The sequence below is a fragment of the Tamandua tetradactyla genome, chromosome 3, assembly GCF_023851605.1.
Source record: "Tamandua tetradactyla isolate mTamTet1 chromosome 3, mTamTet1.pri, whole genome shotgun sequence".
Lineage (NCBI taxonomy): Eukaryota > Metazoa > Chordata > Mammalia > Pilosa > Myrmecophagidae > Tamandua > Tamandua tetradactyla.
Window position 1 is genome coordinate 49,385,050 of NC_135329.1, and position 72,089 is coordinate 49,457,138.

Genomic DNA, 72,089 nt, shown 5'->3' on the forward strand with positions numbered 1-72,089 from the left:
GGTTTCTGTCTTGTCTTGCCTCTTTGGATAGAGAGAAAAGTGCTTTTTAAGGATTTTTTTTTGTTGTTGTTGTTCTGTGTCCATTGGTTTTTCTGAGTTGCTGGTTCCTTCAGCTCCATATCTAGTATATATGAGGCAAAAAGAAAACAAAGGGCAAATCATCACCCTGTAACTTTTTGGGTTCATCATCATGTACTGGGCTGATCTGTCTTCACCTTCCACCTTTCAGCCTTTTCTCATGTTTGTATTATCTGTAATACCAGAGTTTTCAATTGTACATTGGATAAGAAATCGAGAAAAGTACCTCCCCTATCTTCCCAGTAGAGGAGCTTTCTTCTTTATATATCTTTATATATCATGATATATAAAGTACCTCCTTATCAGCAGGTACTTATGCTTATGGTACTTTATGAAATATTTCTTGTTATAGTTAACATTGAAAAAATGCCCTTTATGGATAAGTTTCTCCTCTACTCTTATAAAGATTTAAATTTAATTGTATATTACGTTTGGAGAATTTAAATGTAGAAAAAAATTATCAAAACATTTTAAAACCAATTAAAATGTGCTCTATCTCTTAAAAGGCTGAATCTCCGATTTAAGATGCAATAAAACATTATGCCCAAATGAAAACACTTAAGTTTTAGGTATAAATGTATTGATAGCTCAGCTTCTTTCACAATCATCTAAAGAGGCTAACATTGGAAAAAGTACAATGAGATAATGATAATTTAGAAAGTGCCAGAGAATCAAGAACATAGAAAACACTAATGAGAAGAGAAAGCAATGACAAATGTGAAGTCTAGAATGCCCTTCTCTAGATATGGAAGTTGTGGGTTACTTTTGCACACTAGCTTTTCAATATGAAAAGATGGCAGTATGCATTACTTTATCATCACGAAAATGTACCATAACATTTTTTCACTGAGAGTTTGCTTTTCCTTGAGGTTTTAGTAGAAATATATTATTTCTTCATTACATTAGATTCTATATTCTTTGCTTTACACAGACTTTATGTTTATTTTACCTTTTAGTCTAGATTTATCAGCATATTTTTCTGTCAAAAATTCTTATTTGTATAATTGAAATTATCTTTTTCCTCAATTTAGAGTCGTGACCTCTTCCCTTTTGTTTAAAAAAATCGTATTTTATTTCTCTAGTTTCCCAATGAGCTAACTAATTAATTATAATTTTCCTCCCCAATAGAATATGGTTAAAATAATTAATGGGTTAATAAATGAATACATGAATTTTATTTTTATATTTTATCTTGCTTCCATAAAGAGCAACTTATTTCGAATTTTTCCTTAGTCATTTCCTCCAAATTAAAATGTTATATTCTTCAAGATTCACAGATACCCTCAGAGATTAAAAATCTGTCAATAATTTAATTTAGTAAACATTTATGGTATCTTCAAGATAAGTATAGTAGTAGGCACCACAGATACAGGGAAGTGCAAAATCCAGTATTGCCTGCAAGATGTGACAATCTAATCAAAGAGGTTGAATGCAATAATACTAAATGTTATGTTATAGTATTGATAAAAACAACCAAAATGTGTGAGTGTATGGGTTATTGAGGTAGTATGAATGCAAAACATGTTTAATTGAAAAGGGGGAATAACAGGAGAGATTTATGAAAGAAGTTTTGAAGGATGAATAAATGTTTGTTGGTCTGATAAGAGTAGGAGGGTTAATTTCCAAGAAAAGTGGAAGCTCGTCATTTCTAACTTTCCAAATCTAAGATATTACTCAGGGTATAAGTTAGAATCCCAAGAGGAAGTTTTACTTATTGATTGAAGTTCATTTACAGAGTGGGACGTTTTAATAAATACTGAAGAAAATTTTTTCAAATTACTTTTATAAGTCACTTTGCTTCATGCTTGCCCTAACTTTTTAAAGAAAAAAATAATCTATATTTCCTGAACATACATTTAGAATGGATGGCGGAAACAGTTATGCAGGTGAGGATAATGTGAAGATATACTTAATATTTTCTATGTAAGATTTTACTAGTCACAATATTTCAGTTCAATGAAAATAAAATATATCCAAATATGACTTTCTGATGCTTAAGTTCATTGAGCATTTCTATTGTATTTTAAGAGAGCAGATTTGAAAAAAGAATCATTTTTCTGTGTTTAAGCAATATTTTACATGTGATTGCTCTGAGAATGGCATTTTCAAAAACCACTTACATGATGATCAAATTGAATGATCATTTTCACCCTTTAATATTTATTCAGTATGTAATATTTTATTTCAAAGAACAGATTTTAGGTGGGAAAAATTTAAAATTGAAATTTCAGTTGTCATCCTTCCCTTCAAGTTAGACTATGATGAATACTTTTCCAGCCAATCCAAATTCCAAAGCAAAAAAGAGAAAAGAAGAAGCCATTTTTTTTTTTGCAGTTGGATGTTGGGTCTTTATCTCGATACGAATAACTCTGAAAAATCATTTGTCATTTGTCTTTAGAATTCCTGTATGCTCTTAAGTAACTTTAGGTGGTAGTGATAAGAAATGTTTAGGAAATGGTCTAGCACAAGGATATTTAATTTCTTTGTCAGTGAGCTCACTACAGATCAAATTTAAGGTTCACAAGGGAAAGAAAATAGACTCAACTCAGGCACTTAAAAACTCTTTGCCAAGAAACTCTTTCTGTTCTCAGCTATTTGAATCAATGCTGATTTGCACAAATAAAACTGTAACATCATTGTTTCAAATTTTCAGTAATGTTAACCAGGCTATACACAGACTTGCTTCCATAAAGAAGAGTTTGAAGTTTGCATTTTTATTATATGAAAGCACCATTTCTCAACTTTTGAAGGAGGAAGGAAAGCATATCAAAACTACCTGGAAAGAACATGCTTTTTCTTCAACAGAGTCCAGTTTGAGATTCACAAGTTAATGATGGTGGGGAGAGGCTGCTTATTGCTAATCCTAACATTTATTATATTTTTGGTGGCAATATTACCAAGTTCCATTTTTGCTAGGTATAATCATGTAAGGAAGTTCTGACAAAGATATATAGAAAGAAATGTTTTGGGATATCTATGAGGTTTTCTTTGAAGGGAGGGGGGAGAGAAAGTGCTTTTCTTTTCTCACTTCCATCCACCTGCTCCAAAGAACTGTAATTTCATGGTTCAACTTTCTGAACTCATCTTGGGCCATAAAATGAGCACCACATTTTTAAAATGGCACAACTGTGAGATTTGGAGCCTGCATCCTTCGTGGCCATATAGGGGTTAGCCAAGCATTCAAAACTGCCGAACTCTGAATTTCTACTACATGAGAGAAAAATGAACTATTTCATTTATATCATTGTTTTAGCTTGCTAAAGCTGATAATAGTGTAATATACCAGAAATTGGCAAGCTTTTAACAGTAGAGATTTATTAGTTTACAAGCTTACAGTTCTAAGGCCGTCAAAACGTCCAAATCAAGGCATCAGCAGGCAGCCCGGCTACCCCGGACTCTTCTATCACGTGGCAGGGCACGAGGCGGCATTTGCTGGTCCTTCTCTCCACGGTTTTGTTGCTTTCAGCTTCTGGCTGCTCAGTCTGCGGCTTTCTTTCTAAGCTTCTGTGTCACTCTTTTTTTCTTTGTATGCTGTATGATGGGGGTCACATGTCATTCTTTTTCCATGAGTATCCCCTTATCGCAGCACCATTTGTTGAATTTTTGTTCGTTTGGTTTTTCATTTGTTTGTTTGTTGCTTTGGGGGGAGGGGCTGCAGTGCATGGGACAGGAATCGAACCCAGGTCTCCCACATGGCATGTGAGAATTCTACCACTGAACTCCCCTCACACCCCAGCTTCTGTGTCTTTTTTTATCAGTGTCTGAGTGTTTCTTTATTTGTTATATCTTCTTATAAAAGAAGAGGAATAGACCCACCTGGGGCATTCCTAAATGGAAATAACCTAATCAAAAGTCCCCCACACAATAGGTCTGCACCCACAAGAAAGGATGAGCTTTAAGAACATGGTTTTCTGGGGTTCACTCAGCTTCAAACCATCACAGCCACTGTTTATAATTTTGCTGTTCCAAGCAGCCAATTACTAACTTGTATCTATGAATAGGTATTCAAACTTCAGTTTTTATGGATACCAAAATAATGTTTGGAAAACTGTGATCTGGACTACTTAATAATTTTTTAAAGTAATATTATCTCCACAGGTTTGGCAAACAAACAGATCTCCTCCCAAATTCTTTTTGATCCACTTATTAGCTTTAAGCTATTTAATTTTTTTCTAAGCAATTTAAACCCTGTACATTTCGGTTTCCTAATCTATAAAATGGGGATAATGGTAGTAACTTGCATGGCTTCTTTAAGTTTCAAATAATATGATGTTGGTGTAGAATTTGCCACACGTAATAAGGACACAAGATATTTAAATTATTTTTCTCTACTGATCTGCCTTTGTCCTATAAAAATGGTACCTTGATGTAAACATGCAAATGCCTATAGAACCCTGAAAGAGTTCCTTGTACTCATGACAGGCATAAAGGAAAAGGACTCCAGGTTTTATTGCCATTCTGTGTTGGATTTCTGAGTTTCTATAACATGAGAAACCCTTCTCTCCCATTGTCATTTGTAGTCAGATATTTGAAAGATATTTCTCTTTTAAAAAGTCATCACTAAATCTAGTGATTGGCCCCCCCCAAAAAAACAATCCCAAATTGCACATGTGAATATCACCATGCCATTTTCCCCATCTTGAACATAATGAGAAGAAAGGATTCTAACAGCAGTTCAGAGATAAGAGAGTACACATTATGGGTGTTCCCCCCCAGCCAAAACAGCAGAGTTGTTCAGACACAATAGTTTGTTATCCAGCTGGGGATGAGGAAAGGCTGCGTGGCAGCTCCCTAGGACGGTGGGTGGGTGTAGGAAGCTATGGCTGTGGCCCAGAGCTGAGCTCACTCTGAAGATGGGGCCATCTGTAGAGGCAGCTAGAGGTGGTACAGAGATAGGGTGAGGAGGGGAGCTTGGGCACATTACTCACGTTCTCTGAGCCTGTTTCCACTTTTGCAAAATGTAGAACCTTATCGTAGGATTCTTGATAGAATTGGAGTAATTGTGTACTGCAGAACTTAAATACCTGGCTTATACTAGAACATGGTGGCTTTGTTAATATCAGAAAAAATAATTTGCTTTAGAAAATGGTTCTTTTTTTCCAGAATTTTTCTGACATAAATTTCACTGTTTCTAGAAGTAGCCTTTATTTCTACTAAATAAAGGCTCGAATCCATCCTCTCTCATTGTTTGGGGTGGAAGCTCTGCCATTGGTTTCTGTTTGAAATATCAGGTGGAGCAAAATATGCTGGGAGTAGAGTTACTGCTGGTGAAATGTGCATGAGTATTGGTCAGAAGCTTCTGCAATGCACCTTATGTTATGGTTCTATAACAATAATTTTGGGGGCAACAGGTTTTTCAGGCAGCTATGTCATACTTTCTCTCTGTAAGAACACCTTTCTCCTTTCCCAGTCCTGTCACAATACCTTCGCCCACCCTGTCTCCTCACCTTTTTTTGGCAAACACCATTTCCATCGCTGACACTCTAGCTGAATCTGGGTGCCTCATTTTACTCCTGTATATCCCCGTGATGTCACAGGTATCAGTATCTCCATGACACGTGTTTATAAGTATCTGTTTGCATGCCTACCTTTCCCGCCAGACTGAACAAGAATTGAGGACATTGCATTGCATGACTCTGTCTAAACTGGGCTCGTCACGTGGCTGGAAACATGAACTTCTCCATAAATATGTCTTGAACTGAATTAATCGAATGTCCTTAGTGTGCAGATGGTGGCATCAAACCCCGAAGAAGGTCAGGTCCCCCCCAGCCCTGGCTCTCCTCGTGTTATGCATTTTCCTGAGGTTACCTTTTTAAAAGGCCTTTTCTTGCCTAATTCCTGTTTCATTAGGCTGTGAGCAAGAGAGGAAGGCTTTTTAGGAGTCCACAAATGCGAGGATAAGACACCAAATTCCCAAAACTTAAATTTTCCCCTTGACTATCTGATTGATTCCTTGTTGCTTTCTAATCTGCTCACTTTAAGGTTTTGAATTCAGGGAATAGTTTTTTTTTTCTTTCATGTTTTGTTTTGTCTTTTACTTTTGAAGAAGATTGAGAGACACATGGGGAATAATTTTAGACATTTTACATAAAATATGGTCGGAGTATACCTAAGGGTGATAAGGCTCATAGTGGAATTTCTGATGTATTTAACGATTCAAAATTTATTTGAAAAGTTTTGTTTGCTTACTATTTACAACTTCTTTACTGACAAAGGAGTCTGGAGATTTTCATGAATAGCCTTATTTTTAAAGATGTCAAATAAAAAGTGCAATGATACTGCATTGAAATATTCTAGGGTGTAGTAGAGACTGGGAAACCTAAAATCATGTGACAGTACAGCTTAAAGAATGCTGATATTGCTTCTTCTCTTTGAACTGAAAAATACTGAAGCCTGATGCTACAAATCTAAGGTTTGTAGTAAAATAAACAAGAAAGAAAAAGTCCAGGTCATCTTACTTTCCAATCAAGATTCTTTCTATGATAACATAGTTTATAACTCCTTTGTAAATTATATATAGTTTATATATAACTCCTACTTTTTCTCTGATTTGTTAATTTCCATAATACCCTGTTATTTTTTGATAAATGCAATATCTTCCAGAATCTATGTGCATGTACATCGGACAAATTGATTTTAAAACATGCAAAAGTAAGTTTTAATACATGACCACAACACAGACAGCATGTCATAAAATGGAAGGACTACTACTTCAAGGAGTATTCATAAAGTGACAGCAGAAACACCACAAAATGATAAAAATGCATTTTCAAAATTATTCCTTTTCTATTTGTAAACAGCATGAAGAAGATAGGTTGTTTTGAGCAATATTTTGTAAAACTCTTATCAATTTAATCCATAGCCTGTTTATCTAGCTACCTGTTTCATTTTCCTTTAGCTTGATCCTACATACCTTTAATCCATAAAAGCTCTTCTTTTTCTTCTGCTTCTTTTCTTCTGTGGTTATAACCAAAATGACCTTATAATGCAGAATCCTGACATATCCTCTACTTATAATTTAATAATTTCTCTCCTTCTACTGAATCTGGGATAATTCCATCTGAGTGTCTGTGAAGGTGCTGGTAGAATCTCCTGACTGATGATATCACAGCCCTGTTATATACATTCGAGCTTTGGAATTGGAGACTTAATAAGAGAGCAACATTTTCAACATTCGCATTTAATGTCCTCTCCATCCTTGAGCAGTGATTTAGGATTGGAGAAATGGAATTGAGGAGAACAGAGCATAGAAACAAGCAGCCACTTTGTCACTTCTTGTGGTAACACACACACGCTCACACACACACACACACACACACACACACACACACACACACACAAGCAAGTTCAGATCCATCTCTATTCCATACCTACTCTGAAAACTGAGGAGGTATGTGGTATAACCACTGCAGTCTTGTTTAGTATCTGTTGTACCATTTTGAAAATCAACTCTTTAGGGGAATCCTTACCTAATACTTCCACATAGATGAGTTTAGAGGATTTTTCATTTTTCATTCCTGGATGATGATGATGATGATGATGATTTCTTCTGACACATCATCCATCAGGGGTGCTTTTCTAACTTCAGAACTTTATCTCCAACTCTTTTGGCTATTTGGTTCTGAACTTTTCTATTCAATTCTTCTCTTTTCTGGCAATGAGATCCAACTTCTTTCTTTTCAATTCTAATTTGGTTAACCAACAGCAAAAATGATGTGGCTCCTTTGAGAATCACAAAAGTCAAGTATGTTTTGAAGCTATAACTGTAGATTTCCCCAACATGAACTCAACTTAGTTGCTCATAAATCTCAAAGCAAACTGCAACAGTTCTTTTAGTTCTTTTAGAGAAAACAGAGAATATTGTTTCCCTGATTATGTGTTGGGGTTTGACACACAAACTCCAATGATTCTTCCTTTTACCACATACCTGCTTTAGGATAAATTTTAGTCTAAATTAGACCTAAGAAAGGACCTTACATCATCTGACAAAAATTGCACTCTCCCTCCTTCCCTCCTCCCCCTACCCTGTTATTATAACTCCTGTCCCATTTATGTGATTTTGACTTCTTCAGACTATGATTCAAAATACCTTGTCCTAGACCCTGGGAAAAAAAACTTGTGCAAAATTTCTGAAGTTGTTGGGAACAAAAAGCTTATAGAAACGCTTTGAATGTCTCCTTTATCATAAGTTCCAGTGTTACCGCTCCATTTTCATGGGATAAGTTCTACGCACATAGAACTAAGATGTGTCTTTGAATTGGTCTTATTTGATTTGGCATCAATATCTTCTTGGCCTGCAAATGGATAAGCCTGGTTAAATCCTTATGGATGTTGAGAATGAAGCTAATTTATAATTTGCTATCTCTTAAGGACAACAAACTATTCACACCCCTATTTTTAGTCCCACTTCTCACTCACATCTTCCATGCTAAAGGTCACCTCTGGACTGGAACTTCCCAGTGCAGGAACTGAGCTCCTCCTCTGTCCTCCTTTTTTACCTTTTCTAGGCCATGGCTGGCTTCCATCTGCCTCATTATTCTTCCATGCACTTTCTATCTTATACAATATTGTTGTAAAACCTCATCAGATGACATCTTCCTTTCATTTGCTCTTTTATATCTTGGTTTTCCCTGCAAAGGAGAGAAAGCAGATAAACCCTGTCATTTGCACAAGATTCTTTTGAAACAGATCTCTCACTTAAAGTTCCCTCACAACGCAAAAACATCAAATAAGCAAACGATGTGAGGAAAGATGTTCCAATAGAGGGATGAAAAGGGTATTCAGATTAAATTTTTGTGCTTTTTAAGTAGTTAAATAAATTAAAGAAATCATGTAAAGTCAGGCCCAATGAATCTTGGAGAAAGATATAAAATAAAGAGATGTTATTTAGGGTAGTGGAATAATTGATGCTCTTATAACAAAATACATGAGGTGAACAAACAAATAAAACTAAAAACAGAAAATATTGACCTAAATAAGGTGAAGATGTTAGTAAAAGCCCCTTGTCATGGTCAGGTTCATGTGTCAACTTGGCCAAGTGGTGGTACCTGTTTGTCTGGTTGGGCAAGTGCTGGCCTGTCTGTTGCAATGAGGACATTTCATAGAATTAAATCATGAGCTTGTCAGCTGCATCCACAGCTGATTCCATTTGTAATCAGCCAAGGCGTGTGTCTTCTGCAGTGCGTAATGGCTCAGTCTAATCACTGGAAGCCTTGTAAGGAAGATTCAGAAGAGACAGGGCTCTCTTCCTGCTTCAGCTGGCGAGCCTTTCCTGTGGAGTTCATCCAGACCATCCATCGGAGTCGTCGGCTTCACAGCCTTCCCTGTGGATTTTGAACTCTGGATTCCTGTGTTCACGCGAGACACTTTTATTTTAAATTTTATATTTGTGAGTGTTCTCTGTGGGTTTTGCTTCTCTAGAGAACTCTAACTAATACACCCCTCAACTTGTGTTACTGATTGTAATTAGAGGCATAGCCTGGGTGGCTAATTAGTTCCACCTTGGAGAGTGAGTTGGGAGAAGTTTGCACCGTAGGCAGAAGGGGAAAATTTAACCTACACATAAAACAGGATTCCATGGCAAGCACCTTAGAGCTCATTCATTTCTCTTTCTGGGCATACAGAAGGCTTACATTTTCCTCTTCCCTTGCAGTTAGGAGGGATCGTAAAATTCTGGTGAATGAACTCTGGGTGGAAGTACCATTTATCATTGGCAAATCAAGGCCTCTGTGGGGGGAATGATTCGCTAGTCGCTTCCTTTCCCCGCCTCATTGATGTGTTGAGATGATGATGACAGAGTCAAAGGATCAAAACATCATGAATCCTGAGCCATTGCATGGGGTCAGTAGCCCTGAAGAGAAACCTGGTTCCCCAAAGAACATTAAAAAGGACAACAGCAAAAATCTGTTCTTGTGTTAAACCACCGAGATTTTGGTTCTGCTTTTTACCAAAGCATAAGGCTTTCCTAACCTGATGACATAATTATCTTGATTTTGATGTTTCATAACTCATTTATATAATTTCTTTATCATTTACCAATAGTAATGTACATGCTATATGGTGAGCAAACCTTTTTAATTACATGTGGATATTAGCAAAAGTCTTGAATTAATGTGCAAAGATTGGTGGTATGCCATGGAACATTGCTGCAATAACAATGAGGAGACAGATTAGAAGTTATTGTGAATCAAATTACCATCTTAATGTAACATCAAGAGCAGAGGAAATTCATTTTTAGAAAGCAAGAAAAAAGTAAAGTCACTTAACTTTATGAACGATAGTGAATTCATATTTTAGGAAGTTCAAAGTTTAGGGCACCATAAAGATGCATGCTCTTCCTTTCTAGCTAGCACATTTCAGATGGTCTAGGTTTCTTTACGAGTGGTGTTTGTCTTCATTAAAAGGGTCCCTGTTCTTCAATACAAGCCCAATTTCATGTCTTCCTCACAAATGAGATAGCTTCATTAGAGGATGCATTGTACATGTTTAACTTGATTTTGAATGATAAATTTAGTCACAAAAGAATGGGATTCTATGTATGTATGTTTGATCACAACTCAAGTTCAAGAAATATAAAAAAACATTATCATATGCATATGTTTTATATGCATGTGCAAATATACATTCATATATTCTATGTAATTATTGTACACACTTTTTCTCAGCTTTCAAATTATGTAAAGGCTAACATAACATTCCTCAAATCACCCAAGTAATATATTGGAAGAGATGTCTATTTCATTTAGCACACATGCAAGTATAACTATTCTATGCTAGGCAGCAGGCCAGCATTCTGCTTTCCTCAGGTGAATATCAATTACTTCTCCAAATCTCCTCCTCACAAAAAGTGTCACAAAGCTTGCCTGTATCAGGCCTACCATATATATTAACTTTAAATATTTAATAATAATATAATAGCAAGTATCTTTCTTTTACATCTTAATTTTCCTGGTCAAAATATGGAATTGCGAAGATTTCATTTTCCAATTAAATTTTGCTGAATGTCATATATGTGCTAGATTTCTGACCGATGGGATTTGCACATTTTAATTCTCTAATGAGAATACCTAATCCACTAGTAGATCCTCTCTGGCATTCCATTCAATTATGTTTAAGTTCCTGGGTTTCTTTATGAGTGATATATTTTGGAATAACTGATTTGTTTGACTGACTTGATTCCTTTGAACAGATATCAGTATCCAATTAGTCCCCAGAAAGTAACCACTTTATATATCCCATTGACTCTTTAACCTGTGAAATTCCCTGAAAGCAAAGGTCATATTTTATTTTTCTTTTCATTTTAGCACAGTGCCTAGTAGACAGAAATTCTAGTGAATAAATTCTATGAATAAAGGGGAAATACGGATGATATACTAAAAGTCTAAAAGAAAAGGATAAATGGCAATAATAAAGTGAAACAGAGTTTGCTTAGAAGAAACAGAGAAAACTCTAAAAGTAACTAGTGTCTAAAGGATACTAAAATGGAGTAAAAAGAAATGTTGAAATGTCATCAATATGTGAAACAATAAAAACTAAGTTTCTTCCATTTCTTCTTGAGCTTAATAGGTTCAATATCCAGAAGGCAGTGTCTCAGGTAGAATCAATTCTGTGCTTCCTACTGAGGTTCTGACACTTCTGAACCTGGATGATGGAAGGATGGATGTATTCTCGGCCAAGATGATGGGATAAGGCTCCTTCAACTTCCGCACTCACTACAGAGCTAATGCAATAGCTTTCAGGATGCCCATGTAAGCATAAAACAGTTCCTTTAATCACAGATTTTGTAAGGTGATTGATGGGAATTTTATTCCAAAATGTTTAGATCCCTCAGCAATAAAAAAAAAAAAAGATACACAGGAGGGAGATTCAAAGACAAGATGCTGGTGGTGAATAATGGGAAAGAGATTCCCTTCAAGAAAATGTTTCTTTGCTGTGGATTCTTATTTTGGCCTCCTTTCCATGCCACTCAAGGACACCAAGGTTGCTGAGAAGGACTTTCAGTAGATTATGCAGATAGTTTTGAAATGTTGGGAGATCCAAAATAGAGAGACTTTGCTCATGCCTGAGAGTATTCAGGCAGACAGAGGTCTGCATCCTGCTTGGAAAATTTACTACAGTGTGAGAGGATGAAATCATTGTTTTGCTGATGGATCCAGGACTATGACATCACACAGGGATCTTATGGAATCCCAGCAAGGGAACTGGCAGTGTTTTCATGCTCTTGGTATGGGAGAGAGAGACAAAAGGTGGGTTCATCTCTGCCCGGCTGCATGGAGGGGTAGAGAGTGTACAGCAGAAGGAGGCTTAAAGTACATGGCTGCAAGACCTCAAACTGAGGGAGAATCCTCCAGAAGTTATCCAAACTAAAGCTACCAAAGATTGGGCAAGGACCCTGAAGGAGACTGGGGACCTAGTAGAGACCACTCACAGATATCATAGAAGTGTCCCATTATAGAATGAGACAATCTATAATGTCCCATTAGCCAGCTTTCATCATTTATTAAGTCTTCCAAAGCCAGTGGGCACCAGATAGAAACTACCACTTCCTTATAACTTCCCCCGAGTCCCACCACAAACCTGGCAATGTATGGGAGACAAAATGAGGAGAGAGACATGAAAAGGAGAGTCCAACCTATACTTTTTGGGGGTTTTATTTCCCACTGCTGTCTGAGTCAGTATAAGGTAAAGAAGTAATTTGACATAAACCCAAGTATATACAGTAGATTATTTTCATAAAACCTGGCATTCACATGATTGATGTTAAAGGATAATTTTCAAAAAGTAAAATTCACAACTCTTAGGCAAGTAGCACATGAAATCTTTTCAAAGATCTCATTTAACTCAATTAATGAAGGAAGAAATACAATGTTTGCACTGATCCAAGGAGAACTTGAGAATTTAGATTCGCATGAGATATTTCATAAAGTCATGTGAGTATATGATTGCTTGGATAGATATAAAACTGGTTATTGTCTTATAGGGCAATAAATCTTAAGCTTTGGGGATATTTGTTCCACCTGAGAGAAACTGCTTGTTTCTCCTTTGGATAAAAACCTACACATTATCCTCTATACCACCAGAATTGTACAATAGCCAAATAAATTCAAATCCCGCAATATACTGAAACAACACCCAGTGATCTCTTTAGCCTATTTATAAGTTTCAGAAAAATTTTTTGCACCAAATTGAAATGGTGCTTCGGACAAATGATACAAAACCTATCTGGTATGCAAGAAGAAGTAGAAAATCCAAGGAAGTGCCAAGAATTATAACTCAATATTTGGTGATAAATACTTTTAAATAATTAAATACTGTAAAAGGAGAGTGAAAAACAAAAATAGAGTAATCGCGTTATATTTGCTGGCATTACTAAAATGCTTTTCCACACCTTGCTTTTGTGGATCCCAGGCATTCTTTGCCCACCTATCAGGTGACTTTCACAACAATATTGCAAACCTTTTTAGAAGGTTCTGATTAAATTTTTTCCCTATCAGGTATCTCCAAGGAGGAGATTCTGAGTACTGTTTCCCCCCCACCCTTCACCCCAAGATGTGCCACTGGAACAGACTCACAATGGCTTACAGGAGCCAAATGTGCATATCTCTCCGCAGTTCCACACTCAGTGATGTGATCTTGGAAGCTTGAAATCATCCATGGAGGGAGTATTCACATTATGGAAATCAACAAATGTTATAATCCAGGTGATTTTGATTTTCTTTTCCCAGAGAGCTGGTTGTTAAACACTGACCATCATACCATGTTCCCCACCTTCCCGTACCCAGTACTTTTTCGATGACTCTCATTGGGCAGCCATGCCAACTAAGTCAGTATTTTCCAGTGTGCTCTGCCAACACCCAGGTCAGAATCTGTTGGGTTGCTTGTGAAAATACAGGCAACTGGTTCCCACTTTGGCCAGAAGGAATCTAACCTGTGGGGCTGGAGGGTTGTGTATTGTAACAAACTTCCTAGGTGAATTTTATGCACTCTAAAGTTTGAGAAACATTCCATTAAAGACTTTTCTTGTCCCACAGTTCCTTTTAATGACTATGATCCCTGAATGCATGATGTTCTGAAATGTCTCTGTTTCATAATTTGTCATATTCTTAATAGAATTACAACATAGTCAATTTTTAGATTAGAATGAGGAGCCAGAGTTTTTCCTAGACAACAGAAGAGATGAGATAATCTTGTCAGTCAGAGAATAGAGAGACAAGCTGGATTTAAAGAAGTACATATGGTCTGAATTCTCTTTCTTCTGCTATTCTAATTATCTTAAATTTTATGAATATGATATTGTTTATAAGTGTAAAATTATGAGGGATGAACTCATTGATTTATAGTTTCACCATGAAAACATTTTATTTGATTGGCTAACAAAGTAGTTTGGCTTTAATTCTAGAGTGTATGAATTCAATATCATGAGCATGACCAATCATTTATAACAAGGATTCTAAGAAATATATCTGTGTGTGTGTGTGTATGTGTGTGTGTATGTGTGTGTAAAGTCCATGGGTGATTTAAAGCATACAGTATACTTATAAGAGGATGCCATAGACTCTCTTTTGGTGTCATTTTAAAAAAAATTGTAAATAGTTTGATCTCTTTGTCCCCTAAGCAGAATAGTCAACAAAAATGTAAGATAGGAGATTTGTTGCTAGGGACCAGTGTTACAGATGTAGGGTGTATAGATGAGACGGTAACAAGGAACAAAAGCTAGAGGTAAGCTAGAAAATGTAGAAATGCCTAAGAAAAAATGAATTATCCATTATAAAGAAAGACTTCTACTTTAATAACACTTGCCTTTTACAATTAGTTGTGAAATGCCTCCTTGTTCTGAATATTCTGATGGGTTCACATATAAGTTTGATAATAAAGCCTGAAAGAGATGGATTTCTTCATTTGATAGAAGAGATAGTAATTTGAAATTCCATAAGGGAGATCAAACAGGGAGAATGACAAAGGAAGTAATCAGGGGGCTCTTCATGAGGGAATGGCCAGAGAAAAAACAATCTCTCTTCCCTTGTTAAGGAATTTGAGTAATTGTTTAGGGAGATCCAATATAAACTATTCCCCAAAGTCTATGGAATTTTGGGAAAATTCTACATTGCTTGTGGGGCATGTTTTGATGAGATCTTGAAGTAACAGTGATGGAAATAGGATGTTAGGACCTAGAAGTAAAAGGGAAACCATCAGAAAGGAAGTCATTGGGAAGTATGCAGATTCTTAAGGCAGCTTGTGCAAAACCATGAAGTCGAGAGTTGGTATTATTGGATTCTTCTCTATTTGGAGTATAGGAGCCATGCTTACATTGGAGTGCCAATTATAGTCTTAAAAAAAGCAAAGATAGCATATTTTTATAGTAAAATAATTTAAATCCCTAATGAAAACACTAATAATTCATTCATTTTCAAATATATTCTGAATGATAACTAAGCACCATTACTGCAAACACATGTCTGGTGTTACCTCCATGAATCCTAGAGCTTATAGCAGGAGAACAGCTTCATTTTACCTCTGAGTTAGCTCCTGAAGGATGAGCTGGTGTTGGCTAATTGGATGATCAGGATGGATGAAAGAACTGGGTAGTGGGGGACTTTCCAGTCTGAGAATATCACATGAACACATGTATTCTAGTAGGAAAAAACATTGCCTTTTTTCAGGAACAGTACTTAACTCAGCAAAGCTGGAGAGAATAACAGGAGATGAGACCATAAAAGTAGGTAAGGGCAGGATCATGAGCAGTCTAAAATGTCAACTTAAGGAGTTTGGAAATCCACCTGTAGATGATAAAGAATTTTGCATGATCAGATTGGCATTTGAAAAGTGATCACCCTACTGGAGTGTGGAGAACCCACTACTTAAGCAAAAATAACCATAAGCTATTCATAAAACTTGACCCTCCAGGAAACCCATTAGCTGATGTTTCTGAAGGACAAAGATGTTACTGAATTATGAAAATGGTCCTGGCTCTCTCAGCCTGATGGTCTTTTCACTTTCCTGGTTTTCACGTCTTGATTACTCATTGACTTGAGATTAATGATGGTGAAAATGGAAATATCAACACCATCAACACATCCATTCTTTGGTTGGTGACATTTTATTTCTCACACAGTGTGTGATGAGTTTAGTGGCTGCAGTTGCATACCAATATGAAAGACATGGTATTTTTAAATTCAATTAAGAGAAATGATTAAGAAATGATATCATGCAAAATGTCCCTCTCTCTTTCCTTTCCTTCTTGCTCTTTTCCTATTTACACACACATACACACAGACACACACATATTTCACTCCCAACTGAGTATTTTAAAGTATTAGGCCCTTCAGCCACAATATTTAACAATTTCTGTGGTAAACAGTAGCACCGTTACTCCTTGGTGGAATATAGCTATGTTTTTTGCCCAAGGCAGATTGCTGTACTGTCAGTGTAAGTCAGCACATCATTACTCAAGATCCAGGTGAAAATTGGGAGCTGTGCAGCAAAATGAAATGAATATATGTTCCTGGCACGAAACAGACCTTCAAGAATGAACCAGAGTTAAATAGACATACTAATTGAGTATCCCTAAGAAATAAAATTTCTTTATTTTATTGCAATTCCAATATAGTTCTTAACTGTTAAATGGGAAAGAAAATGGCTACTTCAGAGGGTAGTTATATGTTGACCTATAAAGTGCCAGATCTACGTCTCCGGCACAAAGAAGCTCAATGAATACTCATCAAGATATTGGTGATGGTAATAATTTGATGTCTAATAAGTATTTTTATTTTTAAGTAATCCAAGCATATTAATCAAATGTGTAGTGATATTAAATATTAAATGGAGTGTGACGTATTATGGAATTTCATTTTATAGACTTCTCAGAGCACCTGAAGAAGGTTTTTGGTGATTGTTCCTATATCTGCCTGTCTGGTCCTGGATACCCATTTCTACTACTAAAGATAAACAATTGAACAATTATGTGAGAGACAGGAAAACTTTTGAGAGTCAAATAATATAATTTGAATATAATACTTAATATAATATTTAAAAGTAGCCAGTCATTTTTGAGGGACTTAAAGAAAAGTGTCTGACTTGCAGGATATGGGCAATACTTTCTAGTGGTGATGTAGGAGCAGGGGAAATTTATATTCCATTAACCATTAACTATCAAATGAAATTCTTTTCTAAACAGAAGCTTTGCAACAGATTATGTAACAAAATATCAATGATTCATGTACATATTTTTATTCTCCTTTTGCATATTAGTGTTTTTTTTTTTTTGCTACAGAGATTAATTTAAAAACTCCTTGTTATGGAACATCATGTACAATTCCATGTTCTAACATTTGATGAGAATGTTATTTCTTAATACAGATGATAATATTTTAGTTACTTCTCCTATTTTCAGGGGGAAAATACTGTTTTAGAATTAGGGATATGATGTAAGGAAGCCTCAAAAAACTGAGTTAGAGAATTAAAAACTCTCAGATGGAGTTTAAAGTAGTCAAAATTTTCTGCAGCTATAAAAAATATATCTGCAGTTTATATATATATATATATATATATATATATATATATACATACACACACACACACTTATATTTATATGATCCATCTTTGTGGGAGTATATTCACTTAGCATAATTTTGCTTTAAAAACATTGACTCCTTAATTTAAGTTTCCCCACCTTATTTCCCTTAAACTAAATCAAAATTTCAAAGAAGGGTAAGCAACAGTGGCTCAGTGGCAGAGTTCTCCACTACCATGCCAGAGACCCGGGTTTGATTCTTGGAGCCTGCCCATGTCAAAAAAAAAAAAAAAATTTTTTTTTTGAAGGAGCTACAAAAGTTGAGTGACCTGCAAAAATCCCCTGTAGGATTCATTAGCACCATTGGATGGTTATCTGAAAGTTGTTTAATGGCTACTTGAAAAAAATTTACCTAGATCCTAATAAGAATTTATGAGGGAATTTGCAAAATTGTTTTTGATTTTTAAAAGGCAATGACCCTTGAATCTCAACAGAGATATACTTGGTACTAATGAAGTGATGAGTTCAGTTCACGCAAATACCCTAGCAATTCTTTGAGCTGATAAGCTGAGCTGAATACTTACAAAAATAGAAATGATGTAAGTGATGGGTAGCCTAATTACGAGTAGGCCTTGGAAACTGAAAATCACAATGAAAGCAGAGTGTTCAAATTAAGCAAATCAGAAATTAACTCTGTATGTAATTTAATGAGTCAGTTTTAACATATTCGTACATGTCTTTAAAAACATTTTATCATTTCATTATCTATTCTATTTTTAGAGGTGGCAGAAAACTTCTAAAAGACCATACTGAGCACAAAGCTTATGCAGAATTGTCTTTGATATGAATGATAATGTAATTCACTGATGCTGACAATTCTGGACCTGGGAACGTGTTTCTACAATTTAAATGGAATCAAATGGAAAATGTGCTTTGATATGGAATTTATCACATCACAGACAGTTCTTCCTACTTGTCCATTCAAAACTTGAAAATTTGAAAGAAAATTCTTTTAAGTATGAAATGCTATCACAAAAGTCTAGATAATTCCAACTGGATACACTAGCAGAATATATATTTCGTTGCAGCCTTACTGTTAAAGCTAAATTATACACATGAGCTTTGAAATAGTGAAAGATCCGTAAACTGTGATGATCCCACAAGTTGTTCTCTTACATAGTTCTCATCATTTTCATCATCATTGAGGATGTCTAATGGCATCATGTCTTTAAGTTTGTCATATTCTTTTGAAATTAATAAGATTATCTTATATCAAGCCCTAGTAAATTTGACCTGGCAGGCTTCATTATAAAGAATAAACATTTCTCTTAAGAAATTTGCAAACCCAATACATCAGATTTTCAAAGACATTCTTTAGCCACTTAACGGCTTTCAGAAAAGACATCTGATTCCACTTTTCCCCATCACTGAGGTTCTAATTACTTTGATATAATAGCTATGGGATTTTATTTTTACTCTTCAGTCAGATTCTTCACTAATATGGAGCAGAAAAGAAATATTAAAATTCTGTTCTATATTGACAGGGCTATATAGTTAAAGGCAGTTGGGTCCAATTTATTTTCTCCAGTTCTATCATGTTGAAAACATCTTTGATGTTCCTTTGACCATATTTGTTTATTGAACTTAAACATTTGGTGCACAATGAATGAAGAAAAAAAATAATTCGTTGACATTGTTATATGTTTCTCTAAAAACTTTTTAGACTCTTAGAAGAAACAGGCTTAGACTATCTACCAACTTAATTGATTTGCTTGTATATCAGTTCCATTTTATTGTATGATACTGGACAGCACATAATTTGGTTTATTATCTATATTACAATTGAAATAGTTTACATGGAACTATGACTGTTCTACCAACAATATATTTATATAAATACACAGGATCCCATATCTTGATTTTGATGTATTGTAAGCTTACTAAATCCTTTAATGTATATATGCATATCATATTTTAATCTTCAATATTAATAACCAATGAACTTTAACCAAAACACAAATTCTTTGAATTTAATCTCTAATTTGAAAAGGGAGTAAATTATAAGAGGTTCACAGAACTGCTCTGAGGTTAGAAAGAGAAATCAGTTTCTGAAAGTACATTGTAAATTAGCAAGGGCAATGCACTTATAAATTAACAAGGATTATACAAATATCATTTGGAACTATTATTGGCTGCTGACACATCTTATTTACATAGTAGTGCATTTTTGGTGCATTCCATTAAAGGAGTAAAGTAGTTCAAATATAGGATATTATGAACCTATTATGAGAGAGAGAGAGAGAGAGAGAGAGAGAGAGAGAGAGACATTTGAAATAATGATCAAGTCCACAGAAAGGATGATGGCCAAATTTACATTTCAGCTACTTCAAATTTGCATTTCAGTTATTTTGGATGGTTTTGGGGAATTAATCACTGATTATTATATTAAACTATGGCTTGAATGTACCTAGAAGTACAGATAAACATTATACAAAGTCCTGTCGGGAATGAAAGATACGTATCTATGTCATCTATATCAGCATCTATTCATAGCAATGAAATACATTTTATATTAAAAATTATTGTACTTGCCAATTACTCTTCTCTGATTTTAGTATGAATAAATATTTAGATGATCTCTGCAATATATTCACCATAAAATATACCTACAGTAGTATATGCTTGTAGCCTATGTGACAAAATATATATTAACAAATTATTTTAGTCCACTTAGATTACATAAGCTAGTTATTCATATGTTTATTCTGTGTAAGAAAATAGCCCCAAATCCAAAGGCTTGAAATAATAATTTATTACCTGTCACAATCACACATTTGTGGGTCAAATGGAATTCAGCTGAGCTATGATGGATTTGATTGGAAGATTGTTTTTCAAGCTTTTGATCTGGCTGAACTTGATCTTCACTGCAGAATGGGTGTATGTTTGCTTCATTTGTATTCGTTCTGTTGCTGCACCTAACCAGGGGAAGCTCTTCACGTATGATGGTGGGGAAATGTAAGAGAATAAGACCTAGAATGTCACCATATTTTAGGCTTGTGTTTGAATCCTATCAGATAATATGCCATTTCTAAAGCAAATTGCATGGATAAGTCCAAATGCAGTGGGCTGGAAAATGCACTACACCCACAAGGAGACCAAAGGTATTCATATGACCTTACCTAATATTAGTATTATATGTTCAAGCCTATCGATGTGGGAAGGGTGTGAATATTTGCAATATAAAGATCCAGTTGATTACATGTGAATTTGTTTTTTTAATCAATTTTATTGAGGAAAAATTTGAATATAATTAAAAGCAATGTCATATTCTGTTTGCATTCATATTATCATCTTATGTCAGACCCTATTAAACCTTGAACATAATGGTATTCAATAAAAGGCACCAGCTGTAAGTTTTTAGTTAGATGAGTTCACATATACGTTCATGTAGCCACTTAGCAATCAAGATTAGAACATTATGAACTTTCCTAAAGGAAGGATGCATAACATTAATACTTCTTAAAGGATTATAATGTTCTGTATCTTGCCCATTTTCAGCCCATCCAACTCCTCCAACACTAACTAACTGTACAAATATTGCCCTACATCTACTGTCCTATTTCTTCCTTTTTACACCATAAATCTTGAAAGAATTATGTACACCTTTTATTACTGCATACCCTTCTCAAAATCATTTTTCAAATTGCTAGGGTTGTTATCACCCAACAGGAATTGCTCAGGTCTTGTTTATTAAATTTTTTTATCCAAGTGTCCTGTGCTATTCATATTTTATTCCCTATGTCCAGAACAACTCCACTGATCAACTGCTTAGCCCTCAGGTTGCAGCTCAAATGTTAGTCTTCTCTAGAAGGACTTGAAAGTTGTATTGTGGATTAGACGATCCTGGAATATTCTTCCTAGCCCAAATGTAGAAATCATTGATTTAAATTACCACTCTGTCTTTTCCCAGATGCATAATATAAATTTGTTGAGCCCTGTGGTATACACAATGCTTATAACAATCCCTGGTATGTTATATATGCTTATGTTCCTAAAGCCACTCATTATTTATCCCAGTAGAACTGATCATTCCTCTCTAGTCACCACTGTACTTATAATTTGTTGCTGCATTTATTTTTGTATATGTCCAGCTCTTCCATTAGGTTTAATGGTCTTAAGTATTTTTGCTTTGATGTTGATTATCCCAGTCTCTGGCACACTGAAAATAATCATTCAAATTATTTTGAATGATTGAATAGATAGATGAACCTATCCTCTATCCAAGCATTTCCCCAATGGCTTTTCTTATTTTCTTCTCAACCTTCACAAATCCCTTGAGCTGAGAACAATATTACATGTCATTAATCTATAGTGGAAATATTATATTTCTTTTCTAAATATGTATTTTGGACCAAAGTCAAAACAATCATATTTTCTGACATTTGTCATTTAAATAATTTTAGGCATTCTCAGTGTTTTGCTTTTTCCATTGTGAAGCGAAGAAAAGTTTTTTTCCAAGTTTTATTTTCTTTATGTTATATGTACCTTGGCAGACCCTTCAAATAAGTTGTCTTTTTAAAAATATATACACTGAGTTCCACATCAATAATGTGCTCTCAAGAGGATTTAAATGAGACCTTCCCATCTCAAAAATGAAATCCTAGGATCCTGTATTATTTTAGGGTTTCCTGATGACTGTCATTCCCAAGCTAAAGATATCTTGTTTCTGTGGTATTTTCAAGAGGGAGGACAATGGTCACCCATATACTAAAGTTGCCCATTATATTCTCACCAGCATTTTGTGTGTATATTCTGGTCCAGCGGTAAATTCGATACAGTTTTAACAGATTTTCTTACAATGTATGCTCATCCAGTTGAGCAGACTTGCTAAGACTAGTTTCGGAGACTGACTGATCAAAATGCTATTCCTGATGAGAGGAAAAGTTCACTATTTTAAGTAAGATGGTGGGATAGTTTCACAAGATGTCTCCAAAAGCTCATATGTTCCTTTAGAGCAGAAATGATCAAATGGTGTTTTCAGTGTTCTTGAAATATAGGCTCAGTCCTTTCAGTATTAATGAGTCATGCTTTCAACTCAGACTACTCTAATCAGTGATCTCCACTGAATAAAAGATCATGTATGTTAGCAGGAAGGTTCACGGAGAAATGTAAGTAGGTCGGAATGGATAGTCGACCTTCTTCTGTGAATCGGCTACAAGATGAATAGGTTTGTTTGTACAGCTGGTGAACATATTAACAAAATAGTATAATACTTCAAAGAAGATAGTGATCAATGGTATTAACTATTTAGCCTACATCACACCATTAGGTATTTCTTGATATATTTTTCTCTCCTTGATCTGAACATACGATATTGTTTTCCCAAACATGAAAGCCTCCAGAGGATGTGAAGATAGATTATGTTTTCGGCTTTTTCCTGTTGTCACTGAGTATAATGTAGACCAGAGAAAGGGCCTTTACCTTCTTACAAACTTTACCAATAGCTATGTTTTCCATGGATACTTGAAAAGGTTGACATTTTCTAGTTAGCAATAACAGAATCATGATGTGTTAAGCACAGTGATAACTCCCAGAGATGTCTCCACCATCATCCCCAGAACCTGTAAGTATGTTAGGTTACAGGGGGAAGAAAATTAAAGCTGCAGATGGAATTAAAGTTGCTAATCAAGTGACGTTAAAAATGGAGAGAATATCCTAGATTATCCAGGTGGTTGCAAAGTAATCACAAATGCCTTTAGAAGTGGAAGAGGGAATTAAAAGAGAATGGACCAGAGAGATGGTAACACAAGAAAGTCTCGGCCCTACATTGATAACTTTGAAGGTATAAGAAGGGGTCATCACCCAAGGGAAGTGAGGAGCCTCCAGAAGCTGAAAAGGTAAGGAAATGAATTTTTCCTAGAGTCTCCAGAAGGGAATACACCCTGCTGATACATTCATTTTAGTTCAATGAAACCCATGTCAGGTTTATAACCTACCAAATCATAAAATAACAAATTTGTGTTGTTTTATGCCAATCGGTTTGTGGTAATTTGTTATGGCAGCAATATGAAACCAATACAGAGAAGAGAAACAGAATTTTGGTTCTGCTCAGCTTTGAGACCTAGGACAATTCATCTCTCTAAAGTCAATTGCTTTCTGGCAAAATGGTACCTGGAATAATAAACTTGTTATGACTGTAAATATTAACCGAAGTTATTTATTTAATAAATATTTATTGATGCTCAAGCATATCCTAGGCACAATGCTAAGTGCTACAGTGTGAATATTATCAAATTCATGGTCCTATCTACCATGGTGACTGATGCATAGCTGGTATTGAATAAAATAATAAAAAGAAGATATTTTATAAAAAAGTTTATTCTCTCCTCTTTGGCAGAAAAATATTCCTTATGAATATAACTGCACTTTATACATGGCTTTTTAAATGAACTCCTTTTTCAGAACAAATAACCGATGGCTTATCATTTTGAAGCATTTATTAGTACCATGTTCTCAAATTGGGAAGAAAACAGGGTTATTGACAATAGGATGGGTTTGTATGGAAAGACATTGCTTTCCTAAAAGATGATACAGCAGTTAATGTGCATATGTGGGTCTATTGTTCTACTGAAATTATATTAGAAAGGTTGCTTATCATGAGAATGAAGAGGTTATTGAATAGAAAAGACAAGGGTAGAGATTGTCCAATAATCTTCTTCTATATCTTTGTTTTCCTGTGATACAATTTTTGTTTTGTTTATCATTTCCATTTGCTCATTGTTTCAACAATTGGGCTACTTAACTAAATGCTGTGCTGCCATCCCCTTATATCTTCCCTGTACATTGTCATTTTTCTTAAGAAACAATATCCACTTATATGCAGATCAAATAGTGTGAATTCATATTAAAAGCAGGGAAAGAAACACCCACCACCACATATAGTCTCAGAGGGGCAATTTTGATTATTTTAAGCCCATTATGGTGATTCATCCTTGCCAATGCTTAATTGAGGCAAAATCTTATGATAATTTTGATAAGTGAGCAGACAATTCCTAGGGTCATGTCTGGAAAGTGTTTTCTTTGCTCCCTAAAAAGAATCCTGTAAAGAGGCTTTTCTTTTGATAAGACCATAGTGGTTATATGATGAGAATATGCTTGGAATTATGGTAGTCAACAGGAACAAACCTGAACAAGAGCCAACATGCTGAAGAGAGGACAATAGAATGACAGAGAAATTCTGGTTTTTTGATTGTGTTGAAGAGACACTGACTTAATCAACAATCCCTTTTCTTTGGCTTGTTGTTATGAGAGATTTTTAGAAAATCAATATTGCTTAGTCAATTCACTTATTTTTTTTTACCAACAGCAGAACATATACTAAATTATACCATCTTCACAGGAATATGTACGGTTTTATAAGCATGGGGGGAAATTTAATTTTAATCTTATATAAATGGTTATCAATGCAAAAAAGATTTAAAAATAACACAGAGGCAGAAATATTTGGAAGGTAATTTTGTTTGCTGAAAGTTCTATAAAATATGAGGAAATATTTCATTTATTTACTAAAGCATTAATTCATTTGGAGAATATTTAGTAGACACATTATATATCTGAATAATGTAAATTAAAGAACAAAAAACATTTCCATTAGGTACAACAAAACATAGCCATCTCCCTATTTCTACATATTATTTTGCAAATTTTTAATAATTTTCAATGTTACAGAAAATTTGCAAGCGCAAAGACATTTTCCTGAATTATTCCATGAAACAACCATCAAAAACAGGAAGTTTGCATCAATATATCATTGCTATCCAACCTAAAGCTAATCAAGTTTCTGCAATTGTCACTAATGTTTATAAAAAAAGGTCTATTTCAGATTTGTACATTGCCTTTAGCTGTCATGTATCTTTCATTTTCTACAATCTGAAACAATTCCTCAGTTCTTACTTGAATTCATAAATGTGGCACTTTTAAAGACTGCAGGTTAGTCATTTCATAGAATGTACCTCAATTTGGAGTTGTCTGATGCTTGCTTATGATTACATATAGGTCAAACAACTTTGGCAGAAAAATCACAGAAGTAAAACTGTGTTCTCATTGCATCCCAAATGGCAGCACATAATTTTGATTAAGATAGTGTCTATTGGTTTCTCCATTTTCAATTCACTCTTTAACATTTTTGTAATGAACAAGAATTTTGTGGAGTAGCGCTATAAAATAATAAATATTCCAGTCTTCAAAAATCTTCAAAAATATATACTCATTTATTTAGTTATGTCAATAAGAGCTCATGTTTCCCTGTTTTATTTAAAGGATTACAATCCATTAATATTATGTTAGTTTGCAAGCTGCCAGAATGTGATATATCAGAACTGGAATGGCTTTTGAAAAGGGTAATTTAATAAGTTCCATGTTTATCATGCTAAGCCTATAAAATCGTCCAAATTAAGGCATCCAGAGAAAGGTACCTTAATTCAAGGAAGGCCAATGGATCAGGAACCCCTCTGTCAGAAGTCATGTGGTTAGAATCAATTGGTCCCTTGCTCCTGGGCTCCATTGCTTTCAGTCCCTGTTCTTATGGAGGTTTCTTACTTTGCTTCTCCAGGGCTGCCTTTCGTCTCTTGGCTTCCCATGGATCTGTACAGGTTCTGACTTGCTTAATAGCTCACATCAGCTGGGCTCCAAACATCTCCAAACATTTATGTCTCTGTTCTCCAAGTATCAGCATCTTTCTCCAAGTGTCAGCCTCTGTGTCAGCAATTCTCTGAAGTTTCTGTAGGCTCTGTCATTTCTGACTCTCCAAAATGTTTCCTCTTTTAAAGAATTCCAGTAACTTAATCAAGACCCACCTGGAACAGGTGGAGTCACATCTTCATCTAATCAAGAGGTCACACCTACAATTGGGTATGCCACATCTCCATGGAGATAATCTAATCAAATGTTTCATGCTCCAGTATTTAATCAGGATTAAAAGAAATGGATGCTCCCACAAGATTAGGTCAGGATTAAAATATGGCTTTTCTATGGTACATAATAGATTCAAACCAGTACAAATATCTATTTTGATGCACAAATTATCTTTGATATTGCCAGTGCGTGGTCCTTCAGGCTGACTTCTGTGCCTTTTTGATGTTTTCCTAGCATTCCTTGAACACTTTCTTACTTTCTGGCACAAGATGTTCCAGGCTTATTATGTGCTTTTCCTGACACTACCCTGAAATCAGTTATTTCTCTGAGGAGCCTTAGATTCTTTCAGTGATGGATGATATTTATATGCAAGAACTGTACACTACATGTGCATTCAGTGTTACTGTTCCCAGGCCCTGTCTGTCTCCGGTCACACCTAGGTAATATATGCATGTATACCTATTTATACAGCTAATAAATATGTGTGTTACTGTACCTACTTACATATATTGAAAACCACGAGTCCATGCAGATAACCCCAGACTCCAGTTGAGTCTTGTTTTTTCCCTTTCCACGTTTGTAACTCCTTTTTCTGACAGTAAGAAATCTGATTCTCATTATGCTTAAAATATATACTTATTTTACATTCTTATGTATCCAATCCTCCTTTATGTAATGAATCCCCATCACTTCTGCCATCCCCTTTCATGCACAGATTCCCACCTCACTTGGACACTGAGTACCTGGCCACCCACTCTCCTCCCCTTTGGAGCCCCACGTGGGTGCCTCCTCTCCCAGGTTCTGACACCAGATTAGGAACTACACTGCCTCCCCACTTCCTGACCCTAACTTGATATCTACTAAACCTTACTTTTTTTTTAGTCTAATTGCTGTAAGACTGAATTATTCTGGAAGGAAGAATAAACAGAAAATAAGTCTCATAACCGTAAGATGGCATTTCTCAAACTGGTGATTTAGAATTCCTTAAAATGACTGGGAATTATGAATGTTTTGATTTGGAAGGTTGTAAGAGGTAGAAAAGGCCATCAGTACATGAATTGAGTGGATTAACATTTTTCTTTTTGCATGGTAAACTTTCTCTTTCCTATAGTTATATTTATTACATTATTGGAATGTATGAGAGCAAAGGAACTTATCTCCTAAGAGTACTACTGTCAGACATGCAAACATCTATTCATAATGCAAAGTCAACTGAATTATAAGCTAAGTGCAGAGTGGGGGAAACCCTGATATGGGAGCATAGAGAAAGTAGTACTAATTTATGTTGAATAGGCAATCAGGGATGATTTCATGAGGATGTAGCATCTGATTTGAATCTTTAAAGTTGAACAGGCTTTCAGAAGGCAGCGAAGGGTCAAAGTTGGTCAAAGTTGAAACTGTAGGATGCACTTACATGGGCTTTAAAGACACAAGGGAAATAACTTTTAATTATTTCCTAGAGAGGTATATTAAGAAGAGAACGAGCATTTAAGGGAGACTCTTGATAAACATTATGCACATGTGCTTGTATATGGCTGTGCGACTGTGATAATGTAATTGCATATGTGTGTGTATATATGCGTATATGTGTGAGATATTGTTAGAGTGAAAACTGGGAGAGTATCTCATGAAATGGGATGGTCCAAATTTAATGGTACATATTTTATCTCTATTATTTGTGTTTCATATCTTCTATATGACAGATATTTACTAAAATACTAAGCAGGGAATGTTTAAGATAATCCAGATGTGGAAAAAGCCATGTCCTGAATTAAGTTGGTTGGAATACTTAAATGCTGTGGATAGTTGGGTGTGTCATATGAGGACTTTCATTCTGTCTTGGGCAGCTGAGAAGGCAGGCAGTGCCTCTGACTTCAGTGACTTCAGAGTCAGCTGGTTTTTGTTTGACTCAAGGAACTCTTTCTGCATCTAAACTTGATTTTAAGCACATATCATAGCAAGTAAATATGCGACAGGGACATCAGAGTAAAGGAAGTTATGTAAAACATGTAAGGAACTGCCATATAGCAATACCACTTATATGTTTAAATATATAGGTTGTTCAATTAATTGTTCAGATGGTAGGCATTATCAGTATGTCCTTTTATTACATAAGACTGCTAATATTTAGAGTATTATTTTGAGAAGAAATCTTGAGTAGCACAGACTAATTAAAACTAGATTAAATATCTGTTTTCAGTAACTTTCTGTCTTCTAATAGACTGAATAACCCTTCTTCACATAATAAAGATAGAAAATCTTTCAGGCGTATACCTACTGGGTATCCAAATAAAGATGTTGATAATACTGCTGAAGAGATATATCACAACACAAAGGAAGACAGTTAAATACTTATTGAGAGAAATGTACCACATTTCTAAAGAATGATTTCATTGAAATTAATCAACCAATTAATGAAATATATATTATGTGAATATCCTTGCTGACTGCTGTATTAAAAATAAATAAATAAATAAAATATTTGATGTTAAGTGAAGGTCTAGTTAGATATCCTCACACTGAAAAGAACTAAGGATACTAATTAGAAATATAAATTCTGCAGGATACACTATAAGACAGAAGTCAGAATCAAAAGAAAACAAAAAAGAGGAATTGTCTGTGAAGTCAGAAAGGTGTGTGGTTAAATGTGATTAGATTATCAACCCAGAAAGACCTGAGGATAAACATGGTTTAAATATTTCTATTACTTGCTAACTTGAAAGTTCTAGTCTGTGGTTTATTTTTAAAATGAGATAAAAATAGCATCCTTGATGTCTTGTATGAGAATTAAAAAAACTGAGTCAGACACATCCATGTACAAGAAGGTATTCTATTTCTACCACTCAAAAAATACTAATTCCGATCTCGAGAAATTATGAACAAAGCTGTTAACATGCATCTTCATTCATTTATTTAATAACTGTTTAATAAGCACCCAGAACATTTGAAAGGCAGTGGGGCACTCATATCAGAGTCCCATATATTGCATCATTTGCAAGGGGAAGAGGGCACTGTGGTATATAATGGGTTAAAATTTAATTCTGTGGGTACTGTAATTCCAGATTTTGCATCCCAGGAGAGTTTTTAAAAATACTGAGGACAGGTTGTCAAAGCAAATATCTAATATCTACTACCTTGCTATTTGCAAAAACGAAGTTCACTTTTGCATTACCCCTCCGTTCATATTCTTCCAATAGTCCCCGCAACATTCAGTGTAAAATCAGAAGTCGTGCGATAGCTAGAATGCTCTTCATGATATTCCCTTACTCGTTGTTCTGACCTGTAGTGAACCTAGTCTCATCTTTATATATCCAACAAGACGAAAAGGTTGGTTGTTCCATTCAACCAGGAAGTGGTTCCATCAGATCCACTATTTTAATCCTTCACCTCCTTCAAGTTTTTATTCAAAGCTGAAAACAGAAACTCAAACAGATATTTGCATACCAGCGTTCACAGCAGCATTATTCACAATTGCCAAAAGATAGAAACAACCCAAATGTCCATCCACCAGTAAATGGATAACAAAAACAAAATGGGGTATAAACATACAGTGCAATGTTATTTAGCAATCAAAAAGAATGAAATGCTGACACACATGACAACAAGAATGAACCTTAGGTACATGACGCTGAGTGAAATAAGGCAGACACCAGAGGACAAGTTTTGTATGATCTCATTGATTTGAAATAGTTAGAATTTTCAAACTCATAGATTAGAATCTAGAATATAGACATGCCAGTTTGAATGTGTCATGTACCCAAGAAAAGCCATGTTTTAATCCTAATCCAATCTTGTGGGGGCAGCTGCTTCTTTTAATACTGATTCAGCATTGTAGGGCGGAAACCTTTGATGAGATTATCTCCACAGTGATGTGACCTGCTCAATTGTGGGTGTGGTCTTTTTATTAGATGGAGGTGTGACCTCACCCATTCAGGGTGGGGTTGATTAGTTTACTAGAATCTTTTTAATGGGGAGCATTTTGGTGAACCTCATAGCTGACCGACCCCATATAGACAGAGACTTTGGGGATGCAGGAGGAGAACATCCCTGGAGAAGCCTTATGAAACAAAATGCTGGGAGAGAAAGCTAGTACACATGCTTCCATGTGCCTTCCCAGCTGACAGAGGTGTCCAGAAGCCAAAGACCCCAGCAGATGCCAGCCATGTGCCTTTCAAGCCGACAAAGGCATCAGTCTTTCTTGAGTAAAGGTAAAGTCTTATTGGTGCCTTAATTTGGGCATTCTCATGGCCTTAGAACTGTAACCTTGCAACTTATTAAATTCCATTTTAAGTAGGTGTTTCATTTCTGGTATATTGCATTCTGGCAGCTTAACAACAAACCAATACAATAGGTTACCAGTGGATGGGTGGAGTTAAGGCTTAAAATGTACAGGGTTCCCATTTGGAATGATGGAATATTTTGTTAATGGAAGGTAGTGATGGGAGCACAATATTGTGAACATAATTAAGAGCACCAAAATATAAATCTGAATGTGATTAACAAGGGAAATGTTAGATTGTTTATAAAGTAATAGAATAAATGAAAAAATAATCCACGGAACTACACTGTGCCAAGCAGTGAATCCTAAGTTAAAACATGGACTATAGTTAATAGTACAATTATAAAATAAGCTTTCATCAATTATAACCTGCGTTCTATACCAATGCAGGCATTAATAATATCGTGGTATATGGAAATCCTGTATTTTATGCATGATTGTTCTCTAAACCCATAACTTCTCTAGTAACGAAAATTAAAATCTCAAAGAAACATTCCTTGAGTATCCTGCTTAACATTGCAAACACTCCTGCCTTTCCATTCTCCCTCACCTGCCCTATTTTTCTCCCTAGCACTTATCTTTTCATATAACTCTTCCAATGTGTAACTTGAAATTTGGCAAAACAGGGACTTAACGACTGTTGGAAATTCTGAGTATATTCTATGTGCCTTGGCAATAGATTTATGAACTGAGCTAACTATGCCAGCTTAAGGGGAGAGGAGCAGGAATTAACAGTTATTTGGCACCTCCTTTGTGCCAATTACTATATATATTTATTATCTCAGTTAATTTTCCCAACCACATTCTCCTGTAGCTGTATTTTCATTTTACAAGTAAGGAAAATGGGGTTTATGAAGGCTAAAATAATTTTGGACATGTTATACAGCTTGTAACATCTACAGTATATCATAATGTTTTCCAAAGGACCTCCAGAAGAATCCTATCTGAGCTAACATTCAGTTTCTACTCCAACATTTACTTTGTGAATTTATAATTATGATTTACTATCTTGATATGATTGATTGGATTTGCCATTAACAGTAAACAATATTCAAAGCCAAAGGGAAGTGTTTATTTTGTCAGTTTAGGCCCTAAATAATTGACTGCAGACACTGGATAGTTTGTGATATGGTTCTACTCAGTTTCAGTTACCCTTTGTATACCATTTACAATCCCAGTCCTGCTCTTAGGGCTGATTCTAAATCTCTTGCCTCAGTTTCCCTGCAAGGACATTGGCTTGGACTTCTAGCAAATTGCTTGATTTCACTCATCCCTTTTAAGAAACATCCCATCAGAAAAAACCTCTACCTATAACCCTGTTTGGGACAGGGAAAATTCTACCGGTCCACTTGATCCCATAATTCATAAATGGCCAGTTTGCCAATGTATCAAGTCTATATCCAGAATAAGATTAGTATGGGAAATGTTATGTGTTTTCATTTTTCTGACATGATTTGAGAGCCAATGACTTATTCTTCTAATAAGTTTTCAAAATATAATCTGGGTGCCTGAAACGCTACATGGTAATAATAAGCAAACAACTGAAGGTGGCAGCATCTTAAGAAATTAAAATAACAGTGAGGATGATGATGATGACGATGAACTGTGTCTGTTCATTGTCATCACCATCATGATGCGTGGTGCTTACTATTTTAATAATGTCAAGAACACAGTTTAAAATGTCCATATCATTATATGCATTCTGAAATGGAAAGTTAGTTTCATTTAAGTTGTTTCGTTTCTTGTATGTATTTTGGTATCATTTCTGTTTCAGTAAGTAAAATTCAATAGAAATTAGGATTTATATAAATGCTTAGGTCTAGAATAAATCCCTAATATAGTTGATTATATTAATTATTATAGATGGAAGAAAACTGAATGGCAACAAGTAAAGTGAAATAGCAAAGTAAAAAAAAGGTTATATTTGCTATTTCAATTTGTCCACATTTCAGTTCTGCTTATTAATGTGGTGCTCACCTATTAGTCCAACATAATTTGTCAGGGAGAATATTTGCATCCATAATAAATTTTCAAATAGCTCAATATTTAACATCACTTTAAAATATTTAACATTTTATGAAAATATTTCCAAATTTTATTATACATATCACTAAACTTTTAAACAATTTTATAATGTGTCAGTGTAACTATTTTAGACATTTTTGTCCCACCTTCATGGGTTACTGAAATAGGAATGGCCATTTACATTTGTAACAAACGTTCTCAGACTGTTCAGCTTTTTTTCCCTCTATTGTACCTTTGATATTCAATGTCCCTTTTGTCATCGATTAGTGTGCCCTCATTTAATTTCCTTCCTCCATTTCTAGTCTATAGTATTGACTTTATGACAGTTGAGTTGCCTATAGAAATGTCTTCATTTTCAGTGTTTAGATATGTTCCACATGCATGGGTTTGTGGAAGTCTCACCCACTAATGAGTTGTGCATAACCAGAATTTGTAATGGTTTCAGTCACTCAATTTTACTTAGTAGCATATAACAAAATGACTGTTAGCCAAATCTCTTAGCGATATATCGAAAACTTGAAGCTTTTTTGACCAGTACTTCGCCTTCACATTCCTGCCAATTTCTTTAAAAAGTGAAATCCCTTCATATCCACTTTTTCTACCTGCCAGTATAATGATTCAAGATTCAGCTAACTCTGTTTCCTAATGGACAACAGACACATCACCTACCAATTTGCACTCATCTATTCTCTATTTTGAGAAAAGCTTAAAAACTCTCAATTTCCGGTGCACGCTATGTGTTGGCATAAATGAATCAGCAAATGGTGTTACCTTTGTCTGCGTCATGAAAACAAATCAATAGAAACATGTTGAACTCTCATCACATTATTTTCTGTTTCAAAATCTGATCCTTTTCTTCGTGAGTTCACTGTCTTGGTTAAGATCTCCATCCAACAACCTCCAAACTTGAAACTCTAATCATTCCATTTTTAAAACTTTTTTCATGTCTTCCTACATTCGCACTGACCTGTCATTGCTATCTTAGAAATTCCCAAATGCCAACTCATTTATCCAATACCTGAGTACTCCTGTCCCTTACATTATTTTAAAACTTCTTCACTAGCCTCAAAAGCATATCTAATAAAGCCTTTTCATATTAAAGCTTTTTTTTCTCTTTTTTGGGCATAGGATAAAGAATAAATATGTTAAAAGATTATTATAAGCCCTTCACAACTGTACCCAGTCTCCAATTCTCCTCTGGCCCCACTTCAAAGCAAAAATCACCCAATTGAGACATTTTACTTTTTATGGTACCCAGAATATTCCAAGACTTTCCATAGTACCAGGGATTCTACATACAGGTCTCTATGTCATCACTCTTCTCTTCTGCAAGTGGAAAACTCTACTCATCTTCCAAAACCCAGCTCAAATGTCACCTACATATGAAGCTCATCATGACACTCTCTGACAGAATTAATTATTTACACCTGAATGTGCTAATAATATTCTGAGCACATTAATATTAGAGTACTTAGCATCCCATATTATTAATATGCGAATTACTTCCTCCTATCTTACTAGAAAGTGAATCTTTTAGAACAGAGATTATACACTTCTGTATCTATAGCACCCATAGAGAACCTGAGACATAAGAGGCACTTCCTCATTTCAAGGTTATAGTAGAAAAATATTCATTACTGCTTGACCCATCACTTCCTTAAGAGAAAAAAAGTTTTCTCCCCAAAATGTTGTGGGTCCCAATTTAAACTATGCATTTTCTTGGGAGGTATAAGAAGCCATGTGACTGAGTGGGAGCAGAAACCACCACCTTCCTAACATATTCTGCCTCATAGTCTACTTATTCCCATCAGAAGGACTGAGACAGTGCTTCCTGCTTTAGCCCCCTCCATGGATACTTAATTAAGATGGGAAGCCTTCCTCCAGTTCCATTCATGGATTAAATAAAAGGCTAAAAGTTTTAATAAAAAAATCAAGAGCAATTGTATTTGTTAGTTTTAGGGCCAGATGGTCTTCCCGAATCTTTTGTGTCAGAATTGAAAGTCAAACATTTCTTTTTTGAAGCATTAGACAGTGACAGTCCCCGGGAAAGATTTTTTTCGGTCTCTCCTATCCAACAGCCTTTTACACATTTGTTGATGGAAATCTGAATGTGATTGCTGTAGGAGCAACTCTAGAGTGTCAGAAGGCAGGTGGGTTTCTCTGTGTGCATTCCAAACCTTGATCTGATGTCCTCTAGGATAAATATAGGAGGAAAACCTAAGTGATCTTAGTATGCTCAGCAGGCAAGCATCGGTTCCTGTTCACAAAAATGTGATGTAAAAGGAGATCATTTTTTAATAACACAAATAACTCATGTTTCAGCCAGAGGCTAAAGATGCATGGCTGATAACTCTGGGACCAGTAACTTGTAGAGCATAGAGAGGAGATTCCAGAACCCCAGCTCAGGTCCCTTTACAATTCATTTTATTAGACATTTTATTAGGATTAGAGCAGTTTCCAGTTTTAGGAACTAATTCTATCAGAGTGACAAAGCATGCATTTTATATCCATTCCTGTCTCTTGTGGCCCTTTCTTGCAAGACAACTGGTTCTCAGCCCGTCTCCCTCCCCAAAACTTTGCCCATTTCCGATTAGCTCCCAGTGAATTTGCTGTTCAATGGGTCCCTCATGTCACATCACATAACTAGTTACAAAGCAGCCTTACCTCCAATAATGATAAAAATAACACCAGCTGGCATTGATATAGTGCCTGCATTTTTATTTAGAATTTTCACATACAACATCTCATTTGCACCCTCAAAGTAGACTTGCCAGGTTCTTATTTTTCTTTTCCCCATATTAAAAGTAAAGCAGCTGAGACTTGAGGAACTTAGTTTTCAAGATGGTACCACCAATGTGTGGCAGAAATAGTTCCTGAAACTAGCTATTCTTACTGTCGATCTGCAGTCCACAAATGGGTTTAGTAATAAATTGACACATTAAAGTGGTTTACAGTCAAGTACACCACAGCAGAATAATTATTTAAAGGATGAAAACATGTTTGGAAGGGTCAGTCTCAAAATGGGACCTGTAACTGGTAAAGCATAGATAGGAGATTCCAGGACCTAAGACCCCTTTACCCCGTGGTGAATTCCAGGCTCATAGTTAAGGTTTATATTTACCAATAAGCCCCTACATTTTTCTGTAACACGCTCATTTTGTGATTTCATGGAGGCCCAGATGATAAAGCAAAAAGAACACCATGTTCTTTCTCAAATAGTCAACTTCTGACATGGCCATGACTAAAAGTGAAGTTACACAGACAGACTCTCTGACATATGTAGAGTAGAAAACACACCCTAGTTGGACTATATCTGCCTAATTATTTGAATCACAGGGTCAGCCATTTGAAATGTGGTTGGGAGAGAGAAACTCACACATTAATTATGGTGATGTTCCAAAGTGAGAGAAATAAAGGGAGCTAGAACTACACTTTTAGCCAGTTTCCCTTGACAAAAAGTCTAAGCTCCATGGGATCAATTGGCAGGTATCTCGTCTTCCCAGAGGAACTCTCTCTTGTCTTCCCTGGACATACTGTCCAGGGTAGTGTAAGTAGTGAAAGGGACACTGGTTCACTATAATTTTGGATTAATTTTCAGACTTTAATACTTACAAACTCTATGACATTGAACAATGAAACTGACCATACCAAAACTCACTTTTTTTTTTGTATGCTGTATGATGGGGTTACATTTCATTATTTTTCCATGTGAATATCCTGCAAAACACACTTTTGTAATCTGTAAGACAGAGGTATTAATATATGTCATGTAGGATTGCTATGAAAAAGAGATGAGATGGCCTGTGTGTGCTTTACTGGCTCAGAGCAGTCATTCAACACCACTGCCCCCTCTCCCTCAGGTGACGTTTTTACATAAATCAGGTGACTTTCAGAAGCACAATGTTCTCTCTAACCCCAGAGCAAACATTAATGGTAGAAATTTTAAGTCAGAACAGAGGTGATTTGGAGTCCCCTGCATAGTGTCATTGATTGGTTACCTAGTGAATACAGTTACCTGCCCCACTTCCACTGCTCCCTGACTACTGCCACCAGACTGACATGAATCTCCATCATCACCACTCTGATCATGAGCTTGGGATGATGGAATAAAAAGAAAAGAGAAAGAGCTGCCTTAGTTACAATATGCTGATTAACTTACATATATCATGGAGAGACAGTATAGAGGGTTGTACAAACTGCATAGCTGGTCATGAAGAGATAGATGTCCCTAAGCCTCGGTGATCCACAGTAAGACAATGAACAACACTGGGTCTTAATCCTCTCCTGTGCTAACTGAAATGCCCCTCAAAAATTCTTATTGCTTGTTAAGGTGCCATCATCATTTTAATGCCTATGAAACGTATGATGGTTAAGGGAATTTTTCAAAGTAGTGACATGTTAGTCTGAAATTAGAAGATAAAAATGACTATTGACAAAATCAACAGACATTATGAGATCATTTTTTCCTGCCATGCCATTTTTCTAAATTAGGAAGTAGTGGGGAAGATTAATTGAAACAATTGACTTTGTGATCAGATGGTCCGGAAGTAGAACCCCAGACCCAGCATTTAGTACATGCATGATAAGAAGCTACTTGCCTATGTAAATTAGGAAGGACCATAATTTCCATATCTGTAAAATATGTAAGGAATAATACTCCTTAAAGGGCTACTGTGTGGCTTGTGTGATATATTCCACCAAAAGTTTTAAGACTACATCTGCCATTTGGTAATGGGTTAATGTATATTTGATGTTAGCATTATTTTTATTTGTATTATACTTAGAAGTATAAGGTTTTTCAATGTCTATATCATTCCCAAACACTGCTAATCACTAAGGCATTGAGGGTCTTCATTTTATACAGGACACAACAAAGAGACTTTGAAGATCATCATGACATGAGTTACATATTCTATTTCATATGGAATTTTGCAGGCGATAGTTTATGGCTAATTGTGCTCATCTTTTCTGGAGTTTTTGTATGATTTTATTGGTTTATATTTGTATATTCTTCAATATACCTTGTTCTGGATTAAAATTAGATGTGAAAAAAACTTTCAAATATTAAAATCTACTTAACAGAGAAAGACAGTTAAAGCTACTCATCATTTAACCACTTGATTCAAGATTTAGTGTTTCTTTGATTAATAAAACATCTGTGATTGCTATTTCTGTTGGCATGTTCCTCTTTGGTGGAGGTACTTTTCAATCCACAGGATGATTAATAGAATTTACTTCCTGTTATGGAATTTAGGGTAGTAAATATTCCAAAAACCCCAAATAAAGAAGAATTGTACACTAACAATTTATCAGGCAAATGTCACAATTTGTGCCAGTTCACTTTTATAGGTTGTGGTCAGGAAGGAGATGAGTACATGGTTTTAAAAAAATTAATTTCACTATATAATTTATTTCTGATATGAAAAAGATAAAAATACAGCTCATGGTATCCATGTAACACAAAAATCCCCTAATAATTTCTAGCTGCAGCTCTATCTGAAGTCATGGATTTCCAAATACCCCAGCCAACTGATTGCTCCTAGGGAGGAAGAACATCTGATTCCACTTTCACCCATCACTGGAGTTCTAATTACTTTGATTTAATGGCTGTGGGATTTTATTTTTTACTGTTTGGATGGATTCCTCCCTAATACTTAACAGGCAAGTAACATTAAAATCGTGTTTGGTTTGACAGCAGCAGAGTCTAATGTCAGCTGGACTGAATTTATTTTCTCAATTTCTATTTTCTCAAAAATATCTTTGATGTTTGCTTTAACCAGATTGTTTAGGAAACTAACTATTTGATATATAGGGAAAACTAACTATTTGATATATAGGGACCCAAATACACTTCTATTTCAATCATAGCATTTGGTCACCACCCAGTTCAGGGTAAACATTTCACTGTAGACTTTTATCATAAATAGAGAGTACAATTCAAGGAAGAACCTCACAACATTAGTCAGTGTCATTTTCTGTTTAGTTTGAATTATAGCAAGAGAGAGCCAACAGTAAAAGTTTGGGACATGTATTTTTAGCCAACACATCTTTCCAGAAACTTTTTTTTCTGATTCTTCTTAGATCCATGTCTGTTCCCTCTTAACTCTCTATACTTACTTCCAACTTAGCACCTACCTCAGCAAATTGGAATTAGTTTGGGCAGGTCCTGGACTGAGAACTCCTAGAGGTCAGTGTAATCATTACATAGCAAAGTATCTGGTCCATGGTAGGCAACTGTAACCATTTCTTGAATTTTGTTTACCTGTGTATGGATATTTATATACGAGGGTGAAAACTCAACTTCTGCAATATAGAACATTCAACATAATGGTTGAAAATGGAAGTCTAGTTGTGTTAGTTAGATTCAGTTGTCAACTTGGCCAGGTGAGCATACCTAATCTTGTTGCTACGGACATAAGCCAACGGGAGGTGAACCTCATCTGTTGCCAATTACATCTGCAGTCAGCTAGGAGGCGCGTCTGCTGCAATGAGTGATGTTTGACTTAATTGGCTGGTGCTTAAATGAGAGATCGCAATGTAGCACAGCCTAGCAGCTCCGCATTCCTCATCTCAGCACTCGCAGCTCAGCCCAGGCCTTTGGAGATGCAGAGAGAAGTCACCCCAGGGAAAGTTGTTGGAACCCAGGGGCCTGGAGAGAAGACCAGCAGAGACCATCCTGTGCCTTCCATGTAAGAAAGAACCTCAGTGGAAAGTTAGCTGCCTTTCCTCTGAAGAACCAACAAAATAAATCCCCTTTTATTAAAAGCCAATCCGTCTCTGGTGTGTTGCATTCCGGCAGCTAGCAAACTAGAACACTAGTGTTATTACTTAATGACTATGAGTGGTTTGTAGCTAGTATGTCCATCATTTTGATTCACAAGGACACATACTAATGTATAAATAGGATCCGGTTTATATTATTCTTTATACTTTCAGTTGCAAATGACAGACACCCAATTCTACTTTTTGCAAAAGAGGGAATACATTTACTCATCTAGCTGAAAAATAAATACTGAACGTGATGAACATTGTTCACTTACTCACAAAGCTGTTCTTCCTTTCTTTCATGGATCATTGAAAAGTTTTCAAATATGAGTTGAGGGGCCTTGATATCAAGGTAAGTGCTCACAGTGGTCATGGGATACAATTCTAATTAATGACATATAAAAGAAAAGCTATTGGATTATTTTTTTTTTTTGAGGAAAGAATGTCTTCTTGATAGCACTGGGCAGGTGAAGAGAAAGCCTTTGTCCTGTTTAATGCCTTTAGTCAGGATTGTTTGAAGATATAATATCTGGAACTGTGGCAGCCATCACAAGAAGGATATACCAGAAGTACTAAAATCACTGAAATATTGGATTATCCCTGAAATTGCCATTTTCAAGCATTCCTGGTAAGTGGGAAAGTGAAATCCTTTATTGTTTGGATTGTTAGTGATGTCTTCTTATCATTTCATCCATATGTATCCTTTCTTTCTTCTTCCTTGATCCATATTATCACTGGTTTATTACTTGCATTAATCTCTTCAAAGACCTAATTTTTGGCTTTATTGAGTTAATCTACTTTGCTTATTTGCTATTCCCTTGATTTCTTATTTTTATTGTCATTTTCTTCCTTTTACCTTATCTTTGACTTGCTTACTTTTTCTGTTTCTTTCAGATAGATTGACTTCCAGGCTTTCTTCTCTTCTACACTGTGCATTCAGGGTTTTAAATTTCCATCTAGGTGCTGCAGTATCGGCATTCCACAAATTTTGTTATGCTGTGCCATTACTAGCATTTAGGATTAAAATATTTTAATATCTTTTACTTTTGAGATATTAGAATTGCGTTGTTTATTCTTCAGATGACTACAAGCTCTTGGTTATTTTATATTATTAATTTCTGCCTCTATCATCACAAAACATACCCTGAGACGTTTCTGATACTTCTTGAGGGTTTATTTATGACTCAGTGTATGATAAATTTTGGTTAAAGATTCATTAGCATCCTCCTGCCGTGCCGGAGGACCCCGGTTCGATTCCTGGCCCCAGCCCATGTAAAAAACAAACAAACAAACAAAATATAATAAAACAAGAAAATGTTTAAAAATGTTTCCCTTTCTTCCTCACTTCCTTCCTTCCATCCTTCCTTCTTTCTCTGTCTTTCCTTCCCTTCCTCCCTTTAAAAAAAAAAAAAAAACTTTTAGCATTTTCTAAAAATTCAGTACAGAAAGCAATTAATTCTCTAAGTCATGTACAATTCAAAACATCTGTACTTCAACTTTATTTATTTATTTATTTTTTGGTTCCCAAATGAAGTCTGTTGCTCCCATTCTTTCATAGCTGCCTCCCTCATCATTTGCCTTTCTTCCCCCCAAAAGAGAATATTTAGGATAGACACAAGTTTAGATCAGGAACTGAATTGATTTCGCCTAGTCCGATAGGTATTTCTCTCAGAGGGGATGGAGACTCAACAGGTCTATGTTCTTTCATGTTTTTTTCCATCTGGAACCCCAGAAATTGAAAATTTCATATAGCTGCCTTTCTCACCATTCCCAACTTTATTTTTTAAGGATATTTTTAGTGGGTGTTTCCCACACTTTAAAGATATTATGCAATTGCCTTCTGACTTCCATCCTTTCTCTTGGGAAGTCACTTGCCAGTCTTATTGCTGCTCCCTTGAAGTTGGTGTCCTTTTCTTTTGGCTAGTTTTACAGTAATTTATTGTTGGTTTTCAGTAGTTTAACTATAAATTTCCTCAGAGTATGTGTGTGTGTGTGTGTGTGTGTGTGTGTATGTGCGTACATGTGTATTGATTTATCTATTCTTATACTGCTTGGAGTGACTGAACTTTTTAAATATGTGAGCTCATACATTTCATCAATTTTGGAAAATTTATGGCCATTCAATCAATAATTTTATCACTTTGCACTCGTGGGTCTCTGCAGATAAATTAGAAATTTTGAACATGTCCCACACATTTCTCATGTTGTTTAGCATTATTTTTTTCAGAGTTTCAGTTTTGATATTTTACAATTACCTGTCTTCCTGTTTCTTAGGTATTTCTTTTTCTACATCAAATTTGCCCTTAAATCTGTGGAAAAATATATATAACTTCATTGAGGAACTATGTATTATCTATAATTCATTCTTCCTTGCTAAATTATTCTGGTCTTGTTAATTGTCTTTGAGCTATTTTTCACATCTTTATAAATCAAAGGTATCTGGTGGTAATGAAGACTCTATCTTGTCCAATATGATATTGATGTGCTCCTACCCTGAGTGAAAAACCAGTTTTGCCTCATTTGCAAATTGATTTCTTTACCCTCTGTAAATTTGTGCTTTTTAAATTTTCCTTTGTACCAGTTATAATATAATCCCCTCATTGATTAATGAGCAAAATAGAATCTTTAACACATGCTCATTTCTTTATCTGTATGAATCTCATGATTTTACCTTTTAATGAAAAGTATCCTTTATAAACCCATCCATAAAATATTAGTTTCACTATCATATATATTTTTTTAACTTTTTTAATTGTATAAGATAACATACATACAAAGTAAAGAAAAATAGTTTCAAAGCATTCTTCAAAAAGTAATTACAGGACAGATCCCAGAGTTTGTCATGGGCTCCCATACCATCATCTCAGATTTTTCCTTCTAGCTGCCCCAGAATATAGGAGGCTAGAAGGAATAAATATATTTTTTAACTTTAAAACTTCCTTTTAGAATTTGAGCTCTTTGTTGAAATTCCACCCACAACCCCCCCCACACGCACATGACGCATTTCTTTAAAAATATTTTTGTTGTCATCTCTTATATTTTTATATAAAATTGACAAGTTTATTGTGCAAATTTCAGAAAACAGAAAATTTAAGAAAATATCATCCATAAACTTTTTATATAAAGACAGCCATTTGTTTTAGCTTGCTAAAGTTGCCAGAATTCAATATAAAAATAATTGGTTGGCTTTTACAATGGGGATTTCTTAGTTTACAAATTTGCAGTTCTAAGGTCATGAAGATGTCCAAATTAAATCATCAACGGGATGACACCACCTCTAAAGAAAGGTTGCTGACACCTGGGACACCTCTATAACATAGGAAGGCACATATAAGTCCTTCTTTCCCTGGTTTCACTGCTTTCAGCTTCTGGCACCAGTGGCTCAGTGTCTGTGCTGAGTCCTTATCTCTCAGCTCCTCTGAGCTTTCTGGGTTTATCCTCTTATAAAGGACTCCAGTAAGGGGATTAAACCCACCTTGAATGGAGTGGGTCACATTACAGTTGAAATAAGCTAATCAAAAGGTCCCACCTACAATAATAGATCTGCACCCACATGAATGGATTAAAAGAATATGAGCTTTTCCGGGGTACATAACAGCTTCAAAATACCACACCATTTTTAAATGTTGATGCCTCCCCTACATGTCTATTTTCCTATGTATGGATTTTCAAAAACAAGTATTTTATTTTAAAATTATAGAAAAATTGTGAAGCTAGTACATAGGGTTCCCACATTCCAATTAGTTTTCTCTATTAGTAATAATAATATTTGACGCAATTAATGGAAAAGTATCAATACATTATTATTAACTGAAGTCCATACTTAATATTCTTTGGATTCACCTAATAACTATTTTCTGTCCCTTCTCTGCCCCATCCAAACTACCAGAATGCATTTAGCCATCATGTCTCTTTAGGTTCCTCTTGGCTGTGACAGTTTCTCAGACTTTCCTGATTTGATGACCTTGGCAATTTTAAGGTCAGGTATTTGTAGAATGTCCCTCAGTTGGGATGTTTGGATGCTTGTCTCATGATGAGATGGAGGTGATGGATTTTTGCAGGAATACCATGGAGGTAAAATAGAATTCTAATCATGTCATATCAGGGGTCCATACTAGCAATATGGATATTGACCTTGATCATGTGACTGAGGCTGTTTATCTCCACAATAGAATTACTCTTCTATTCTTATTTCCATATTATATTATTTAGAAGGAAGCCATTACATGCAACCAATCTTCATGGAGTGGGGAGTTATGCTTAACTCCTAGAGGGTCGAGTATCTACAGAATTTTTTTAAAAAATTCTTATGTATGGAGCATTTGTCTTTCTCTATTTATTTAATTTATTCAATAATTTATTTAAGTTGATATATAATCATGGATATTTATTTTATACTTTGTGTTGTGGTCCAATACTATTTCTTTAATTTTTTTATAAAAATTGTTCCAGCTTTGGCCACTGAGAGCTCTTCCCATTGGTTCCATATGTCCCTTTGGCATACCCCATATTTCTCTGTGTATGTGTGTGTGTGTGTGTGTGTGCATGTGTTTTAGCACTTTCTTGTTCGTGGTACTACAGATGCTTCAGGGCCGTCTGTTATAATTCCTACCCCATTCCTAGAATCAGGCATTTCTCTAAGAAGCCCAGTTCCTTTCATTGGAGAATAGCATTATAACTAAAGATGTGGGTGCTAAGTAATCTTGTTGCTACTGGAGCTTCATTTAATTTTTGTGCCCTCTCAGCTGACAGAGTAAGGATGGATATATGTGTGTCTGTGTGTGCATTAACCATGCATATATATTTTTCTACAAATATTTCTATATAGCCATCTGTATATTAATCTAAACAGAAGTTAATTCTTATGCCTTCAAATCTAATTTGTTACCACATAGACATTTTAACCTTCTTCTTTTGCTTGTTTATAACCTCCCACTCCAACAGTGAGAAATCTGGCTCCTGCCATCTCTCATTAATTTACTTACTTTTCCAATTCTAGTGTACCTGTTTGGTGACTACAGAATTGTTAACCCACATCCCACATGGAGACTTAGTGTGCTTATATGCATTTATGTACAATTTTTCATGCTTTAGGTTTTTCAGACTCTACTTAGTTACTTAGGTCATCATCTAATTCCCCAGCCCCAACCGCTTCAGTGAGGTTTTTCAAACTTTTATAGGATAGTTGGATTGCTTTGAGACTTTCTGCATCCCATTCTGGGATCTGTCAACATCCCTTAAGGCTTTTTAAAAATTTTTTAATTTCCATGCTTTAAGGTTTATTTTTTGCGCTATAAATTTGTATGGATTCTGACAAATGCATGTCAAGTATCTACCTTTGCAATATCATACTGAATAGTTTAACTGTCTTAAAAAATTCTCCATTGATTCCCCGAGCGGCGGCAGCTGGCAGCCGGAGCACCTCCCTCCCTCCTTCCCGGGTCGGGTGGGAGTCTCAGAGAGGCAAGTTTCCCAGGCCGCGGCAGCCAGCGCCCCTCTTTTGTGGGCAGCTTCCTGGACTGGCTACGAGTCTCGGATCAGAGGGCTACCTGGGCCACGGTGGCAGGTAACCGGCGCCCCTCCCCCACGGGCGGCTTCCTGGTCCGGTGGCGAGTTCCCTGGGCCGCTGCGGCCGGCGACCAACACCCCTTCAGAGAGAGGAGGGAATTTCCGACAGTGGCAGGGACTGGGTCCAACCAAACACCAATAGGGGAATTAATAAAGGAGCCACAGGGTCCCCTCAAGCCACGGTGGCTGACGCCCCCACCACGCACGGCACCCTGGACCAACACAGAGAATTGGATTGGAAATCCCCAGGCTGCGGAGAACGGTGACTGGAGGGATCCCTTCCAAACACGTGAGACAAACGTGTGCCACGAGCGCCACCTACTGGGCAGGATAAGAAAAACAGAACCCAGAGATTTCACAGAAAAATCTTACAAACTTGTTGGGTCCGACACCCAGGGAAATCTGACTAACTGCCCAGATGCCAGCAGAAGATAACGGTCCACGTTCAGAAGATTGAGAATATGGCCCAGTCAAAGGAACAAACCAATAGTTCAAATGAGATACAGGAGCTGAGACAACTAATGCTGAATATACAAACAGAAATGGAAAACCTCTTCAAAAATGAAATCGATAAATTGAGGGAGGACATAAAGAAGACATGGGCTGAACAAAAAGAAGAAATAGAAAAACTAAAAAACAAATCACAGAACTTATGGAAGTGAAGGATAAAGTAGAAAAGATGGAAAAAACAATGGATACCTACAATGATAGATTTAAAGAGATAGAAGATAGAATTAGTGATTTGGAGGATGGAACATCTGAATTCCAAAAAGAAACAGAAACTATCGGGAAAAGAATGGAAAAACTTGAACAGGGTATCAGGGAACTCAAGGACGATATGAACTGCACAAATATATGTGTTGTGGGTGTCCCAGAAGGAGAAGAGAAGGGAAAAGGAGGAGAAAAACTAATGGAAGAAACTATCACTGAAAATTTCCCAACTCTTATGAAAGACCTAAAATTACAGATCCAAGAAGTGCAGCACACCCCAAAGAGAATAGACCCAAATAGGCATTCTCCAAGACACTTACTAGTTAGAATGTCAGAGGTCAAAGAGAAAGAGAGGATCTTGAAAGCAGCAAGAGAGAAACAATCCATCACATACAAGGGAAACCCAATAAGATTATGTGTAGATTTCTCAGCAGAAACCATGGAAGCTAGAAGACAGTGGGATGATATATTTAAATTACTAAAAGAGAAAAACTGCCAACCAAGACTCCTATATCCAGCAAAATTCTCCTTCAAAAATGAGGGAGAAATTAAAACATTCTCAGACAAAAAGTCACTGAGAGAATTTGTGACCAAGAGACCAGCGCTGCAAGAAATACTAAAGGGAGCACTAGAGTCAGATAGAAAAAGACAGAAGAGAGAGGTGTGGAGAAGAGTGTAGAAAGAAGGAAAATCAGTTATGATATATATAATACAAAAGGCAAAATGTAGAGGAAAATATTATCCAAACAGTAATAACACTAAATGTTAATGGACTGAATTCCCCAATCAAAAGACATAGATTGGCAGAATGGATTAAAAAACAGGATCCTTCTATATGCTGTCTACAGGAAACACATCTTAGACCCAAAGATAAACATAGGTTGAGAGTGAAAGGTTGGGAAAAGATATTTCATGCAAACAACAACCAGAAAAGAGCAGGAGTGGCTATACTAATATCCAACAAACTAGACTTCAAATGTGAAACAGTTAAAAGAGACAAAGAAGGACACTATATACTAATAAAAGGAACAATTAAACAAGAAGACATAACAATCATAAATATTTACGCACCGAACCAGCATGCCCCAAAATACGTGAGGAATACACTGCAAACACTGTAAAGGGAAATAGACTCATATACCATAATAGTTGGAGACTTCAATTCACCACTCTCATCAATGGACAGAACATATAGACAGAGGATCAATAAAGAAATAGAGAATCTGAATATTACTATAAATGAGCTAGACTTAACAGACATTTATAGGACATTATATCCCACAACAGCAGGATACACCTTTTTCTCAAGTGCTCATGGATCATTCTCAAAGATAGACCATATGCTGGGTCACAAAGCAAGTCTTAACAAATTTAAAAAGATTGAAATCATACACAACACTTTCTCAGATCATAAAGGAATGAAGTTGGAAATCAATAATAGGCGGACTGCCAGAAAATTCACAAATACGTGGAGGCTCAACAACACACTCTTAAACAACGAGTGGGTCAAAGAATAAATTGCAAGAGAAATTAGAAAATACCTCAAGGTGAATGAAAATGAAAACACAACATATCAAAACTTATGGGATGCAGCAAAGGCAGTGCTAAGAGGGAAATTTATTGCCCTAAATGCCTATATCAGAAAAGAAGAAAAGGCAAAAATGCAGGAATTAACTGTCCACTTGGAAGAACTGGAGAAAGAACAGCAAACTAATCCAAAGCAAGCAAAAGGAAAGAAATAACAAAGATTAGAGCAGAAATAAATGAAATTGAAAACATGAAAACAATAGAGAAAATCAATAAGAACAGAAGTTGGTTCTATGAGAAAATCAATAAGATTGATGGGCCCTTAGCAAGATTGACAAAAAGAAGAAGAGAAAGGATGCAAATAAATAAGATCAGAAATGGAAGAGGAAACATAACTACTGACCTCACAGAAATGAAGGAGGTAATAACAGGATACTATGAACAACTTTACGCTAATAAATACAACAATTTAGCTGAAATGGACAGGTTCCTGGAAAGACATGAACAACCAACTTTGACACAAGAAGACATAGATGACCTCAACAAACCAATCACAAGTAAAGAAATTGAATTAGTCATTCAAAAGCTTCCTAAAAAGAAAAGTCCAGGACCAGACGGCTTCACATGTGAATTCTATCAAACATTCCAGAAAGAATTAGTACCAACTCTCCTCAAACTCTTCAAAAAAATCGAAGTGGAGGGAAAACTACCTAATTCATTCTATGAAGCCAACATCACCCTCATACCAAAACCAGGCAAAGATATTACAAAAAAAGAAAACTACAGGCCAATCTCTATAATGAATATAGATGCAAAAATCCTCAATAAAATTCTAGCAAATCATATCCAACAACACATTAAAAGAATTATACATCATGACCAAGTAGGACTCATCCCAGGTATGCAAGGATGGTTCAACATAAGAAAATCAATTAATGTAATACACCATATCAACAAATCAAAGCAGAAAAATCACATGATCATCTCAATTGATGCAGAGAAGGCATTTGACAAGATTCAACATCCTTTCCTGTTGAAAACACTTCAAAGGATAGGAATACAAGGGAACTTCCTTAAAATGATAGAGGGAATATATGAAAAACCCACAGCTAATATCATCCTCAATGGGGAAAAATTGAAAACTTTCCCCTAAGATCAGGAACAAGACAAGGATGTCCACTATCACCACTATTATTCAACATCGTGTTGGAGGTTCTAGCCAGAGCAATTAGACAAGAAAAAGAAATACAAGGCATCAAAATAGGAAAGGAAGAAGTAAAACTATCACTGTTTGCAGACGATATGATACTATACATCGAAAACCCGGAAAAATCCACAACAAAACTACTAGAGCTAATAAATGAGTACAGCAAAGTAGCAGGTTACAAGATCAACATTCAAAAATCTGTAGCATTTCTATACACTAGTAATGAACAAGCTGAGGGGGAAATCAAGAAATGAATCCCATTTACAATTGCAACTAAAAGAATGAAATACCTAGGAATAAATTTCACTAAAGAGACAAAAAACCTATATAAAGAAAACTACAAAAAACTGCTAAAAGAAATCACAGAAGACCTAAATAGATGGAAGGGCATACCATGTTCATGGATTGGAAGACTAAATATAGTTAAGATGTCAATCCTACCTAAATTGATTTACAGATTCAATGCAATACCAATCAAAATCCCAACAACTTATTTTTCAGAAATAGAAAAACCAGTAAGCAAATTTATCTGGAAGGGCAGGGTACCCCGAATTGCTAAAAACATCTTGAGGAAAAAAAACGAAGCTGGAGGTCTTGCACTGCCTGACTTTAAGGCATATTATGAAGCCACAGTGGTCAAAACAGCATGGTATTGGCATAAAGATAGATATATTGACCAATGGAATTGAATAGAGTGCTCAGATATAGACCCTCTCATCTATGGACATCTGATCTTTGATAAGGCAGTCAAGCCAAGTCACCTGGGACAGAACAGTCTCTTCAATAAATGGTGCCTAGAGAACTGGATACCCATATGCAAAAGAATGAAAGAAGACCCATATCTCACACCCTATACAAAAGTTAACTCAAAATGGATCAAAGATCTAAACATTAGGTCTAAGACCATAAAACAGTTAGAGGAAAATGTAGGGAGATACCTTATGAATCTTACAATTGGAGGCGGTTTTATGGACCTTAAACCTAAAGCAAGAGCACTGAAGAAGGAAATAAATAAATGGGAACTCCTCAAAATTAAACACTTTTGTGCATCAAAGAACTTCATCAAGAAAGTAGAAAGACAGCCTACACAATGGGAGACAATATTTGGAAATGACATATCAGATAAAGTTCTAGTATCCAGAATTTATAAAGAGATTGTTCAACTCAACAACAAAAAGACAGTCAATTCAATTACAAAATGGGAAAAAGACTTGAACAGACACCTCTGAAAAGAGGAAATACAAATGGCCAAAAGGCACATGAAGAGATGCTCAATGTCCCTGGCCATTAGAGAAATGCAAATCAAAACCACAATGGGATATCATCTCACACCCACCAGAATGACCATTATCAACAAAACAGAAAATGACAAGTGTTGGAGAGGATGCGGTGAAAGAGGCACACTTATCCACTGTTGGTGGGAATGTCAAATGGTGCAACCACTGTGGAAGGCAGTTTGGCGGTTCCTCAAAAAGCTGAATATAGAATTGCCATACAACCCAGCAATACCATTGCTGGGAATCTACTCAAAGGAATTAAGGGCAAAAACTCAAACGGACATTTGCACACCAATGTTTATAGCAGCATTATTTACAATTGCAAAGAGATGGAAACAGCCAAAATGTCCATCAACAGACGAGTGGCTAAACAAACTGTGGTATATACATACGATGGAATATTATGCAGCTTTAAGGCAGGATAAACTTATGAAGCATGTAATAACATGGATGGACCTAGAGAACATTATGCTGAGTGAGTCTAGCCAAAAACTAAAAGACAAATACTGTATGGTTCCAATGATATGAATCGACATTCGAGAATAAACTTGGAATATGTCATTGGTGACAGAGTCCTGCAGGAGTTAGAAACAGGGTAAGATAATGGGTAATTGGAGCTGAACGGATACAGACTGTGCAACAGGACTAGATACAAAAACTCATAAATGGACAGCACAATAATACCTAATTGTAAAGTAATCATGTTAAAACACTGAATGAAGCTGCATCCGAGCTATAGGTTTTTGTTTTGTTTTGTTTTTACTATTATTACTTTTATTTTTTTCTCTATATTAACATTCTATATCTTTTTTGGTTGTGTTGCTAGTTCTTCTAAACCGATGCAAATGTACTAAGAAACGATGATCATGCATCTATGTGATGATGTTAAGAATTACTGATTGCATATGTAGAATGGTATGATTTCTAAATGTTGGGTTAATTTCTTTTTTTCTGTTAATTAATAAAAAAAAAAGAAACTGAAAAAAAAAATTCCCCATCCTTCAGTTGCCCCACCCACTAGCCTCTAGCAACCATTGATCAGTTTGCCATCCCTACAATGTTGCCTTTCCTAGAATACCATAGAAATGGAATTATATAGAATGTAGCCTTTTTAGGCTGACTTCTTTCACATAACAACATGAACTTACGGTTCTTTCATAACTTTCTGCGTCTGGATAGCTTATTCTTTTTTACTTGCTAAATAGTATTTTATTATAAGCTTGTGACAGTTTGTTTATTCATTTACCTATTGCAGTACATCTTGGTTGCTTCCAATTTTGATGATTATAAAGGTGCTCTAAATCTTCATGTGCTGGATCTTGCATGGAAGTAAGTTTTCAAAACAATTGAGCAAATATCTAGGAGTGTAATTGCTGGATTGTATGGTAAGATTGTGCTTAGGTTTGTAAGAAATGGCCAAAAAGGAAGAATTGCTGCTGATCCATCAGCAGTATCCATCAGCAGACTTCACATTGTTTGTATTCTTGAAAACAACTGATATTGTCATTTAAAAGAAACTTAGCCATCCTTGTAGATTTGTAGTAGTATTCCATTATTTTTTAATTTGCATCTCCTTATTGACAAATGTTGAGATATTTTCATATGCTTGTTTGCATATCTACATCCTTTTTGCCGGGTGTCTGTCCACATCTTTTGCCCATTTTTAACTTGGGCTGTTTTCTTATGGTTAACATTTAAAAACTCTTTGTATTATTTGGATACAAGTTCTTTATCAGATATGTGTTTTACAAATATTTTCTTCCGGTCTGTGGCTTGCTTATAATTTTCCTAACAGTGTCTTTTGCTGAGAAGCATGTTTTAATTTTAATGAAATATCCAACTTTGTCAATTTTTCTCTCATGGACCTTATTATTTTTTTTTGTCTAACAACTCATCACCAACCCCAGAGTCACATGTATTTTCTACTATGGTTTCTTTTGGAAGTTTTACATTTTACATTATTTCTGTGATCCATTTTGTGTTATGTATAAATAATAAGGTCTGTCTCTGAGTTTGATTTTTTTATTCATTTTGACAAATCCATGTGTTCCTGTACTATTTGTTGAAAAGTCATTCCTTTTCAACTGAAATGTCTTTTTACTTTTGTCAAAAATCACTTTAATGTACTTGTGCATATTTATTTTGGGGCTCCCCACTCAGTTTCATTTTTCCATGTTTCTATTTCCTTACCAATGCAACACTCTCTTGGTTTCTGTAGCATTATAGTGCATATTAACATTGGGATGTGAGTCTTAAAGTTTGTTCTTTTTTTACTTTTGTACTGGTTATGCTAAGTCTTTTGCCTTTCCATATAAACTTTAGAATGTACTTTGTTCTATAAGATGGCTTCCTGGAATTTTGGTTGGAATCACATGGATCATATATTTTAAGTTAGATGGAATTGATGTATTAATATTGAATCTTCCAATCCATAAACATAGGATACATCTTCATTAATTTAGATCTTCTTTGACTTCTTTCACCAGTGAATTGTAGATTTATGAATGCTAATTCTAAGTATATCTTGTTAGATTTATATATTTTTTGTTTTTGATGCTATTTTAAATGATATAAAGTTTTAAAATTTGAATTCCAGTTCTTATTGATGGTGTGTAGGAAATTGATTGAATATTAACCTTGTGTTCTGCAACCTTGTTATACTAGCATAATAGTTCCAGTAGTTTTTTAAATTAATTCTTTGGGATTTTATATATGAGATAATTGTCTTATTCACCAATGAAGGACATTTACAGCTGTCTTATTCACCAGTGAAGGACATTTATTTCTTCCTTTCCAGACTGTGTGCATTTTATTTCCTTTTATGTCCTATTTCTGTAGTTAGGACTCTCAGTATAAGATTGAAGAGGAATGATGAGACATGACAATCTTGCCTAATTCACAATTTTAGGGAAAAATCTAGCTTCTTACCATTAACTAAGATGTTAAATAAAAGGTTTTACCTGGATGTGTTTTACAAAATTGAGAAAGAATTCCTTTATTTGTTGTTTGCTGGGAGTTTTTATAATAAATGGTGCTGGATTTTCTCAAATGCATTTTCCTGGTCAATTGATAACAACTGCTTGTTGATATGATGTATTACAATGACTGCTTTTTGAAGGTTGAACCAGGTTTGCCTATGTGGAATAAATCTCACTTGATTGTGAGGCATAATTAATTTTACACATTATTGGCTTTTATTTGTTATTATTTTTTTTGGATTCTTGTACCTAGGTTCACAAATATTACTGGTTTATAGTATTTTCTTTCTTTTAATAAATTTGTCTGGTTTGGATATTAGGATAATGCTGTTATTTCATATGCTGGCTTCATAGATTGAGTTGGGAAGTGTTCCTTCTGCCTCTGTTCTCCTGAAGATATTGTATAGGGATAGTATAATTTCTTCTTAAACGTTTGGTAGTATTCAACAGTGAAAACAACTGGGTCTGGCACTTTCTTTTTTAGAAGGTTATTTATTAATTATTGAGTTTATTTAATAGTTATAGGCCTATTCAGATTATCTCCCTCTCCTTGAGTGAATTTTTGTATTTTTCAAGGAGTTGGACAGCTCATCTAACTAATCAAACTTGCGAGCATTCCTATAGGATAGATATTCTTTTACTTATCCTTTCAATGTCCATGGCATCAAGAGTGATCAGTTATGACCCTCTCTCATTTTTAATACTAATAATCTGTCTTGTTCCTTTTTTTGCCTTACTGGAGGATGTTGTGTTATTGATCATTTCAAAGAACTTCTGTTTTCATTTTATTGCTTTATTGAATTATTGTTTTGAAGTTCGTTGATTTTTGCTGTGATTTTATTATTTTCTTCCATTTCTTTGTGCTTAAATAGCTCCCTTTAGCTTATTAGAGTGAAAGTTTAGATTATTGATTTTAGGTACTTCTTTCCTAAAAATACATCCATTGCTTTCCTGCATCCCACAAATTTTGATAAGTTGTCTTTTTCTTTCATTTATTTCGAAGTATTTTTAATGTCTTTTTTTCTCTTTTTTCACAGGCAGGGTCCAGGTATCGAACCCGGGTCTTCTGGTATGGCAGGCGAGAATTCTGCCACTGAGTCACCGTTGCACTGCCCTTTTTTTTTTTTTTTTTTTTTTAAAGAAAGACAGAGAGAAGGAAGGAAAGATAGAAGGAAGGAAGGGAGGAAGAAAGGGAAACATCTTTAAACATTTTCTTATTTTATTATATTTTGTTTGTTTGTTTGTTTTTTTTTTACATGGGCTGGGGCCGGGAATCGAACCGGGGTCCTTCCGGCATAGCAGGCAAGCACTCTTGCCCGCTGAGCCACCGCGGCCCGCCCTGCACTGCCCTTTTAATGTCTTTTGGCACTCCTTTGACTTATGTGTTATTTACAAGTGTGTTATTTAATTTCCTAATATTTGAGATTCTATGGCTCTCTCTTTGCTATTAATTCTAGTTTAATTCCATTATGCACTGAGAACAACCTTGTATGGTTTTTATCATTTAAAATTTGTACAGTGGGATTGACTCTTTTATCATGACTCTTTTATCTCTGATAATTTCCTTTGTTCTGAGCTCTGCCTTGGTTGAAATTAATACAGTTAATCCAAATTTATTTTGATTAAAGCTAGAATAATATATCTTTCTCTATTCCTTTATTTTAAAATATCTGTGTCCTTGTATTTAAAGTGAGTTTTTATGTAGACAACCTATAGGATGGTCTTGCTTTCCAACTACTCTAACAGTCTCTGTCTTTTATTTTGTAACGTTCTTATTCATGAGAGTTGCTATTTTGTCATTTTGTCAAATCTTCTCTTTAAATCCTTAATTTTTAATTGAATCTTTTTTTTTTTTTTTTTTTTTTAAAGAGAGAGGGAGGAAGGGAAGGAAGGAAGGATGGAAGGAAGGAAGAAAGGGAAACATTTTTAAACATTTTCTTGTTTTATTATATTTTGTTTGTTTGTTTGTTTTTTACATGGGCTGGGGCCGGGAATCGAACCGGGGTCCTCCGGCACGGCAGGCAAGCACTCTTGCCCGCTGAGCCACCGCAGCCCGCCCTAATTGAATCTTTAATGTCTAATCTTTAAATCTTTCTGCCTTCTCTAATTTTAAGTTTATATATTATTCCATTTTCTCTCTTCTCTTAGTTTATCAGTTCTTTTAAATAAACATTTAATGGTTGCCCTAGAGTTTATACCAAACGTTTAAATTAATCTAACTTCATTTCTAAATATCACTGTTGTATTTATAAGGATAATTTGGGCCATGCAGAATTCTAATGGTGGGTGTTGCTTCCAATACTTAAAATATTTTACCCCACTCTCTTCTTACTTGCATTTATTTTCTTACTTGCATATTTTTTTATGAGAATGATATAACTCTTATACTTGCTGCCCTATAGGTAAATGGTGTTTTCTTTCCCGCTCTGGTTTTCAAGATTTTCTCTTTGTCATTGGTTTGCTGCAGTTTAAATATGTGATGCCTGTGTCTGTCTACTTCTACCCTTTCTCCCTCCCTCCCTCCCTCCCTCCTTCTCTCTCTCTCTTTCTCTCTTTGTCCCTTTGTCCCTTTCTCTCTCTCTCTCTCTCTCTCTCTCTCTCTCTCTCTCTCTCTCTCTCTCTCTCTCTCTCTCTCTCTCTCGTTTGGCATTCTCTGACATTCCTGGATTTGTGGTTTGGCATGTGCCTTTAATTTGGGACATTTTCAGCCATTCTTCAACATTTCTTGTCCTTTATCTCTTTCTTCTCCTTTCATTATTCCAATCACACACATTACACCATCTGAAATCATCCTACAATTCTTATATTTTCTGTTCCATTTTTTTCACTCTTTCTCTACGCATTGTGGTTTCAGAGGCTTCTATTGACCCATATTGAAACTCATTGATTCTTTCCCTAGACTTCTATAGTGTACATTTTTTTCACTTCGTTTTTCAATATTTTGGTTTCTGACAAATCCCTTTGATATTTTCTTAGAATTTCTTCATCTCTGATTATATTTCCATCTCTCTCTCTCTCCCTCTCTCTCTCTCTCTTTTTATTTTGTTATACACTTCAGCCCTGGTTTTCACTGTCAGATTCAACATTCATGAAGATGGTAGATGGTTCTCAGTGAGTATAGTACCAAGGTAGGAAACAGGGTGTTATTTCTCATGCCCTCTCAAATCTCTGCACTTGAGACTGGAGACAATTATTTATAATTATTATTTTTTATAAACAAATACTTTTTCCTGACATACCATTTTCCTCTGGGTAACCTCTAATCTGCTTTCTATCTCTGTGAATCCTCTATTTCTAGTCATCTCATAAATGAAATGCAATTTTTCCTTAATATTTTCAAGGTTCTACCATGTTGCAGCCTGTTTGATAGCTTCATTTCTTTTCTTTTGATCAAATAACATTCTTTTGTGTAAATTTGCCAAATTTTATTCATCCATTCCTTTACTAATGAACACTTGAGTTTTTCCTAGAATTTGGCTGTTGTAAATTTTCTGCTATAAGCACTGGTGCACAAGCATCTGCTTGTGACTCTGATTTCATTCTCTTTTGGTATATGCCTAGAAATGGGATTGCTAGGTCAAGTGGTGTTTGAGTTAGTAAGGTGCCTGAATGCAATATACCAGAAATGGAATGGCTTTTTATTTTTTCTTGTAGAACCGTTCTTGCAAGGCCTTCTAGTATGGATAGCAGTGGTAAAAGTGTACATATTGTTTTTTTTCTTGATCTTAGGGACCAAGATGAAAGTTTTTCTCCATTGAGTATGATGTTAGCTATGGGTTTCTCATAAAGAAACTTTATCATGTTGAAAAAGTTCCCTTCTATTCCTACTTTCCAGTATATTTTAACAAGGAACAGTGTTGAATTTTGTAGAATGTCTTTTTCTGCTTCTGTCAACTAATCATATGTGCTTTTTCCCTTGATTCTATTTATGTATTATACTGGTTGATTTTCATATGTTGAACCACCCTTGCATTCCTGGGTCAAATCCCACTTTGTCTTTCCTCTTAAATTCTTTGGAAGAATTTAAGAAAGATTGGTAAGAATACTTCTTCAAATGTTTTTTAGAATTCGCCATTGCTACTCTCTGGTATTGAACTTTTCTTTGGTAGAACGCTTTTCATCATTGATTCAATCTCTGTACTTGTAGGTTTGTTGATGCTTTCTATATCCACTTGAGTCAATTTGGGTAAATTATGTACTTACAGGAATTTTTCCATTTCCTCCAGATAAAGCAGTTTGTTGTCATACAACTATTCTCAATATTATTGCATAATCTTTTTATTTCTCTAAGTTCAGTGGTGATACAACCATTTTCATTTCTAATTTTAGCTATTTGCATCTTTTCTCTTTGTTCTTTGTCAGCCTAGCTAAAGGTTTGTGGATGTATACCTTGTTTTCAGGAAACTGTCAGACCAGCAAATGTTGACTGAAAGAAGAAAAAAATATACAAAACAGCCACAGATGGTGCACCAGCTTCTTAAGTTTAGATAGGTGCTGGTGGGAGATTGGGAACCACTGTTTTCCTCAGGGATTCCCCAGTCTGAACATAATGCCCAACTGTAACTTTTAGAGGAAGAGGTTTCCCCTGCTCCCAGAATCTGGGCCAAGTCATAGACATTTCTGTAGCTGCTGCCATAAAGCTGAACACTGGGGGGTGGTCACTGGTTTGGGTTTTCACCTACAAAACTGAACTCTCAGTTGCTTCACACTTACTCTGGTACTCCTGTGGTTATTCTAAATATCCATTCTGGTTCCAGGGTCACCAACTACTTCATTTCAGTCTCTTTCTCTAGACTTTTCATTCTTCCAATGAAGGGAATGAATTATAAATCTTCCTTCTCTGCCATTTTGGACCTGCACTGTGTATGCACCTATTCTTATATTTTATCTACTTTTCTACAGAGCCCTTAATATATTAATCAGCTATTTTTAAATTCCCCATCTGATAATTCCAGTATCTGTGTCATATTTGAGTCTGTTTCTGATGACTACATGGTCTCTTCAGACTTTTTTTCTAACGTGCTGACATGCCTTGAAATCTTTTTGTTGCTGTTGAAAACTGGGCATATTCTAATGGATCATAGGACTGGGGAAAAGAGGTCTTTAGTATGAAAATGTATGTTTATTTACCTATGAGTTGGGCTGCATTTAATGTTTGGGTGATGTTTAATGTTTGGGCTATCTTTAGAGGTGCCACAGGATTCAACTTCCTCTATTATCCTTGTTTTTATCCCTCTTGACCTTTTGCTTCCCTGATATTCTTTCTTAGAGAAAGTGTGTGTCTTGCCTCTTTGCAGTTGTTGTTATTGTTGTTTGCTATTATCCATTATTATACTGCAGCTGTGAAGGTATGATGGTAAGGTGTGTGGGAGTGGGGGTATTTATAATCATTGGCTTAAATCTCAGCCTCCTTATAGTTCTGTTTGTCAGGGTTGCTACATTCACAAATGTTTTATTCAGCGACAAGCTTTATTTTCATCCTGCCCCCTTCTGTCCTCCTTTATTGAATGTTCTCAATCCATTTTTCTGAAATTCTGACTCCTATTGATTAAGATTTATTTCTCTTAGTGAGATAATAATGTTCAAGGGGCTATAGAAGGAAGAATGCCCTCCTCATAGCTGGTATGAAGCTCTGGCAAAGACTTTTCTCTGCAGAGCTGACCTTTGTTATGGTGATAGATATGGGTTTATTTCACAATCATTATTCTTTCCTCTCTCTGCCATGTTTTCCGCAAGGAATCTTCTTTACATAACCCTGTGAGAATTTGATAGCATTCCTAAGGAGAAAGTTAAAGAGAATGTGGTCACCCTATAAGACTGTGGCCCAAAGAAAATTTCATTTTCATAAAATTTACAAACTCAGCCTGAAGAAACTCATCAAAATTACTCTTTATGCATTCCTACCAGCTTATGGTTCCAGAGAATTCTGCTCCAATTAAGACCTCAGTTGTCACTCTCTGGGTGAGCCTGTCTCTTCAGATTTCAGAGTGTTGGTTTTTCTGAGCAACCTCAGTTCTTTGACTTTCTTGTTGAAATAATAGGAGCAGTAACTTCCAAGTTCTTTATATGTTAGAACTAAATCCAAGATTATATTACTTAGTCATACTTCAGCATTTGTTGTATTTACCAGCCTGATCTGCTTTCTAACATCTAAAGACTTCCAGAAAGTACCTAGGCTCTTGGATATTATGTAACTACCTCTTGTCTCTGTCTCAACTGGCACTGGAACTGTAGTCACATCTCCAGTGAACAAAAGAGAGTGGGTCTTCTGTCTTATGTTGGGTTCTTCCTCTCTATGTCGGTGCATAATGGTGAGGGATCCAGAGTAAGACAGAAATGACCACAAATAATTACTCAATTTGTGACCTAAATTTATCCTTAATCTTCAAAATGTGAATTAAAGTAAATCCCTTTAGTGTTTGTTATTTGGCACCTATTTCTAACATCATCATCATCATCATCATCATCATCATCATCATCATCATCATCATCGATATTCTCACAAATGCTCTGACTAATGTTTCCAGCATTGACTCCTTCTGGTCTACTTAAACCATATTTTAATGACTCTCCCTAATTTGACTGAGATCCTTGCAATTATCTCTCATCCTTCTGGACCTAAAACATCAATCTGATTTTTCAGTGTCACCTGTCTCACTGTAATCTGTCTTTCTTACCTATCAGAAAAATCTTTTCTGGCACAAATTATGTTCATACATCTTCCCTGATCATCAGAGAAAACCCTCCGTGGTAATCTATATCTACAACTACTCTAGGCATAATGTAACAAATCAGAAATGTAATTCAAAATATTGAAATATGTCAAAATTGTGTTTGTATTATAGCCTCTCTCCAAGCCCACAAATAAAAAGACAGTGATTGAGGCATCTATAGGATCCCCGAAAACTTGAGCTCCACATTCTGTGAAGACTGCTATAATCTTCAGACTCTAAGAAAGCTTGGAATGAAGCATAAATGAGAGCTTAACTTATTCATTTGCATCCTTGATTTTGCATTTTTTATTTTCATTGTTTGACCACCAGTAGTAAACAACAGTGAAAAATGCATGAGACATCATTGTCAGCAGTCTTTGAAATTAGAGTGTCCCTCTGTGACATGGCAGAGGACCTTATCCTATAGGACACTTCACAGATCTTAGTGTCAGGGACCAGCTGTTAAAGTCCAAAGTCCTGGAAAGCCCAGAGAAAATACATTTGATTGTTTTGAGAACAACCTGACCATGCTCACCAGTCAAGGAGGGAGGAAACTATAGCTCATGGAAACCTCTGCTGGCAAATAGACTCTGATGAGTTATTAGGAAAAAGAGTCATAAAATTGGGGGCTAATGCAGTAGCTGTGCCACAATCATCAAATATCCAGACATTGTGACTCATAGGATCAACAATGAGTGATGGTGGAGCTAGTATATAGCACATGATGGTAAGATGGAATAACCTCCACATATTTAAAAGTTTATTTTTATGCATTTCATTTCTCCCATCTACTAGCGTTCTGTAAAACATCTAAACTCACAAAACAATATGGAAATATTTCTCTGATGCTACTTTGACTCATTCTGAGGGAAATCCAGCCTCCCACTTCAATTTTCTCCTAATTCATCTGAAGTTTGAATATCAATCGTTTTAGACATCTGAAGATGGAGTTGCGTTCTCTCAAGCTCAGGCGGTTGTATCACTGTCTATTGTCACTAAAAAGGCCTTCCCACCTTTTGTTTTTCCCCTTACTTTCCTCTTTTCCAGGTAAGTAGCACTCCTGCCTTAGAATCCATTGTATGCTCCAGATATAAGCCTAAAAACCTTCTATTTTCACTTTCTGTGCTTAATAGCACTTTCATTTCCCTAGAGCTAGTATATGAATACATGTGGATTACCCCAAAATACAGTCTGGGAAACAGACATTGTGTTATGCTCAATGTGTTTCAGTTTTTCTCCTGCTGACCTTAATAGTTACTCTCTCTCTCTCTGTTCAGTGGGAATCAGTCATTCCTCAGGATGCCCCTCATTTCCTCACACAAATACTCTTCTTGCTTATGTGTGTGATCTATCTTCCTCATGAAAACCCTGTGGGATAGGATTTATTACTGCATTTTACTGAGTTGCAAAGCATTAGGTTTCTCTGACTACAAAGTTCACAGTCGTTCCACTACACAAAATAGACACTTGTCTATTTTTCCCTGAAGATTTTGGGCATTAAAGCTCAATATGTTTTCTAGCTTGGCTATTATAGAAAGAGGTCATCATTATTTGGGAGACAAAGGAGTTCCATGAATACAAAAGGAAAGTAATATTTTTCAGAAGAGATGTTATAGTGATAGTCACTTATCCTCCCCAATTACAGAAGACCCTTTTAGATCAGACTGATTGATGTTTATTGAAATCTTCCACTGAAAGCAAACACACTTCCTGCTAGTATCAGCTCACTCCATTTTTTGAAAACTCTATTCCTTAAGAAGGTCTACATTATGCTTTGCAAACATCTTTAACATTTTCAGTTTTATCCTTCTTGTTTGGTTCTATAACAAAATAACTTGATAAGTATTATTTCAGTACCTGCCATGTACTCTATAGACTTTATGAAATTTACAAACATTCTTTCAAAGGTGTTTTGCCTTCAAGAGGTCTACATTCTAGCATGAACTTCTCAGTAACAAATATAATGCTTAAAATATGTTTAGACCCCCCTTAAGCTAGTAAAATAAAATCATAGAATTAGTTAGTTTTTCAACCACAAATTCACATTACTCAGAACTAATTCATATACAAATTACATATACTGGTTCATATACATTTTTTAAAATTTACTTTCATGATTTAATTTTGATCTCTTTTCTCTGAATCCAAAAGACACTAACAGGAGCGAAAAATGTCACAGTTATCCATTGGTAGGAAATGCCTGTTAGTATCTGATTCCTAAATATTTCGTATACATGAACACCATGTATAGAGTGGCTTCACAACATGTTGATAGAAATTGTTGCTTAAGGATTGCAGAGAAAATTGCCCCAGAATTTAAAAATTGGAATGTGGACATGATAGACTAGTGGTACTGCACCTTAGCTCCATAGAACTACCTCGGGAACTTTGAAAGAAGAAACTAATGCTCAGACTTCCCCCAGATAAAAAAAATAGGAATTCCTAGGGGTGAATGCTGGGAGTCAATATTATATTTAAAAGCACCCAAGTCATTCTGATTTGAATATAAGACTGAGTTCTTGATTTTAAATTTTGACCTCATTCTTTGATTCTTAACCATAAACAGGATGCACTCTGTGATTTAAAAGTCCCTAATGAGAAATTTAAGAGATGCCAGGGGTGACTAGATATTCAATGATATTGCTTCCACTAATGAGATTGTCTTTGGTATTTTTTTCCACCTGAATATACCCCTTTATTTAATACAACAAACCATGTTCTCCAAGAGGGGGTTTCATTCTCATATAAGAGAGTTCCTTGTAGTTTCATGTGCTTTAATCTCTTATATCTAGAAGAAATTGGGAAGAAAGAAACAGAGACAAAAATAACTTCCCTTTTTACATGCAAAACTTGGTGCAGGCTTCTGTGTTCTTTCCCTCCTGAGCTGGAGAAGTGGGGGAGGCAGGATAAAGGGTGAGTCATCAATGCACCACTGGAGCTGAATTCCATCCCTGTGGCATGGGAAGTTTCTCCTCCTCACAGAAAGTCCTCTCCCCACCAACCTGGAGAGCTGATCATTCTTAAGGAGAAGCATCATGGACTTTTGGCATGTCTTGAAGTACACTGTCGGGAATCATTAAATCTGTTCACACTGTGCTGGGATCTCAGCCTTCTATTTCTTGCTGTACCTCTTCCCTGACATTTCTCCCACATATTCACAAGACATATTCTCTGGAGAGTGACAGGAGGTGTCCCAAATCCCCGAGAGTCCAGACAATCTAAACTGGGAAGAGCCTTTTGCCCGCCTTCAGCTCTCATCCAAGCAGCACCTGCCAACCAGATGATTTAGCAAATGTTCAGAAATGTGGTGATTGATTTTGAAATTGTACTTAGAAAAATTAATTGCTGGCTAAAATATTTGCCATTATTTTTTTTCATTTTTATTATAATTGTTATTTTTCTTTTTATTTTCTTGACAGTCATAAAAGTCAAAGCCTTGTAATCCTAAATTCAAAAGAACAAGTACAAGAACCCTGTTTTAAACCTATCTATTCCATCAGACAGAAAGCTGTAGTTTCTTGTCAAAAGGAGCCCTTCATCATCCAGAGGAAATGCAGCCACCCCTTGCAGCCAAAGTCAATCTGGGTGAACCTTATGGGAAAAAATATGTAGTATAGAGATTTATGTCACCAATAATTACATTGGTCACTCAATGGATTTAGAAGTTTTTAGCACAATGTTACATAATAATCATAACTGTCTTCTACAAATACCATTCTTTATTTTTCTTTTCTGTTCCATTCCTTGACCCCATTATACTTCCATATTTTTCCTTTTCTTTTTTCATTTTACTCAAATGTGAATTAAAACAAAGACTATTGATTTTCCAGTCCGTGTTCATGTCCTAAAGCAGTGTACAATAAGTCCTCCCCCAAGTTTACTTGCTCTCCATAAAATCATTCACTATGTAATGCCAGTATTCAGCTATGAGTAGCAAGTGTTATCTGTCCCTGTTTCATTGGAGAAAAACAACTTCACATCCATATGGACTTTTACCTGTTCATCTGTCTACCTATGACCATCAGGCTGTTTGAGCATATTATTGATCCTAAACACTAGACTCTGAACCTTATACTGCATTAACTAAAAATCCTAGGAGCAGATAATCCCAATGACATTGTTAATTATTGAAACTAGGCATCATTTTTCCTAGTATTTCCTTAAACACAGATATTATTATAATTGGTCTGTGCCACCAGAATTGTTCAATTAAAAAGAATTATAGGGCGGTACAATGGCGGCTCAGTGGCAGAATTCTTGTCTGCCATGCCAGAGACCTGGATTCGATTCCCAGATCCTGCCCATGCAAAAAAAAAAAAAAAAAAGAAAAGAAAAGGAAAAGAATTATAAGGGGCTTAAGTCAAGGGGGTTGTAAAGAGAGAAGAATGCCCCCCTCCAATGTGGCCTTTTCTGGGGTACATAACACCTTCAAACCAGCACAGAAGGTCATGTGGATCTTTCCCAGGTGACAGTGACGTTCTACCTCTTGGACTATGGGTTTCACAAGTATGTGCTTCTGCTAAACTTCAGTGAATGGCACACTTAAGATGTATTCATTTCCTTTTAATGCAAATTTTACCTTAAATAACTGAACATAAAAATATGTATTTGTTGTTAATAATTCAGATCCTGAAGTGTTTAGGGGTGATATGTACAGAAATACGCAACATACTTCTAAATGCATCAAAAATAAGATGAACTAATGAAAGTATAGAGGGATGGACAGTTGGAAAAATAAACAAGTATTAAAAAAGTCATAAAACAAGTACAGCAAACATTCATTGTAGAAGCCAAGTGGAGTGTGTATGGGATTTCACTGTACCATTCTTTTGACTTTTCTGTATGATGGAAAATTTTCATGGTGTTCTAGTTTGCTAACTGCCAGAATGCAATATACCAGAAACTGAATGACTTTTAAAAAGGGGAATTTAATAAGTTGCTAGTTTACAGTTCTAAGGCTGAGAAAATATCCCAATTAAAACAAGTCTATAGAAATGTCCAATCTAAGGCATTCAGGGAAAGATACCTTGGTTCAAGAAGGCCGATGAAATTCACAATTTCTTTCTGAAGTGGAAGGGCACACGGTGAACAAAGTCAGAGTCTCTCTTATATCTGGAAAGGCACGTGGTGAACACGGTCAGTTTTTCTATCTCATCTGGAAGGACACATGGCAAACACAACGTCATCTGCTAGCTTCTTCTCCTGGTTTCCTGTTTCATGAAGCTCCCCGGGAGGCATTTTCCTTCTTCATCTCCAAAGTTCATTGGCTGGTGGACTCTGCTGTTTGTGGCTATGTCATTCTGCTCTACTCTCTCTGAATCTCTCATTCTCCAAAATGTTTCTCTTTTATAGGACTCCAGAAACTTATCAAGAACCACCCAAATGGGTGGAGACATATCATCACCTAATCTCGCTTAACAACCATTCTTGATTAAATCACATCTCCAGGGAGGTGATCTGATTACAGTTTCAAGTATACAGTATTGAATAGGGATTATTCTGCTTTTATGAAATGGGATTTAGATTAAAACATGGCTTTTCTAGGGGACATATATCTTTTCAAACCAGCACACATGGTAAAATAATGGAAAAAACAACCATGTCATCCCAATCTGGCCAAACAGATGTAAAAAGTTGACTCCATATGGTAGGCCTTTTCCACTCATGGTAACCTCTTGATAAGAACTGTTGTAATTGGCTGGTTCCTTTAGTCCATTGTTGCTTTCCCTTCCTTCATCTTTTTTTCTTCTTCTTTCTAACTAGAAGAAAAATATACCAGAATGTTCGAGTCCTATAGAGAGAAGTCCCACTTTATCCATGACAGAACTGGAAAAATGAAGATTCTAGTCATTTGTGACATGATGGAGATGCCTTTTTAGACCTGAACTGTCCATTTCCACACATCTTGTTGTATGTTACAAATAAAGTCCTTACTATTTTAATCTATGGATTGGAAGGACATGCTTTCATTTATCTCAAAGTGGGGAGTTGAAAACAATAAACCTGAATTTTAGGATTGACAGAGGTGAAGAGATTGGTAGTTGGAATTAAGAAGTGAACCGCTACTGCCTAGAAACTTGAGAGACTTGTCGCTGAATAAGAATATTTTGAGAAACTGTAGGTATTCACACATTGTGCCAACAAAGACTGTAGGGTGAGGAGAAATGGTAGGAAGATGTCTGAATGTGTGGATATGTTGGTTATTTCATTCTACTGTCAATAAAGTCCTACCAGAGAATGAACTTGGACGAGCACTGTCAGTTTCAAATAGAGATGAGGAGGGAAACATTTCAAAGGAGGCTTTCTCTACCTTAAGTCTATAATATGCATTGACTGAGATGGCTTTTCTATTTTTAAGCTCAATGATTAACAAACATAAAATTAGAAATAGAGAATCTGCTATAGATATGTGTCCTTGCAACAAAACCCAGGTGTGCTGAGCAACTGCTGTATTTATGAACACAATACACTGGTATGGAAGAATGAATTGTGTATTCCAATGTAGACATGTTATTAATTTCAACCCACATTTTGTGTGAAGCCATTGTAAATGGGGCTTGTTGATGATGGGAGTTTTAGTTTAGGCATGGGCTAACTGAATGAGAGTAGATCTTAATACTGACTACTGGAGACCTTACAAAGAAAAAGCCATAGAAGTCAGAGCTGGACGTTAGTGGGAACTGTCTTGGCATTGCCATGTGGTGGGAAGTAGGGTTACAAGCCAAGGAAAACAAGGGATAATTGGCAGAAGCACCAAAAGATTAGACTCTTGGAGAAAGCACACCTTGCCTATTTCATGATTTTGGACTACTTCTAGCTTCAACATTACAAGCCAATAAATTTATGTTGTTTAAGGCAACCAATTATGTGGAATTTGTCATAGCAGCTAGGCAAACAAAGATGAACCAGTTTTCTTCCACTCATCCCAAAATACATGCACTATATATATTTATTTATATCTCAAGCCCAAACCAGATACCAAATCTGGTTAACTATTACCTAGCATGAGTTGAAAATATAGATTCCATGGTTATCAAAAATCGAATTTCTATATCCTGAAATGTAACTGACATGTACTGCAGCTGTAAAGCAGCAGTTTTAAAGGTAGATAAATTGGGCATCTCAGGTCTTTTTCAAGTACCTCCCAATTAAGGTTCTCTGCCAGACAAAAGCTGCCAGCACCGTGGGATGAGGATGCTGTTATGTCTCAGACACTTTTGCCTTAAATTGCCTCAGGAAAATAGACATTAATTTAAGGGAGGGATAAAGAAGGTCTCAGAAAATAGATGCTAAGACAAAAAATAAAAATAAAAGGGCTTCATGATTATGCCTAGATGACTCTGGCTGTAATGTTACCCCATGTGGAATTGATGAGACGCACATATATTTGAGCTCTACGAATTTTGAGGGAAGTATCTGGCCAAAGAAACCCCCAAACAGATCACCAATAACATATCTCTTTATGAGCTAAGAAATTCTGACCATCCAAACATGTACCACAGAAATGGGCAGCAAAAGCTGCACATCTTCCACAAAAGGTATCCTTCCTGATGTTCACCTCAGATCAACTTCCTCCTGTCAGAGGGCATAACTGGGGCAACAAAAGGTGAGGAAAATATTTCATAGAGAGGATGAAGGAACTTTGCCCTCTGGTAGAGCGTGGTTCTTGCCATTCCTTTCCAGAAACTTGACAAATGCTACAACTCAGAGAATGCTGTGTTGCTCTTTATACCCTTTCCAGGCTAAGAGACAATCTTGCATTTCCTCTACCTTGTAGAATGGGTGTATGAGCATCTCGTTTAATAAATTTTATTGGCAGAGTAATATCACATCTGATACAGAGTGGCTGGACTCTGAGATGGGTAAGATTTTATGGTTGCTTTCCTAGAGGAGCTTGAGAAGAAGATAAAATACATTTCTAATGAAGGATGTATGGGAATAGAGCATGTACAGATGTTAAAGAGACAAAGGAGTGGATCTACCACTGCTACTTGCCCAACCAATTTCAATTCTCCCCTTGTTATGAGCCAACAGATTCTACTTTTAAGGTTTGAATGTGCTCAGTCAAAAGAATTAATTTACTTAGTTATGGCCATGTTACACTGGTTGGGCCAAGAAGACAGATAGATTATAGATACAGATACAGATATAGATATGGACAGGTACAGATATAAATATAAATGATATAGAGATAGTGATAGTTAGAAATAAATTTTGCATGCTTTTGAAAAGGAGTACACTCAATTTTCTCTTTTCCTGTGCTCTTTCACCTCTCCTTCCTTAGAATGCCTATTGGTGCAGCAGCTACTTTGCAACAATGATTTGGTCAAGCAAAAATATAGAAGGAGAATGAATTTTTGTTTCTATAAGATTATTTTGTGCTTTGAATCAAATATAGTTTTAGAAAAAAAATAGTTAAGGTATTTAATCTCAGAACTTATACCTGGGGTATAAGTACAGAAATTTGATGAGAATATGAGGTGAAATCACTGATTAATATTTCAATGATTATCCTGTCTCAAAAAGAAATTTTCACATTCCTCCCCTTTGTTTATCCTCTAAGACCCTATTAGGAAATTAATATTCCTGCCAAAAACTTGTTATAGCTTAGAGAAGACACAGAAATAGGGGAAAGTGAAGATTCAGAGAGTATAATCCCAGAACAAAAAATGCAGAGCTATAGAAATAAGAGAAAAAAAAAAAAAAAACATTGCCAGATGGCTTGTAAGGGGCAACAACATTTGTCAGAGCAGTGGAAGGAAATAACTATCTTAGCAGAGGTGATAAAAAGCATATAAAAATCTTACCTTTGTACATCTGAATTCCTTCTGAATACTTCTTGTATCTTCTGAATCACAAAGAATACTTGGGATTTCAGGGGCTGTTCTATTTCCATTCTTGCTTACTGTTCCTGGACCAATGGAGAAATAGACACAGGCATTAAGTAGGTTGAAAGATGTACTTTCATTTAAAATGTTTTTTCCGTATCCTTTAATCCTCATTCAATACTGTTGAATGGGAGCTTTTCGACTGCTCCCATGGAGATATGACTCATATAATTGTGGGTATTAACTTCTTATTTTATTTATTTATTTATTTTGCATGGGCAGGCACTGGGAATCGAACCTGGGTCTCTGGCATGGCAGACGAGAACTCTGCTTGCTGAGCCACTGTGGCCCACCCGAAAGATATACTTTTTAAATTATAAAGCGTGTTTGGAGAATGAGGCTTAGAACTATGACTAAACTATGGCTCCCTACAGAAATCTTAAATTAAACCTTTGTGCTGTTTGTTTTTAGAATAATTCCCCCTAAACCTCACTCTGTTCTATTTCTTTGGGGAACCACAATCCTGCAGCCTCCAGCTTCTGTGAATTAATTTTGAGTGGCTTAGCCACTGGGAGATTCAGATCAAAATTACAGGATGGGAGAAAGGAAATGGTCAGGATATTTCTCTCTCTCTTTGTCTTGGGGGAATCTCAAGAAGGTAGGGAAGTTTTTAAGCTCTGGCTTTACCAGACAGAACCACCATAGTTGCAATTTTCATCATTTTGGCATCCTCTCTTCATTCTTCCATCCTAGGAGGAGAGAAGTTTCTCATTTTTGCCTTTATCAAATTGGTTTGGGTTCTTTGCCTTCTGACACAAGTGTAATCCATTCTTTGCATTAAGTTCTCTCTGTTCAAAATGATCAGTGTCTTCTATTTTTTGGACACCGTAGAGTAATCGACATCCTGGTCACAGGCATGGAGCTCTACCAGGGATAGCACCTGATTGGCTTAAACAAGAGGAAGGCAGAAGCAGAAATGAGAAGGTAGTTTCATGGACAAATCGATTCTCGGGGAGAGGCACCCCAAAATGTGTCTGATATCAGGTTTAGTAACCCTTTTTCCATTGTTCTGATCATATTAGTCACTTCCTTTTCCAAAAGAGAGAGTTACTGAACAGTATTGTAAATGTCAAATGTTTTCTCCAAGGAGTTCTTAAGGGTGCAAATGTGCCTAAGCTATGGGCTAAAGCAGAATGTGAGCTGATAAAATTCTTGTACTGAGTTTGGACTTAGGAACTGGATACGTGCACACAAAGAGGGCATTTGAACTTTTCTAATGATAAAAGAAAATAAAAGGAATACAGATTGGATCAGGTAATACTATTCTGGTCAAATGCATTTTAAAAGCTAAGTGCACTCAGAAATAATTTATAACATGTAATAATTAAAAATTGACATCCTATCTCTACAACAAAGTACTTTAGTGTTTCATTGAACTATATATTGTTCTCATTAGAGGCAAAGGAGCAAGCCTTTTATGAATAAATGTTTTATTTCTCCCATACTGTCCAAAACCTACATTCAGATTAGATGGACCCTAAACCAGCCATTGAAATCACTCTTCCCCCTAATAGTGCAACAACAACAAAAAACAAAACAAAAACCAAACCCTAAAACAAGACAGGACAAAGGAACCAAAGACGAAAATGAAAACAACAAAAGCTTCCTAAGAACATTGTCTTCTTTTTACTTTGTCTATGTCTGGTATCCATCCTTCACATTCTTTGGAAACAATAACACATTACATGAATGTGAGCTATTTTTATTTGTTTTTCACTTCATGTGTTTTGCCTCCAGTATTATGAGTAGGTTCACTGCCCTTCTCCGTAGACATTGTTTTCCTTCAGTTAAGTGTAGGAATCGAGCCTAATTCCCTGTCAGCCAACAGTGTAGTAAGTGGTTCATAATAAAACAAAGGATCAATAAGGAGCCATGTCACCTTGAAAAGAAATAAAACCATCATTTCCTCAGAAGGCTTCTCTCACGAAGGAAGAAATGAGAGCTTAATTGGCACCAAAACCAACAACAGCTGAGAGCCCTTAAGCCTAAGTGCAATTAGACCGAAAACCCAATTAGTCTCCCTTTTCCTTCTTCACTTGGAGGCAACAGGTGTCCAGACTTTCTTCTAGGCCTCGATTTCCTTGTTAATGTTCACAGGTTGCTGCAGAGGGGAAAAGGGGATTAGATTTTCCCAGTAACTATCATCCTATAGTATGTATATTTTTAAAACTAATTATGCTAGGCTCCCTGGGACACAGGCCTGGCTATAAACATCAGTATCCTCACACTCTCAGTCAGGATATCCTCAGTATATACAATACAACAATCTATGGTATATGTGTTATACCGGATAAAAGTCATAGTATACAATTAAAGTTCTGGTTTCTCTCCTAAAATAGATATTGGCACCTTATTATAATCCCTATATCTGCTTATCTGCTTTTGATGATTATTAGGAGAAATATACAAATTTAATATGATATGTATAGTATTCATTTGTTAATGCTGCTGGAATGCAATATGGCAGAAATGGAATGGCATTTAAAAGGGGAATTTATTAAATAGCAAATTCACAATTCTAAGGCCATGAAAATGTCCAAATTAAGGCCCCAACAAGAGTTTAGTCTCACTCAAGAAAGAGTGATGCTGTCTGGAACACCTCTGTCACCTGGTAAGGTATGTGGTGGGCATCTAATAGTCCTGTTCCTGGTTCCATTGCTTCCAGCTTCTGATACCAGTGGTTTCCTCTCTAAGCATCTGTAGACCTTCATTTCATTCCTCAAAGACACAACTCTGTTCTGGCTTGCTTAGCATCTCATGGGAAGGCACATGGTAAAGTCTGCTGGTCTCTGACCGTGTCTAGGCATCTGCTCTCTCTGTCTGTACTCCAAACATCTCCAAACATCCATGTCTCTCTCAGCTCTGAAGCAACTATGCCCCAAGCACCTGCATCTGGGGTTTCTCTAAAATGTTTCCCCTTTTAAAGGACTCTAGTAAATGAATCAAGACCCACCCTGAATGGGCAGAGTCACATCTCTATCTAATCAAAAGCTCACACCCACAACTGGGCATGTCACATATTCATGGAAATAAGCCAATCAAAGTTTAAATCCTGATCCCCACAAGATTGGATCAGGATTAGAACATGGCTTTTCTGGGATACATAGTATTTTCAAACCAGCACATATATGATACAGGAGAAGTCAATACAGGCATATCTCATTCATTGTGCTTCACATTATTGTGCTTCATAGAAATTGTGATTTTTGCACATTGAAGGTTTGTGGCAGCCTTGCATGAGCAAATCTATCAGTGCCTTCTTTTCAACAGCATGGGCTGGCCCTGTGTCTCTGTGTCACATTCTTGTAATTCTCTCAATATTTCACACATTTTCGTTATTGTTATGTCTATTATGGTGATATGTGATACGTGATCTTTGATGATACTATTGTAATTGTTTTCGGGCGTCATAAGCCATACCCACATAAGATGGTGAACTTAATCAATAAATGTATGTGTTGTGACAACTCTACCAGCTGGCTGTGACCTGTCTCTCTCACTCTCCTCGGGCCTCCATATTTCATGAGATGCAATAATATTGAAATTTGGCCAACTAATAACCCTACAACACCTCTAAAAGTTCAAGTGATAGGAAGCACCTATAAGGCCATATCAGCCATAGATAGTGATTCCTTTGATGGATCTGGGTGA

At 35.8% G+C, this 72,089-nt stretch overlaps 1 long non-coding RNA gene across 1 annotated transcript; it reads left to right on the forward strand.

Annotated features, from left to right (window-relative positions):
- The first annotated feature begins 12,162 nt into the window (after positions 1 to 12,162).
- LOC143676067 (uncharacterized) lies at positions 12,163 to 38,459 on the forward strand. The gene is made up of 3 exons (XR_013171787.1): positions 12,163 to 12,323; positions 13,572 to 13,778; positions 38,289 to 38,459. It is a non-coding gene; the product is annotated as an uncharacterized LOC143676067 (long non-coding RNA).
- The last annotated feature ends 33,630 nt before the right edge of the window (positions 38,460 to 72,089 follow it).